Here is a 72089-nt window from a genome sequence, read left to right as displayed (position 1 = left end):
AGCGGCAGAAGTCTTCATCCAACCGGGCCGAAGTCCTCAACGAAGCCGGGAGAAGTCTTCATCCAAGCCGGGCAAAGTGGTCCTCCAGACAGGCAGAAGTCTTCATCCAGACGGCATCTTCTATCTTCATCCATCCGACGTGGAGCGGCTCGATCTTTAAGACATCTGACGCGGAGCATCCTCTTCATCCGGAGTCTTCTTACTGAATGACGGCTCCTTTAAGTGACGTTATCCAAGATGGCGTCCCTTAGATTCCGATTGGCTGATAGAATTCTATCAGCCTGTCAGGATAATGGCATACTTATTCTCTGCACTGTCCCTTTAAAGCATCCTGCTCCCATTAACATCAGCCTATTTAAGGCCCCTCCCAGCATTTTCACATTGCTTAGTATTGAAGTTTGTTTTAAACCTTAACCTGAGCCTGCTCTCTGTGAGAATTATCATACTACTTCTGTTTGTTGGATTCCTCTACTCCACCTAACTGAATTTCTGTTGTCATCCTCTTCTACCTGCCTGCTTCTCCCTCAGAAGATTCAGATATTTCAAAAGCCTCATTCCTACCTTTACCTCTAACCCAGTTTCCCCTGCAGCTCACCGGCCTTGGGATTGACCTTTCACGGAGCTCTCCTTCCTCATGCTGTGACGTCATCAGCCAGCTGCTACTGAGCTTCCCTGCTCCCTCTGGCAAGTCGCCATTACAACCCGGTGTTTGCAACTATCATTATAACAGTTCTGTTAGCGGTAAGCCAGTCTCTGAATTTTTACTTTGCTGCTAAACTTTAAGATTAGTATCTCAGTTGCTGCTGTTACTTCTGTGACTTTTAGTTCATTCCCTCATATTCTGCTGTTTTACCGTAACTCTGTTCACAATAGCAATTGCTTATATTTTCTATGATCATAGTACCATTTTTTCCTTGCTTATTTAATTTTTACCTTTATTAATGTTAAAATCTCAGGTTTATCTGGGCATACCCCTGCTGCATTTACTTTCTCACAGTGACTACCCAGACACATGTGGCAGCCATAGGGAATATGCTCAATTACTGCCTGTATACTAAAACTTTGCAATAAGGAATAAGGTTTTACATAGCTGCCTAATTCCTAAATTTTGTTTTACCTTTTCACTCTGTTGCAAACAACCATACAATTTTTATTGTTTTTTCATTCCAGCAGTTGTGGTCCAAATAACTAAGCTGCACACATTTTTTTCTTTCTTAGTTGTGCCTGACACAGCCAATCGGAATTAAGGTAGAAAAAAATACTATTGGCTGATGCAATCAGCCAATAGGATTGACCTGGCATTCTATTGGCTGATAGGATTGACCTGGCATTCTATTGGCTGATTGGAACCACCATCGCTGCCTCCCTGATTCGCCAAAGTAGAAGGAATGGTAAGAGGGTGCCGCCCATTCTCCTGTACAGATTAATTACAGGTGGTGCAGTAACTATTTTTTAAAAAAATTTAATTGGAAACTATTTTTTTTAAAATGCTGATAGTTCAGATAAATGCTGCACTAACCAGCGCGGGAAGTGCAAACTTCACCTGCATTTCAGTTTGAAGCTAATGACTGACTGCCGTGCATGCTGAAAAGGATGCTTCTTAGGCTCAGCTGACAAGGTCAATGGGAAACACGGCTATCCAGAAATAAAGAGGAAAAGGGTTTACTTATAAGAGACATTGGGGCCTATTTATTATGTGTCTGTCCGACATGATCTGATCAGCGGATCATGTCCGACAGACATCGCTAAATGTGGAGAGCAATAGGCTCTCTGCATTCAGCACTGCACCAGCAGCTCTTGTGGTTAACCACTAGCAGGGGAGTGTCAATCAATCCGATCGTATTCGATCGGGTTGAATTGTGGCGATGTCTGTTCGCCTCCTCAGAGCAGGTGGACAGGTTATGGAGGCTCGCCAGCAACACTGGCCCTCAAGCTCCATACGGAGCATGATAAATGGGCCCCATTGTGTCTATTGAGACTTGGGGGCCGATTTATTATCAGTCGAATGCTGCCCAATGCAGCTGTTTTCGCGCGAGCCTTCAGGCTCGCCGGAAACAGGAGTTAAGAAGCAGCCGTTTTAAGACCACTACTTCTTAACTCGTACTCCACCTCTGAGGCAACGTACAGCAATCAGCCCGATCAAATATGATCGGGTTGATTGACACCCCCACTTCCAGCGACCGATTGGCCACGTATCTGCAGGGGGCGGCATTGCGCAAGCAGTTTACCAGAACACAGCGGATCATGTCCGACACTTAATAAATTGGCCCCTTTGTATTTTTTAAATAATGACCTTCGATCTGATTTCTAGTCTGCCTGGCAAGTAATGTTGTATAGGATACTGGAGATATTTACATTGATCTATATGGCCTCTAGATCTGTGCACTGATTTCTGTTATCTTTATTCTGATGTGATGAATGTTCTTAGTAGTGTGTCTGAATAGTTGTTAAAGTGTCTGTGCTAGTGTGTAAGTCTTTCTGTGTGTTAGTGTTTGTGTGTTAGTATGTATTAGTGTGTCTGTATGGTCGTTAGCGTGTCTTTGCTAGTGTGTAAATCTTTTTGTGTGTTAGTTTTTGTGTGTTAGTATATATTAGTGTGTCTGTATGGTTGTTAGCGTGTCTGTGCTAGTGTTTAAGTCTTTCTGTATATTAGTGTCTGTGTGTTAGTATGTATTAGTGTGTCTGTATGGTTGTTAGCGTGTCTGTGCTAGTGTTTAAGTCTTTCTGTATATTAGTGTCTGTGTGTTAGTATGTATTAGTGTGTCTGTATGGTTGTTAGCGTGTCTGTGCTAGTGTGTAAGTCTTTCTGTGTGTTAGTGTCTGTGTGTGTTAGTATGTATTAGTGTGTCAGTATGGTTGTTAGCGTGTCTGTGCTAATGTGTAAGTCTTTCTGTGTGTTAGTGTTTGTGTGTTAGTATGTATTAGTGTGTCTGTGCTAGTGTGTTAGTCTTTCTGTGTGTTAGTGTTTGTGTGTTAGTATGTATTAGTGTGTCTGTATGGTTGTTAGTGTGTCTGTGCTACTGTGTAAGTCTTTCTGTGTGTTAGTGTTTGTGTGTTAGTATGTATTAGTGTGTCTGTATGGTTGTTAGTGTGTCTGTGCTACTGTGTAAGTCTTTCTGTGTGTTAGTGTTTGTGTGTTAGTATGTATTAGTGTGTCTGTGCTAGTGTGTTAGTCTTTCTGTGTGTTAGTGTTTGTGTGTTAGTATGTATTAGTGTGTCTGTGCTAGTGTGTTAGTCTTTCTGTGTGTTAGTGTTTGTGTGTTAGTATGTATTAGTGTGTTTGTATGGCTGTTAGTGTGTCTGTGCTACTGTGTAAGTCTTTCTGTGTATTAGTGTTTTTGTGTTAGTATGTATTAGTGTGCCTGCATGTGTTAGAGTGTCATTAGCACAATATAGGAATAATTAATTCAACAGCACAGTGAGTCCTCTTTAGCTTCATTCCTCATGCAGATACCTTGAAGTCAGCAGCTTCTGTATAGTCTTTTGATTTCCTGCATATCAAAATAACAAGAGTATTGCATTGAGCAATGATATTTTTTTTATTGGACTAACTATACATTTATAAGTTGACAAGCGGAAGAGTTCCTTCCTTTATCAAGTCTAAAGCAATACCTGAAATGTTGTTGATTCCTCAGGTTACATTATTTTTTCAACAAAAGTTGGCAACCCTAGTTCCATCGGAGTTGTCAGACATTGTTTGGGTCTCATGGCTGATGATTTTAAATTCCAGATGTTGCTTAAAGGGACATTATACACTAGATTTTTCTTTGCATTAATGTGGTGTAGATGATCCATTTATATAGCCCATCTAGGGGTCTTTTATGAAAATGTATTGTTTTGCTTATTTTTATAAAACATTGTGCTTATTTGACTCTTAACCAAGCCCCAAAGTTTTAGATGTATATTACTGATGTGCACAGACTTCACATTGCTTATGTTTGTATAATAGGTCTATTCATATGCAAGAGAGGGGGGTCAGACTAATATCATAAACTGTGCTAAGATAGTTTTTAAAACGTTTTATACTGGATGTTTATATCAGTATATGTGCATATTATTCTTTATAGTAGTGTCTTTTACATGCAGCTTAATTAAAATTGGTGTATACTGTCCCTTTAAGTCTCATGGCTGATGCTTAGAGATGCCAGAAATTGTTTGAGTCTCAAGGATGATGCCTTTATATTCCAGATCGCGCTTAAGTCTCAAGGCTGATGCTCAGAGATGTTAGATATTGCTTGAGTCTCACGGCTGATGTCCAGAGATGCCAGATATTGCTTGAGTCTCAATGTAGATGCCCAGAGATACCAGATATTGCTTGAGTTTCAAGGCTGATGCCTAGAGATGCCTAAAATTGCTTGAGTCTTAAGGCTTATGCCCGGAGATGCCAGACATTGCTTGAGTCTCAAGGTTGATGCCAGGAGATGCCAGATATTGCTTGAGCCTCAAGGTCAATGCCCAGAGATGCCAGATATTGCCTGAGTCTCAAGGCTTATGCCCGGAAATGATAGATATTGCCTGAGTTTTAAAACTGATGCCCGGAGATGCCAGATATTGCCTGAGTCTCAAGGCTGGTGCCTGGAGATGAGTCTCAAGGCTGAAACCCAGAAATGCCAGATATTGCTTGAGTCTCAATGCTGATGCCTGGAGATGCCAGATATTGCCTTAGTCTCAAGGCTGATGCCCGGAGATGCCAGATATTGCTTGAATCTCAAGGCTGAAGCACTGAGATGCCAGATATTGCCTGAGTCTCAGGACTAATGCCCGGATATGCCGGATATTGCCTGAGTCTCAAGGCTGATGCCCAGAGATGCCAGATATTGTTTGAGTGTCAAGGCTGATGCCCGGAGATGCCAGAAATTGTCTGAGTCTCAAGGCTGATGCCCGGAGATGCCAGAAATTGTCTGAGTCTCAAGGCTGATGCCTGGAGTTGCCAGATATTTCCTGAGTCTCATGGCTGATGCCCAGAGATTGCCAGATATTGCTTGAGTCTCAAGGTTGATGCCAGGAGATGCCAGATATTGCTTGAGTCTCAAGGACAATGCCCAGAGATGCCAGATATTTCCTGAGTCTCATGGCTGATGCCCAGAGATTGCCAGATATTGCTTGAGTCTCAAGGTTGATGCCAGGAGATGCCAGATATTGCTTGAGTCTCAAGGACAATGCCCAGAGATGCCAGATATTTCCTGAGTCTCATGGCTGATGCCCAGAGATTGCCAGATATTGCTTGAGTCTCAAGGTTGATGCCATAATAAAAATGTAGCCACATTAGAATGGACCATTATTGAGCAGGTAAAGAACAAGAAGAGAGGAGGGGACAGAGATAGCCTTCTAGCCAAGAGGGAGGTTTTCTGGATACACCGATTAAAAACAAGAATTCCCACAGGGTTAAATTCAGAATATGATATTATCAACTTTTGGGAATAATCGGTGTGTCCGGGAAACTCCACCCTCTCTCTATTCAAGTAAAAGCTTTATTAGTTTCATCAGATAAAAGCTTTATTAGTTTCATCAGATAAGGTACTCTTAATGACATGTGACACTTCATAATCCCTTAGAATATGGTAAATAGCTGTGCAACATTCTTATAAGTTTAAATTTATCTTTGCACCAGCAATTGAACATTTATGCAGAAAAGAGCTTAAAGGGACACTGTACTCATATTTTTTCTGCTGTAATTCAGAAAGAGCATGCAATTTTAAGCAACTTTCTAATTTACTCCTATTATCAATTTTTCTTTGTTCTCTTGCTATCATTTTTTGAAAAAGAAGGCATCTAACCTTTTTTTTGGTTTCAGTACTCTGGACAGCACTTTTTTATTGGTGGATGAATTTATCCACCAATCAGCAAGGACAACCTAGGTTGTATACCAAAAATAGGCCGGCATCTAAACTTACATTCTTGCATTTCAAATAAAGATACCAAGAGAATGAAGAAAATTTGATAATAGGAGTAAATTAGAAAGTTGCTTAAAATGTCATGATCAATCTGAATCACGAAAGAACATTTTTGGGTACAGTGTCCCTTTAAAGGGACACTGAACCCAAATTTTTTCTTTCGTCATTCAGATATGGCATGCAATTTTAAGCAACTTTCTAATTTACTCCTATTATCACATTTTCTTCATTCTCTTGGTATGTTTATTTGAAAAGCAAGAATTTAAGTTTAGATGCCGGCCCATTTTTGGTGAACAAGCTGGGTTGTCCATGCTGATTGGACAGCACCAATAAACAAGTGCTGTCCATGGTTCTGAACCACAAATTTACTGGCTCCTTAGCTTAGATGCCTTCTTTTTCAACTAAAGATAGCAAGAGAATGAAGAAAAATTGATAATAGCAGTAAATTGGAAAGTTTCTTAAAATTGCATGCTCTATCTGAATCATGAAAGAAAAAATTTGGGTTCAGTGTCCCTTTAAATAAATGAATGGGGCCATAAACATATAGGAAAATAGAGGGTAAAGCATGATGGAAATATGCAACACATAGATAGTTGCTCGTCATCAATTTTTCTTTCCTTTCTTTTCTAACTAAAATAAGGCCATTTAGCAATTAGACAAGTATCATAATTCTTTACAATTGTTAATTGAAAATGTGTGTGTATTTAAGATAATTGTACAGTATAGAATGTTATCTGATGTTATCTGAAATTATTAATATTGCCATTTTATGTTATGTCATTTTATAACATTGTGTTCATACAGCAAGAGCTCTGAGTATAAACATTGAGTATGGCTAAGATAAATATGGTAGTTCTGTTGCCAATTATAGAATTGCGCCCCAGGTAATGATTTTATCCAATCACAAGCAAGCACAGGTGTATATTAAGGTAGAGGTGATTGTGAACTACAGCTACGACTACGGCCACAAGGGCTGAAACGCGTCAGCAATAGTTCATGGAGTGCAATTCTATGGCACAATATTGTCACATAGTATCCGCTTTGTTAAGGATCCAATTGCCTGAATAAAGCCGCTATTTTTAAAGTGCAGTCAGTCTCCGGTGCCGCTTATTACACTAAACACAGATGATGCCAGGAGATGCCAGATATTGCTTGAGTCTCAAGGTCAATGCCCAGAGATGCCAGATATTGCCTGAGTCTCAAGGCTTATGCCCGGAGATGATAGATATTGCCTGAGTTTTAAAACTTATGCCCGGAGATGCCAGATATTGCCTGAGTCTCAAGGCTGGTGCCTGGAGATGCCAGATATTGCTCTAGTCTCAAGGTTGATGCCTGGAGATGCCAGATATTGTTTGAGTCTAAAGGCTGATGCCCAGAGATGCCAGATATTGCTTGAGTTTCAAGGCTTATGCCCGGAGATGCCAGATATTGCCTGAGTCTCAAGGCTTATGCCCAGAGATGCCAGATATTGCTTGAGTCTCAAGGTTGATGCCCGGAGATGCCAGATATTGCTTGAGTCTCAAGGCTGATACCTGGAGTTGCCAGATATTTCCTGAGTCTCATGGCTGATGCCCAGAGATGCCAGATATTGCTTGAGCCTCAAGGTTGATGCCCGGAGATGCCAGATATTGCCTGAGTCTCAAGGCTGATACCTGGAGTTGCCAGATATTTCCTGAGTCTCATGGCTGATGCCCAGAGATGCCAGATATTGCTTGAGCCTCAAGGCTTATGCCCAGAGATGCCAGATATTGCTTGAGTCTCAAGGTTGATGCCCGGAGATGCCAGATATTGCTCTAGTCTCAAGGTTGATGCCTGGAGATGCCAGATATTGTTTGAGTCTAAAGGCTGATGCCCAGAGATGCCAGATATTGCTTGAGCCTCAAGGCTTATGCCCGGAGATGCCGGATATTGCCTGAGTCTCAAGGCTGATGCCCAGAGATGCCAGATATTGTTTGAGTGTCAAGGCTGATGCCCGGAGATGCCAGAAATTGTCTGAGTCTCAAGGCTGATACCTGGAGTTGCCAGATATTTCCTGAGTCTCATGGCTGATGCCCAGAGATTGCCAGATATTGCTTGAGTCTCAAGGTTGATGCCAGGAGATGCCAGATATTGCTTGAGTCTCAAGGACAATGCCCAGAGATGCCAGATATTTCCTGAGTCTCATGGCTGATGCCTAGAGATTGCCAGATATTGCTTGAGTCTCAAGGTTGATGCCAGGAGATGCCAGATATTGCTTGAGTCTCAAGGACAATGCCCAGAGATGCCAGATATTTCCTGAGTCTCATGGCTGATGCCCAGAGATGCCAGATATTGCTTGAGCCTCAAGGCTTATGCCCGGAGATGCCAGATATTGCCTGAGTCTCAATGCTTATGCCCAGAGATGCCAGATATTGCTTGAGTCTCAAGGTTGATGCCCGGAGATGCCAGATATTGCTTGAGTCTCAAGGTCGATGCCTAGAGATGCCAGATATTGCCTGAGTCTCAAGGCTGATGGCTGGAGATGCCAGATATTGCTTGAATCTCATGGTCAATGCCCAGAGATGCTAGATATTGCCTGAGTCTCAAGGCTTATGCCCAGATATTGCTTGAGTCTCAAAGCTGATGCCCGGAGATGCCAGGTATTACGTCAGTCTCATGGTTGAACCCCAGAGATTTCAGATATTGCCTGAGTCTCGAGGCTGATGCCCCAGGCAACACTACTTATACTTCTGTGATGATCCTGGAGTCCCTGATTTCTGAACTTCCCATTTAGTTTGGTTAGGAATTACTGATGAGTTACAATTTATGACAAACTAATTTCTGTGTTGCCTGATTCTACCTTTTGATTTTTTTTAAATTGTGTACCTGATTATTCTTCTGAATCTTCCCTGTGAATTGTAGCATGAGGTTCATTGTCTCAAAACTTTCATCATCTCTACACAAACCAAATAATTAAGGTTAAATATTATCATATTGAAAAATTGCAATATATTTACAGGGAGGGGGTCTGCTCTCAGCCCCTTTCAGTGGGTGTTCCAGACTAATATCATAAACAGTGCTAAGAAAGTTTCTACAAGGTTTTATACTGGATTTTTATATCAGTATTTGTGCATATTATTCTTTATAGTAGTGTCTGTTACATGCAGCTAAATTAAAATGGGTGTATACTGTCCCTTTAAGTCTCATGGCTGATGCCCAGAGATGCCAGAAATAGTTTGAGTCTTAAGGATGATGCCTTTAAATTTCAGATCATGCTTAAGTATCAAGGCTGATGCTCAGAGATGTTAGATATTGCTTGAGTCTCAAGGCTGATGTCCAGAGATGCCAGATATTGCTTGAGTCTCATGGTAGATGCCCAGAGATGCCAGATATTGCTTGAGTCTCAAGGCTGATGACCGGAGATGCCAGACTTCCAATGCCTACGTGCGTTTCACCCTCACATCACAGGACTCAAAGGGGCTTCCTCAGAGCTGGATTGATAATTACTTGGAACTGAATGATGCTTTAATTGTATGAGAATTAGTTGACTGGTTGACGATACGGGTCTGACCAAATAAACAGCGTGCCTCCTTAGCAGCCGAAATTGAGCATCAATGTCCGCTTCACGGAAGGCGGTTGAACTTTGCACATATGAATGTGCTCACTTTTCTTCTTTGACCTGTTGATGTATCTGTATGATCAATTCTATATTGCCTTGCCTTGTGTTTCCATACATCTTGCATATAAGTGTATTCCAGCTCTGTCTCTAGCGTTCCCTAACACGAATGACATAGATCCCATATACATACCTGCCCAGGTTTTGCCTCCAAAAAAGCTTTTCAGCTTGGGTGTTCTGTGAGCAGCAGGGTGTTGTTAGTCCATGCTAATGTGAAGCTAAATTATCTATAATCTGACTTGCCCCAAATACTTGTGTACCGCTGTGTGTTTATATGTCTTGGATTCTTATGCACCCCTGAAACGAGGATTGGTCCTCTGTATTAGTATATATTTTCATATATTATTGTTTTTAGTTGTGTGTGTTTGTTATTATTGTGTATATTTTTACTGCAGTCGTGGCTTGAGGGCATATGCATCCTGTAATGGTATCTTGCATATTGCTGCTAACGTTACCCCTTCACTGGAATCTGTTTTTGACTACTAATAAATATTTTTATATTTTTTTGTACAAATCCAAAAGAGTGCTGATTTCCCTGGCTTTTGACATTGGGCTTATTATATCCCCTTTTGTGGCATCTATCTCTTTGCTGTAATTTATTATATATATATATATATATATACACAATATCTTATATATATCATACATATACATACAGCTGAAATATATCATATATAGCTGTCTCTCTTCCCCCTTCTCTCTCTCCCCCTAAATATGATATAAATATATATATATATATATATATATATATATATATATATATATATATATTAAATATAGGGGGAGAGAAAGACATGGAAAGAGAGACAGAGGGGGGAGAGGGAAAGAGACAGAGGGGGGGAAAGAGAGGGTTAGACGGGGAGACAGACCACTGAAATGGGGGAGAAACTCTACTTGTGAGTATTTCAGATGGGGATCGTCATGTTTTTCATGTGTATAGTGCTTACAACCTAATACCTTAGAGATAACACCGGAAACTCAGAGCCCTTAGACCAGCCTCTCTTCCATCTCCTGAACACAAAGCACCAGCTGGGTGTCCCGACTAGGCAAGGGGTTCATCTTCAGGTGTTTGTCCATCAAAGTCTGGACTGTTAAAGGGACACTGTACCCAAAATTTTTCTTTCGTTATTTAGATTGAGCATGAAATTTTAAGCAACTTTCTAATTTACTCCTATCATCAAATTTTCTTCATTCTCTTGGTATCTTTATTTGAAATGCAAGAATGTAAGTTTAGATGCCGGACAATTTCTGGTGAACAACCTGGGTTGTCCTTGCTGATTGGTGGATAAATTCATCCACCAATAAAAAAGTGCTGTCCAGAGTACTGAAACCAAAAAAAAGCTTAGATGCCTTCTTTTCCAAATAATTATAGCAAGAGAACGAAGAAAAATTGATAATAGGAGTAAATTAGAAAGTTGCTTAAAATTGCATGCTCTTTCTGAATTACAAAAGAAAAAAAATGGGTACAGTGTCCCTTAAAAGCACGCATGCAGCACAGTGCTACAGGCAGAGTGCAGGTTTACACAAGTTTAAAAAATAAAAAAACGCATCAGTGACGTCACTAAATTTTCAGCGCCAGACTTAGTGTGCTGCACCTACTAGAATTGGGATTGGATAATACATTTAGAGCCTGCCCAGCAAGAGACATGCAAATAATAATTGTACAGCGGATTGAAAGGGCAGCCCCTGCCGATCCTGCCTCTGTGTCGTGCAATGCTTAACCCCGCTGCCTCTGCTTAGCAATTAACCCTTGGCCCTGCTTTCCTAGGCTCCAGCACATTGACCTGGATTCAGTTGCAGCTCCTATGTTAATCTGCCACTGGTGGTGGTGTCATCCCCTGAAGTGTGTCACCCGGGTACGGTTCGCACCCCCCGCACCCCCTAGTGACACCACTGTAGATAACCATTACCCAAATACAGTTTTAAGTGCATAGGATATAATTTTATAAACTAGTTTTGTTTAGAATCTCCCCAATGAAGCACCTACTTGAATCATTGTGTTCCCTAAACTATCTAATCTAGATTTTAACCTTTTTATTTATATAATCATGCTTATTTGTTTAGTGAGGTATTTATGAATTCAATAATAGTTTTTTTAAAACTTGTTTGTTTCAAATTTTTATGCCAACTTTTAATGTTAAATTAGTTAATTTTGTGTATCAAAAATTATTTGTGCCAAATTATTTATATGTTATTTATTCTTTATTTATAACTTCCTTGCACTTTCGATCTAAGCATTAACTCATTAATGGATTTTTGTAAAAACGAAATGTTATGAATAACTGTCTGACTTACCATTGTATTAAATGTATGAAATATATTATGTCACGTCTAGCCAATGGACTATCGAGCTACAGATTTATCATTTTACACTGATAGGATCCATTCATGAATTAGCAACTTTCCCTGTAAGAATGCGCATGCGCTGTAAGCGTAACAGACAACCCGTATGGAGAGTTTGAAAAAGGCAATCCGCTGAAACGCATTGCTCTATTTGTGGCCCACCAGGGCTTTCGTAGTTTGCTATCCCTCGTCACAGTTGCGGTAGATTTGTATAGAGCAAGCTGCTAGTTCTGCTGAAAGTTCTGGGCTCGTTAGAAAAGGAGGAACCGAAGCGCTGTGCACTCTGGGACCGCAAGGGAACTACCGAGTGAGACCGTCTTGCAAGCACACAGTGTAAGTACCAATGGCGCCTTGTTGCTTCTGTCACACTGGGGACTTCCTGTCTCACCGCACGGCCCCTGGGAGCGTTTGTGGCCGTTTGTCTCATTAGGATTCTGAACCTTGCTTTGCCTCACGCACTGTTGGGCTTCGTTAAACTAATTCATTTGCTGTTTTTCTAATATGGACCACACTGGTTGGTTCCGCCCTCGGCTGCTATTTCACAGCGGTTTGGTGTTTTATGCTTTCTTCAAACTGTTTTTATCTTTATTTTAGTCATTTTTATTCTTATAGATAATTAAATTGAGATATAATACGGTGACAAATTACTTTGTGCATTATAGAATATCAGTCAGATACTACATGTATATTTTAGCCCCATGGTCTGCGCTTCATTATACCTATGGGCGCCGTAGTGAGCTTCTGGGCACGTGTGAACCTTCAGACTCGCCAGAAACGGCAGTGATGAAGCAGCGGTCACAAAAACCGCTGCTCCATAACCTGTGCAGGCGGACAGACATCGCCGGAAATCAACCTGATCAGGTTGATTGACACCCCCCTGCTGGCGGCGGCGTTGCACCAGCAGCTCTTGTGAGCTGCTGGTGCAATGCTGAATATGGAGAGCGCATTGCTCGCCGTATTCAGTGAGGTCTGTTGGATCAGAGGCCATGATCTCTTTTTGCTTTTCTGTTCCTTGTGGGATTTCTAGGAGGACTCTTTCCACCGGTAGCTTTATAATCTAGTACCCCCTATAGCACAGTGAATTACGTATCCGTTGTTTGTTTTGCACTTTACATATAACATTGTTTCCAATGTTGTTGCAAGTACATTGCCATATAGTGCACACTCCTGAGGCTTCCTTAGGGCTAGATTTATCAACCCTGAGGCGGGGCACAATTACCCGCAGGTAATTAACATTGCACACGAGTGCAATTTTGCGCTCTTGCAATCCCGCCCCCTGCCCGTGCACAGCCAATCACGCGCGGGCAGGAGCGGTCAATCTCCTCGGTCGGACTCGACCGAGGAGATTGAATTTCGCCAGAATAGATGTGGCGAAGATGTTAGGGAAGCAGCGGTCTGGTGACCGCTGCTTGATAAATCTCGGCGAGGAAGTTCTTGTGAGAACTTGCTGCAGCAGGGGCTTGATAAATCTAGCCCTTAGTATCATGGAAAGGTGCTAAGTTTTATCTAATAATACCACAGGAAACAAGTCAATTGGAAAATATTTTCAATTTAATATTCTCTCTGAATCATGGATTTCTAAAATTTAACGTTCATGACCCTTTAAATAAAAACCTATGTAAACATCTTATTTTGTGGTTTATAAGATTCACTGCAATAACAAAAGACCCCCCCCCCAATAATCTATAATCTTACAGCTGAGGTCATAAGGAAGATAAGTTTGCTCATTTAAAACTGTGATTAGATGTTACCAAACTAGGGGTCCCGTAAAAATCATGAATTTGGGATGCAAGAAGCTATAAGGAGCATTTTTAAGTCTAGCAGAAGTGATACTTATATGCCAAAAATGTGTTATATAAGTTAAACACAAGTGTATTTCAGCTATAGGGGTCGCTTTATCAAGGCCCAAATGTGCCCCAATGTAACTGTTTCTGCGAGCCGGTCTGCCCGGGGTATGATAAATCTATCCCATAGTGTCTAAATTCTTGTTTAACCCTATCACAATCTTAGGTAACAAAAAGTTAAGAATCAAATGAATCAGTCTCATTATTAGCTAAATTGTGCCTTATTACATTTTTGTGTCTATTATAGATGACACCTACTGTGTGCTCCAACAGTAAATTCCTATTATAAGTGCATTAGTCAATCTGTCATTCTAAATGCCAGAGACGCTTTTCCCAGATACCGCACGGGGTTCTTCTCTTTCTGCTTGCATAAACTGTTTTTGTTATTTGCTGTTGGCGCATCGTTTTACAAATGAGAAAACAAAGAATCATTTCTGACCGAAATAAAGCTATCATCAAATAGTAAGAAAGGCAGCTCAGAATAAAGTGTGCTTCAAATATCAGTGGTGCTATAGCAGGCAGACATGGAGTGGCAGAATACTAATTCATTATAAAACATAGCAGAATTTTACAGGACTTTCCTTTTAAATAAGGGTAACAAAAAGATACAGCTGTGAATCAACAGAGCTGAAAAAGAAAAGGAAATTAAAGCTTGTCACAAATTTGACACTAGAAGGTACATTATTTCTTAAAAAAATTGGGGACAGCTAAAAAAAATTAGGCTTCATTGTGAAACCAAACTATTAGGAGACCATTATCCGTTTTATCCAAAACTTGAGTCTCTATGTAAACTAACTGCAATAAAATTGATAGCAGATTGAATCTGCCTACCATGTCATCTGCACAGTTTCATTGGCACAAAACCAAGAGATCTGCAAGTGTGAATAAAAACATATATAATACCATATGTCACTGTTACAAATGTAACTGGTATCAGAATAATTTGTGAATTATTTGAGATATTATGTTATTCGTAAATTGTACATCTATTTACTAGTTATACTGCATTTAAAATCTTTATTCAAATAGGTGAAATAACTGCAAATGAAATACATATAAATGTTAGATGTAACAATCTAGTTCATTTAGCTGCCAGACTTTACTGGTATATAAATAGCAGAAGCTTTTAAATGACTCACAGACCACACTTCCATGTAACAAGCTGTTTGGTGAGACTGACGACTGTTTCTTTACTGCAGCAAGAACTCATTTAAAATGTGGTACTGTTCATCTCTGAGGGTTTGTAATGATTATGGATGATATGGATCAGTCTGTGTGTGTGTATATATGTATGTATATGTATATATGTATATATATGTATGTGTGTGTGTGTATATATATATATATATATATATATATATATATATATATATATGTATATATATATGTATATGTATATGTATATATATGTATATGTATATATATGTATATATATATATATATATATATATATATATATATATATATATATATATATATATATATATATATAATATATTTTTTTTTTTTTTTTTTTTATTACCACATAAGTTAGGATTTAAAAAAAAAAAAAAGGGTTTTAATATTTTGCTGATGCTTCTGACATGGCTACAACTTCTCTCCTCTTAGAGTGTGCATCTGCACTCTGTATAGTGTATTCTATAAGCTGGACCTGTGAATCCAAGGCAAATAAAAAGTTTCACAAAAAATAAAAAACATACTTTAAAAAGTACAGTTACACTCATTATAACTTTCTATTAAAATTATTGAAAAAAATTGTGCAAAAAAAGTTATAAGATATGAGGTCTCAGGTGTTAGATAAAAATGCAGACAAAGGGCTTTATATACATATAAAGTGTATGAATACTATATATCCCTTGACAGTCAAATACATAGTAATATATCATATACCTTTGAACCCTTATGAAAATTTGTAATTTAATATTTATATGAATTTTATGTGTTTTGCGCAGATTCTTTTTAACCCTTACACTTTATGCTAGGGGTATATGTATCAAGATGTCATCAATGCGCTCACCTAACATTACGGCCGCAGATCTCAAAACACTCTCCTTTATGAAAAAAGCCAGCAAAAAGATGCGCACCAAGTACGGGGCGATGAGCATCGGACTGTTAACTAGCAGTCATCCATCTCGCGTCTATTCAGCTTTTTCCAAACTTTGAGGCCAATTTATTAAAGGTCTTGTTGACCTGATCCAACAGTGCGGATTGGGTCCACAAGACCTCGCTGAATGCGGACTCGCTAGAAACACGGCCCTTCAAGCTCCGTTCGGAGCTTGATAGATATACCTCTCTATTTTTACCCTGTCACTAAATGGCGCCACTATACTAAAATGTTTAACCCCATATCCCACCGCTCCCCGACACTGCCGCAACCAAAAGTTATTAACCCCTTTCCTGCCGCGCTGCCACTAAATAAACATATTAACCCCTGGCCTCCCACACCACCACCACCAACTAAACCTATTATCCCCTAAACTGTCAGCCCCCCCCCCTGCCATTAAGCTATTAACCCCTAAACCTAACAACCCGCTAACTTTAAATTAAAATTATCACCATCTTCAAATATATTTAAATTTACCTTCAGAATTAAAATAAACTATTTTAAACAATTAACCTACCCTATTATCCTACAATTAAATTATACTACCAATTAAATTAACTAAATTACATATTAAAGAAACCTAAACCTGCTCAAATTATTTAAATATACTATTAAACATTATTAAAAGTACTAAATTACCCCCCCCAAAGAAACCTAAGTTACAAAAACAAACATTAAATTACTAAAAAAATAAAAACGAATTACACCTAAGCCCCCCCCAAAATATAAAAAATCCTATATTATCAGGGATATTTGTGATACTGATGTAATACCACAAATCCCCTATAGGAGGCGCTAATAACTACGGGCAGAGTAGAGTACTGGAATGGTAATACAATCAATATGCCCCTGGTAATACCATATATGTGAATAGAATTATAAATCTAAAAATTATAAAGAGCAATAATAATTAAAAAATATATATTAAAAAATGGTTAATATATAAATATATATATATATATATATACACAGACGTATCAAATGGTCAAATGGAAAAGTTCAAATGAAGTCCAAATGAGTCCAGAAATAGATAGATAAGGCAGCTCTCGGTCTTCACCCAAACGATGGTGTATCTTCAAAAAATGGTTAACTGCAAGGAAAACAGAAACAGAGGCGCCACATGTGTAGATCAATCAAAACTGACAAAATCCAAGCAAGATGAGATACAGGATACTCACAAACGTGAAGGCACTCTTGTGCCTGTAGGGGCAGGCTGGTATTTTAACAGCAAACCAGCTGGCTGTACCAAGGGATCCCCGTCAGGATATCCTACAGTTGTGGTGGATCTCACAACAGCAACCCTTAACTAGGTTACTTCCAGCAAAAAGGAAAATATGTCCAGAGGGGAGGAAGGCTAAACAGCCTTATGGTTACTGGCAAGGGAAATGCCACACGAACACCAGATTTGTTAAAGTTTCAAGTATTTTATTTTTCAAAAGATAAAAAATACCATCAGTAACAAATTACAGCTGGGTGTGTTATATGGCAAGTCTCCTTGTATATGCAGAGATAATAGCGACGCGTTTCTCAGGGAAGACCCTGTTTCATCAGGCTTGTATACTCTAAAACAGTTTAAATCCCCTTTATATAGGGATCAGTAACCATATGTTTGCAATAAACCCTCCCCTTCCTTAACATCAACCAATAAAACCTTTCCTTTCCAAAGACTCCCACTTGTTGCCTTAATTAGAAGTTTATTATAATTTTTTCTTATGTACTATGTTCACTTGATAAGGAATCCATGAGCAATAACCCTAATGTGGTTGTCTGTGAAATTAGATCTAAATAATGATGTGTCGATTATGAGATCGTTATAAGTGTGTAAATGTAAACAAACTCCGTAGGTAATCGTTCCTTGACCAATTGTAAGCCATCTTAAGGGGGCTTGTATAATTTGAGGCATCTAATTGGTTTATGTGCTCCTAGTCTGATGACTGCAAGTACCATCATGCCTCTGTGCCGGAACTACAAGGAAAATGTGTCTGCGTGATTGCATGTTATTCTCTAACCGGCTAATCTAAATGACTACAAGTACCATCATGCTTCTATATTCTATACCGGAAGTACCCGGATAATGTGTCCGCGTGACTGTTACTTTGTAGTCCTTTTGTTCCTGGAGGGGGCTTGTACTTATTGATCCATTTAATTGGTTAGTGTCACGTTACAATGAACTGTAGCTGCCATCTTGCTCTGATTAACTACAATTACCATCATGCTTCTGTGTGTCATATCAAAAACGCTCTCTGATTGTCTATTGGACATTCACTTAAAGTTTCCCCACGAAAGCGCATTGGGTCAACTTATAATACTTTTGCAGATGAACATATTGCGCTCCCCAATCTGATAGTGGGGGCACCAAAAAAGATAATAAATTGTATATATAAACAAAAAAATAGTTACTGTAAAACTCAATATTCTCTCTTTATGTTAATGTGGTGACAAAAAATAAATAAAAAGTGCTATAGATAACTAAACTATACTATACTCACCCTATATAATTGTAACTAAAAACTCTCACAGATTTTTGACATGAATATATAATGTCAGTGCGCATTGATATGTAATAGAAGTGACTTTCCCTTTTCACCTTATGAGATATATTAATCCCCACCATTATGATGGTAGTAATAATTGTGAGAGTGAAGGATGTACTGTGTGAGGTGTTATATATTATACTAAATATGTTATAAAGAATAAAAGTGAATGGTCATGTTTAGGACACTTGTGGCTAATGCAACATAAGTGTGTGTAAAGACAGCTACAAATAGTGTGAAGGTGATTGTGAATTCATAATAATGTTTTAGACTACCACTTCGTCTAAGCTATACCCTACTGTTGTGATAAAGTGTTGATGTGATTATCTCTGATAAGTGAATGCCTATTGCAATATATAATGATGATAAAGTGGTTGTGTCACCACGTCAAGTAGTCTCAATGTATACGGCTATGTGAATGCCAATTTGTATAATAGGTGTAATGATGTAATATGTTATTATCCTAATTGGATATAACTAAGCAACAAGTGAGCTAGGAAAGTCCAGTATACAAAAGCTCCCACTATTTACAAATAGCAACCACTTAACAAGATGGAAAACGAATATTCCATTTAGCCAGTTCTGTCGTCTGCGCAGGAATTGCAGTACAATAGAACAATACAATCAACAAGCTTGAATACTTACATCCAGATTCCTAGAAAAGGGGTATCCCTCTGAATTAATTAGTTCGGGCCAACAGAGAGCCAGGGACCTTGATAGGGAACTTTTACTATCAACAGTCACTACTTCAGATCAACATAATAGCCAGAGGGAAACAACATTTAATAAACAACCACTTTTTGTCACACAGTATAATTCTAACCATAGAATTATTAACAAAGTTCTAAAAAAACATTGGCCTATCCTCCTTAAAGATCCGATTTTAAATAAAACTTTACCACCACAACCAAAATTAGTTTTCAAAAGAGCACCTACATACAAACAGAAATTGGCCCCAAGTAAGGTTGTCATGTCCAAAAGGAATATTGCCAATACATTTAGATTAACAAGAAAGAACGGTAACAACATCTTTAATAAGACGGGAGTTTATAGATGTGGTAAGAAACTATGTTTTATGTGTGATCACATTACTCAGGGTTCCACTGAGATTGTTTCACATAATACCGGGGAGACATTTCCCATCAAAAACAAAATGACTTGTGACTCTAGCTTTGTCATTTATGCACTAACGTGCGAATGTGGGATACAATATATAGGCAGGACCTGTAGGAAGGTCAGGACTCGGTGGAGTGAACATTTAAGGAACATCAAAGTAAAGTCATCTAAACATAGTGTATCCCGCCATATCTGTGAAAAATATATATCTGGAAAATGTCCATTTAAAATCACTCCAATAGAATGTATTCCCAAAAGCAATCTGTACAATAGGTTTAGTAAGCTTAGACAAAGAGAAACATATTTGATCTTCAAATTCAATAGTTTATTTCCCACTGGCCTCAATGAAGTTATAGATTCTGCTGCATTTTCTTAAGTTATTCTTATAGTATGCCAAGGTTATAGTGTTAGATTTATTATGGGCTCTTCTAACATTTCTGGAGATTAGTATGTTTAACACGGTCTTATTTGCAGATTGTTTGATACATCGTTATTGAGATGCTCTATGTATTCCTTTTTTATTTTTGTAAATAGTGGGAGCTTTTGTATACTGGACTTTCCTAGCTCACTTGTTGCTTAGTTATATCCAATTAGGATAATAACATATTACATCATTACACCTATTATACAAATTGGCATTCACATAGCCGTATACATTGAGACTACTTGACGTGGTGACACAACCACTTTATCATCATTATATATTGCAATAGGCATTCACTTATCAGAAATAATCACATCAACACTTTATCACAACAGTAGGGTATAGCTTAGACGAAGTGGTAGTCTAAAACATTATTATGAATTCACAATCACCTTCACACTATTTGTAGCTGTCTTTACACACACTTATGTTGCATTAGCCACAAGTGTCCTAAACATGACCATTCACTTTTATTCTTTATAACATATTTAGTATAATATATAACACCTCACACAGTACATCCTTCACTCTCACAATTATTACTACCATCATAATGGTGGGGATTAATATATCTCATAAGGTGAAAAGGGAAAGTCACTTCTATTACATATCAATGCGCACTGACATTATATATTCATGTCAAAAATCTGAGTTTTTAGTTACAATTATATAGGGTGAGTATAGTATAGTTTAGTTATCTATAGCACTTTTTATTTATTTTTTGTCACCACATTAACATAAAGAGAGAATATTGAGTTTTACAGTAACTATTTTTTTGTTTATATATACAATTTATTATCTTTTCTGGTGCCCCCACTATCATATTGGGGAGCGCAATATGTTCATCTGCAAAAGTATTATAAGTTGACCCAATGCGCTTTCGTGGGGAAACTTTAAGTGAATGTCCAATAGACAATCAGAGAGCGTTTTTGATATGACACACAGAAGCATGATGGTAATTGTAGTTAATCAGAGCAAGATGGCAGCTACAGTTCATTGTAACGTGACACTAACCAATTAAATGGATCAATAAGTACAAGCCCCCTCCAGGAACAAAAGGACTACAAAGTAACAGTCACGCGGACACATTATCCGGGTACTTCCGGTATAGAATATAGAAGCATGATGGTACTTGTAGTCATTTAGATTAGCCGGTTAGAGAATAACATGCAATCACGCAGACACATTTTCCTTGTAGTTCCGGCACAGAGGCATGATGGTACTTGCAGTCATCAGACTAGGAGCACATAAACCAATTAGATGCCTCAAATTATACAAGCCCCCTTAAGATGGCTTACAATTGGTCAAGGAACGATTACCTACGGAGTTTGTTTACATTTACACACTTATAACGATCTCATAATCGACACATCATTATTTAGATCTAATTTCACAGACAACCACATTAGGGTTATTGCTCATGGATTCCTTATCAAGTGAACATAGTACATAAGAAAAAATTATAATAAACTTCTAATTAAGGCAACAAGTGGGAGTCTTTGGAAAGGAAAGGTTTTATTGGTTGATGTTAAGGGAGGGTTTATTGCAAACATATGGTTACTGATCCCTATATAAAGGGGATTTAAACTGTTTTAGAGTATACAAGCCTGATGAAACAGGGTCTTCCCTGAGAAACGCGTCGCTATTATCTCTGCATATACAAGGAGACTTGCCATATAACACACCCAGCTGTAATTTGTTACTGATGGTATTTTTTATCTTTTGAAAAATAAAATACTTGAAACTTTTTTAACAAATCTGGTGTTCGTGTGGCATTTCCCTTGCCAGTAACCATAAGGCTGTTTAGCCTTCCTCCCCTCTGGACATATTTTCCTTTTTGCTGGAAGTAACCTAGTTAAGGGTTGCTGTTGTGAGATCCACCACAACTGTAGGATATCCTGACGGGGATCCCTTGGTACAGCCAGCTGGTTTGCTGTTAAAATACCAGCCTGCCCCTACAGACACAAGAGAGTGCCTTCACGTTTGTGAGTATCCTGTATCTCATCTTGCTTGGATTTTGTCAGTTTTGATTGATCTACACATGTGGCGCCTCTGTTTCTGTTTTCCTTGCAGTTAACCATTTTATAAAAAATCCTAGCCTACCATAAACTACCAATGGCCCTTAAAAGGGCCTTTTTTTGGGGCATTGCCCCAAATATATCAGCTCTTTTACCTGTACAAAAACATACAAACACCCCCCAACAGTAAAACCCACCAACCCCCCCAAATAAAAACCCTATCTAAAATAACCTAATCTCCCCATTGCCATGGAAAGGGCATTTGTATGGGCATTGCCCTTAAAAGGGCATTTAGCTCTTTTACATGCACAGACCCTAATCTAAAAATAAAATCCACCCAATTCAGACGATCCACTTACAGTTCTTGAAGTCCCGCTTGAACGACCTATCCAGCCGGAGAAGTCATCATCCAGACTGCAAGAAGTCTTCATCCGGGTGGCCTCTTCCATCTTCACCCAGCCGGCAAGAAATCTTCATCCATCCGGTGTGGAGCGGGTCCATCCTGAAGACATCCGGCACGGAGCATCCTCTCTATATGGTTGGAACTTTAATGTAAGTGACGCCATCCAAGATGGCGTCCCTTGCATTCCTATTGGCTGAAAGATTTCAATCAGCCAATAGGATTAGAGCTGCCAAAACCCTATTGGCTAATTGAAATCTTTCAAACAATAGGAATGTTGGATGGCGTCACTTGTATTGAAGTTCCAGTTTACAACGGCGACCATATGAAGAGGATGCTCCGCACCGGATGTCCTTATATTTAAATAATTTATAGGGTTAGGTTTCTTTAATATGTAATTTAGTTAATTTAATTGGTAGTTTAATTTAATTGTAGGATAATTATTTTAATTCTACAGGTAAGTTTTTAAATTTATTTGAAGATAGGGATGTTGTAATTTTAATTTAAAGTTAGCGGGTTGTTAGGTTTAGGGGTTAATAGCTTAATTTTAGTTTATGGTGAATGTGGGGGCTGACGTTTTAGGGGTTGCAAGGTTTAGTTAGTGTTGATGTGGGAGGCCAGAGGTTTAGGGTTTAATATGTTTATTTAGTGGCGGTGGTGTCAGGGGCAGCGGAATAGGGGTCAATAACTTTAGGTTGCAGCGATGTCATGGAGCGGCGGGATAGGGGTTAATACATTTTATTTAGGTTGCAGTGATGTCGGGGCGGCAGATACAGGGTGTTTAGACTCGGGGTGTATGTTAGAGGCAAACGTTACTTGTTTTCTACCATAGAAATCAGTGAACACTGAGAGCGCTCGCCTTACAAGTCCGGTACACGGAACCGGCACTATGGAGAGTGGGCGGGGACACCCCCCATTGTTTGAGCCTATGGCCTGGCTGCTACTCCGGGCGGAACTGCCTAACACGCCCTAAACATCGAGTGAATCCAATTATACAAGAACGAGTAGCGCTCAAAGCAAAAGGCTCCAGGATCCCATATGAGAAGAGTTGATGAAGAAAATAACTCCAGGCAGGGTGTATAATAAAATCCAAAACTTTATTCCGATAAAAAGACGTTGTAAAAAAAAAAAAAAAAAAAAAAAGAAAAATCCCAAAGTGAAGAGCTCTTCACTTTGGCATGTTTTTTTTTTTTTTTTTTTTTTACAACGTCTTTATCAGAATAAAGTTTTGGATTTTATTATACACCCTGCCTGGGGTTCTTTCCTTCATCAACTCTTCTCATATGGGATCCTGGAGCCTTTTGCTTTGAGCGCTCCTTGTTCTTGTATGCATACATACATGCATGCTATAGCAATAATATAACAATTTTTCATACACATTTTACTTTAGGCATGGATTCTCGGTTCCTATTATGTGTTACTGACAAAATACACCTCAAAATGAGTTCAACACCATCTCCTAAATACAGTGATATCACCCATGAATAGGTTTGTCGGGTTCTCAGGGGTTTAAAAGGCCTTATTTTTAGGGGGCGCTTTCCAAGTTGGAATTTTCACATCTGTCATCATGCATCCATGTCCTATTTGGGGCATTTCTGAAGCTGGCCAATGTAATTTACCCCCCATAAAACCATATATTTTTGAAAAGCAGACACCCTAGGGTATTTGAAATGCTGTATTTGAACACTTTCCATGCACTAATTCAACCACCAGTCTTTGTTAAATTTTTGGGCAGTCATTTTTTTGTGTTATTTGTCACACACATTGTACTTTAGGCATGGATTCTCAGTTCCTGTTGTGTTACTGCCAAAGAACACACCAATATTTGTTCAACAAGATCTTCTGAGTACAGTGATTCCACCAATGCATGGATTCTCAGTTCCTGTTATGTGTAACTGACAAAAACCACCTCAATATGTGTTCAACATCTCTTGAGTACAGTGATACCACCCATGAATAGATTTGTTGGGTTCTCAGCAGGCTAAAAGGCCTTATTTTTAGGGGGCGCATTCCAGTTTTCCAACTTGGATTTTTCACATGTCATCATGCACCCATGTCCTATTAGGACCTTTCTGAAGCTTACCAATGTAATTTGACATCATCAAACCATATATTTTTGAAAGGTAGACACCCTAGGCTATTTTAAAAGCTGGTATTTCTCTTGTAAGGTGTATCCAGTCCACGGATCATCCATTACTTGTGAGATATTCTCCTTCCCAACAGGAAGCTGCAAGAGGATCACCCACAGCAGAGCTGTCTATATAGCTCCTCCTCTAACTGCCACTACCAGTCATTCTCTTGCAGCTCTCGACAAGAAAGGAAGTAGCTAGAGAGATGTGGTGTTTTTATTTAGTTTATCTTCAATCAAAAGTTTGTTATTTTCAAATGGTACCGGAGTTGTACTATTTTAGCCTCAGGCAGAAAGTAGAAGAAGAGTCTGCCTGTGGTCTTTGATGATCTTAGCAGGTTGTAACTAAGATCCATTGCTGTTCTCACACATAACTGAAGAGAGAGGTAACTTCAGCTGGGGAATGGCGTGCAGGGTCTCCTGCTATGAGGTATGTGCAGTTTACATTTTTCTAGAGCAATGAATATGCTAGAAAATGCTGTTAATACCGGATTTATTTAAGGTAAGCCTGATTAGTGATTTAATAACGACTAGTATCATGCTTGCTGTAAAAGGCAATATTCTTATTACTTTCTCACATTACTGAAAAATAAAACGTTTGCTGGAAGTGTTTAAACATTTTTTTATACATATTGGTGATAAAACTTTATTGGGGCCCAGTTTTTTCCACATGACTGGCTAGATTTTGCCTAGGGATAGTTTAGTTAGGCCCTCTCACTGTGAATACAGGTTGGGAGGGGCCTATTTTCGCGCCTAAATGCGCATTAGATTTTGCAGCTTGAGACATCCAGTTTCCCTGAAGGAGTCCCCTGAACACTTAGGACCTCTCTAAAGGGTTTTTGTGCCTTTCAAAGTTGTTATATGGGCAGGTAGGGCCACAGCAGAGCTGTGGCAGTTTGTTGTGACTGTTGAAAAACGTTTATCGTTTTTTTTTTTTTTTAATCTGGTTTTGAAACTAAGGGGTTAATCATCCATTTGCAAGTGGGTGCAATGCTCTGTTAGTCTATTATACACACTGTAAAAATTTTTGTAAAATTTACTGCTTTTTATCACTGTTTTTCAATTTCTGACAATTTGTTTCTCTTAAAGGCACAGTACCATTTTTATTTTTTGCTTGTTTACATTTATCAAAGTGTTTTCCAAGCTTGCTGGTCTCATTGCTAGTCTGTTTAAACATGTCTGACATAGAGGAAACTCCTTGTTCATTATGTTGAGAAGCCATTGTGGAACCCCCTCTTAGAATGTGTACCAAATGTACTGATTTTACTTTAAGTTATAAAGATCATATTCTGTCTTTAAAAGATTTATCACCAGAGGAAACTGACAAGGGGGAAGTTATGCCGACTAACTCGTCCCACCTATCAGAACCTTTGACTCCCGCTCCAGGGACTCCCGCTCAAGAGCCGCCAAGTACATCTAGCGCGTCCATGGCGTTTACTTTACAAGACATGGCGACAGTTATGGATCATACCCTTACAGCGGTATTGTCCAAACTACCAGGGTTACAAGGAAAGCGAGACAGCTCTTGGGCTAGAAAAAATACAGAGCACTCGGACGCTTTAGTAGCTATGTCTGATATCCCCTCACAATATGCAGATGCTGAGGCAGGAGAGCTTCTTTCTGTGGGTGATTTTTCTGACTCGGGGAAGATGCTTCAACCTGATTCTGATATGTCTACATTTAAATTTAAGCTTGAACACCTCCGTGTGTTGTTCAGGGAGGTTTTAGCTACTCTGGATGACTGTGACACCATTATAGTGCCAGAGAAATTGTGAAAATTGGATAAATATTATGCAGTGCCTGTTTACACTGTTTTTCCAATACCTAAAATGTTTTCAGAAATTATCACTAAGGAATGGGATAGACCAGGTGTACCGTTCTCTCCCCCTCCTATTTTTAAGAAAATGTTTCCAATAGATGCCGCTACACGGGCAAACGGTCCCTAAGGTGGAGGGAGCAGTTTCTACCCTAGCTAAGCGTACAACTATCCCCGTCGAGGACAGTTGTGCTTTCCTAGATCCAATGGATAAAAAGTTAGAGGGTTACCTTAAGAAAATGTTTATTCAACAAGGTTTTATTCTCCAGCCTCTTGCATGCATTGCCCCAGTCACTGCTGCTGCGGCCTTCTGGTTTGAGTCTCTGTAAGAGGCCTTACAGGTAGAAACTCCATTGGATGATATACTTGACAAGCTTAAAGCGCTTTAGCTAGCCAATTCATTTGTTTCTGACGCCGTTGTTCATTTAATTAAACTAACGGCTAAGAACTCAGGGTTTGCTATTCAGGCGCGTAGGGCGCTATGGCTTAAATCCTGGTCAGCTGATGTTACTTCAAAGTCTAAGCTTCTCAATATTCCCTTCAAGGGGCAGACCCTATTCGGGCCTGGACTGAAGGAGATAATTTCTGATATTACTGGAGGAAAAGGTCATGCCCTTCCTCAGGATAGGTCTAACAAATTAAGGACCAAACAAACTAATTTTCGTGCTTTTCGAAACTTTAAGACGAGCGCGGCATCATCTTCCTCTAATACAAAACAAGAGGGAAATTTTTGCCCAGTCCAAGCCGGTCTGGAGACCTAAACAGGCTTGGAACAAAGGTGAACAGGCCAAGAAGCCTGCTGCTACCTCTAAGACAGCATGAAAGATTGGCCCCCGATCCGGTAACGGATCTAGTAGAGGGCAGACTTTCTCTCTTCGCCCAGGCTTGGGCAAGAGACGTCCAGGATCCCTGGGTGTTGGAAATTGTGTCCCAGGAATATCTTCTGGACTTCAAAGGCCAGATTGGACAATAGTAACAACAGATACCAGCCTTCTGGGCTGGGGGGCAGTCTGGAACTCTCATAAGGCTCAGGGGTCATGGACTCAGTAGGAGGCTCTCCTTCCGATAAACATTCTGGAACGAAGAGCGATTTTCAATGCTCTTCAGGCTTGGCCTCAGCTAGCGGCAGTGAGGTTCATCAGATTTCAGTCGGACAACATCACGACTGTAGCTTAGGTCACCCATCAAGGGGGGAACAAGGAGTTCCCTAGCGATGTTGGAAGTTTCAAAGATAATTCGTTGGGCAGAGATTCACTCTTGCCACCTATCAGCTATCCATATCCCAGGTGTAGAGAACTGGGAGGCGGATTTTCTAAGTCGACAGACTTTTCATCCGGGGTAGTGGGAGCTCCATCCGGAGGTGTTTGCACAGTTGATTCAATGTTGGGGCAAACCAGAACTGGATCTCATGGCGTCTCGCCAGAACGCCAAGCTTCCTTGTTACGGATCCAGGTCCAGGGATCCCAAGGCAGCGCTGATAGATGCTCTAGCAGCGCCTTGGTCCTTCAACCTGGCTTATGTGTTTCCACCGTTTCCTCTGCTCCCTCGTCTGATTGCCAAGGTCAAGCAGGAGAGAGCATCAGGGATTTTGATAGCACCTGCGTGCTAACCGGAAATTTACTGTGCAATCATTTCAAAGCATTAGGATCATATGGTGAAAATTTCATAAAGATTGGATGTTTTTTTGAGGTTTAGTAAAAAAAGTGTGCGCTTTTTATTATTTAAAGGCACAGTACCGTTTTTTTCAAAAATTGTATCTTACTGTATTTGAGTGCTGTCTAAGTCTGTTTAACATGTCTGAGCCTACAGATAGACCCTGTTCTATGTGTTTAATAGCCATGGCGGTACCCCCTTTACATTTGTGTTTAAAGTGTGCTAAGGTATCTAAACATTTTAAAGACTATGCAGTGACACTTAAAAATGTAGCCCAAGATGATTCTTTGACGGAAGGTAACGAGGATAGTCCTCCTTCCTCTCCCCATGTGTCGACACCAGTTACGCACGCGCAAGCGTTGCCTAGTACCTCTAGCGCATTGGGCCCTATTACATTACAACAATTAGCAGTAGTCATGGATAATTCCCTTGCGGCATTTCTATCCAAACTGACAGTTTTTCCTAAGAAGCGTGATAGCTCAGTTTTAAGAACAGAGGATGAGCAATCAGAAGCTTTGGATGATTTATCCGTTGTACCCTCACAACACTTTGAAGTGGCAGTGAGGGATGTGCTGTCCGAGGGAGAAATTTCTGACACGGGAAAAGTTTCTCAGCGGGCAGAATCAGATTCCTTAGCGTTTAAATTTAAGCTGGAACACCTCTGAGTACTGCTTAAGGAGATTTTAGCTACGCTGGATGATTGTGACCCCATGGTGGTCCCAGAAAAATTGTGTAAAATGGACAAGTTTCTAGAAGTCCCTGTATACACTGATGTGTTTCCGATCCCGAAGAGGGTGGCGGATGTTGTGACTAGGGAGTGGGAGAGACCAGGTGTACCTTTTGTTCCCCCCCCCCCCCCATCTTTAAGAAAATGTTCCCCATAAATGACCCCAGACGGGACGCGTGGCAGACAGTCCCTAAGGTAGAGGGAGCAGTTTCAACACTAGCCATGCGCACAACCATTCCAATAGGAGACAGTTGTGCTTTCAAAGATCCTATGGATAAAAAAATTGGAAGGTTTACTGAGGAAAATGTTTGTTCAGCAAGGTTTCCTTCTTCAACCAATTGCCTGCATTATTCCTGTAACTACTGCAGCGGCTTTTTGGTTTGAGGCGCTGGAGGAGTCGCTCCAGAGGGAGACTTCATATGACGAAGTCATGGATAGAATTCATGCTCTAAAGCTGGCTAATTCTTTTATCACAGATGCCGCTTTCCAATTAGCTAAGTTAGCTGCGAAAAATTCTGTTTTTGCCATTATGGCACAAAGAGCGCTTTGGCTCAAATCATGGTCGGCTGACGTGTCGTCCAAAACAAAGTTACTAAACATTCCTTTCAAGGGAAAGACCCTTTTCGGTCCAGATTTGAAAGAAATTATTGCGGATATCACTGGGGGAAAGGGCCATGCCCTTCCGCAGGATAGACCGTTTAAGGCCAAAAACAAGGCTCATTTCAGGAGCGGACCTGCTTCAACCTCTGCTGCCGCAAAGCAAGAGGGTAACGCTTCACAGCCCAAAGCAACCTGGAAACCCTTGCAGGGCTGGAACAAGGGTAAACAGGCCAAGAAGCCTGCGGCTGCTACCAAGACAGCATGAAGGGGTAGCCCCCGATCCGGATCTAGTAGGGGGCAGACTTTCTCTCTTTGCTCAGGCTTGGGCAAGAGATGTTCCAGATCCTTGGGCATTAGAAATTGTTGCTCAGGGGTATCTTCTAGAATTCAAGGACTCTCCTCAAAGGGGAAGGTTCCACATTTCTCGTTTGTCTTCAGACCAGACAAAGAAACAGGCGTTCTTACGCTGTGTAGAAGATCTACTAAAGATGGGAGTGATACACAAGTTCCAATTACAGAACAAGGACTGGGTTTTTACTCAAACCTGTTTGTAGTTCCCAAAAAAGAAGGAACTTTCAGGCCAATCCTGGATCTAAAAATTCTAAACAAATTCCTCAGAGTTCCATCATTCAAAATGGAAACCATTCGGACAATTTTGCTGATGATCCTGGAAGGTCAATATATGACTACCGTGGATCTAAAGGATGCGTACCTTCATATTCCCATCCACATAGATCACCATCAGTTCCTAAGGTTCGCTTTTCTGGACAAGCATTACCAGTTCGTGGCCCTTCCTTTTGGGTTGGCCACTGCTCCCAGAATTTTTACAAAGGTGCTAGGATCCCTCCTAGCGGTACTAAGACCGCGGGGCATTGCAGTAGCACCTTACCTAGACGACATCTTAATACAGGCGTCGTCTTTTCACAGAGCCAAGGCTCATACGGACATTGTGCTGGCCTTTCTAATGTCTCACGGGTGGAAGGTGAACGTCGAAAAAAGTTCTCTGTCCCCGCTCACAAGGGTTCCCTTCCTGGGAACACTAATAGACTCGGTAGAAATGAAGATATTTCTGACGGATGTCAGGAAGTTTAAGCTTTTAACTACTTGCTGAGTTCTTCATTCCATTCCTCGGCCTTCTGTAGCTCAGTGCATGGAGGTAATCGGATTAATGGTCGCGGCAATGGACGTGGTTCCTTTTTGCTCGAATTCATCTCATACCACTGCAACTGTGCATGCTCAAACAGTGGAATGGGGATTATGCAGATTTGTCTCCTCAAATACAACTGGACCAGAAAACCAGGGATTCTCTTCTCTGGTGGTTGTCTCAGGGAATGTGCTTCCGCAGACAGAGTGGATCATTGTCACGACCAATGCCAGTCTGTTAGGCTGGGGTGCGGTCTGGGACTCCCTGAAAGCTCAGGGCCTATGGTCTCGGGAAGAATCTCTTCTCCCGATAAACATTTTGGAACTGAGAGCGATATTCAACACGCTCCAGGCATGGCCTCAACTAGTGGAGGCCAAATTCATCAGATTTCAGTCGGACAACATCACGACTGTAGTGTACATCAATCATCAGGGAGGAACAAAGCGTTCCCTAGCGATGAAGGAAGTAACCAAGATCATCAAATGGGCGGAGGATCACTCCTGCCATCTCTCAGCAATTCACATCCCAGGAGTAGACAACTGGGAGGCGGACTTTCTAAGTCGTCAGACTTTTCACCCGGGGGAGTGGGAACTCCACCCCAGAGGTTTTTGCTCAGTTGACCCAGCTATGGGGCATTCCGGAATTGGATCTGATGGCGTCCCGTCAGAACACCAAACATCCTCTTTACGGATCGAGGTCCAGGGACCCCAAGGCGACATTGATAGATGCTCTAGTAGCGCCTTGGTCCTTCAGTCTAGCTTATGTCTTTCCACCGTTTCCTCTTCTCCCTCGGCTGGTAGCCAGAATCAAACATGAGAAGGCTTCAGTAATTTTGATAGCGCCTGCGTGGCCACACAGGACTTGGTATGCAGACCTAGTGGACATGTCATCTGTTCCACCATGGAAGCTGCCATTGAGGCAGTATCTTCTATTACAGGGTCCATTCAAGCATCCAAATCTAGTTTCTCTGCAACTGACTGCTTGGAGATTGAACGCTTAATTCTAGCTAAGCGTGGGTTCTCTGAATCAGTTATTGATACTCTGATCCAGGCCAGAAAGCCTGTCACCAGGAAAATTTACCATAAGATATGGCGGAAATATCTTTGTTGGTGTGAATCCAAGGGTTACTCTTGGAGTAAAGTTAGGATTCCCAGGATTTTGTCTTTTCTCCAAGAAGGATTGGAGAAAGGCTTTTCAGCTAGTTAATTAAATGGACAGATATCTGCTCTGTCTATCCTGTTACACAAGCGGCTGACAGCAGTACCAGACGTTCAGGCGTTTTCACAGGCTTTAGTTAGAATCAAGCCTGTCTATAAACCTGTGGCTCCTCCATGGAGTCTTAATTTAGTTCTTTCAGTTCTTCAAGGGGTTCCGTTTGAACCTTTACATTCCATAGATATTAAGTTATTATCTTGTAAGGTTTTGTCTTCTGCTCAGAGTTTCAGAATTGTCTGCTTTGCAGTGTAATTCACCCTATCTGGTGTTTCATGCAGATAAGGTTGTTTTGCGTACTAAACCTGGTTTTCTTCCGAAAGTTGTTTCTAATAAAAATATTAACCAGGAAATCATTGTTCCTTCTCTGTGTCCTAATCCAGTTTCTAAGAAGGAACAACTTTTGCACAATCTTGATGTGGTTCGGGCTTTAAAATTCTATTTAAAAGCAACTAAAGACATCAGACAAACATCATCCTTGTTTGTTGTCTATTCTGGTAAGAGGAGAGGTCAGAAAGAGACTGCTACCTCTTTCCTTTTGGCTGAAAAGCATCATCCGATTGGCTTATGAGACTGCTGGACAGCAGCCTCCTGAACGAATTACAGCTCATTCCATCAGAGCTGTGGCTTCCACATGGTCCTTCAAGAATGAGGCTTCTGTTGAACAGATTTGTAAGGCAGCGACTTGGTCTTCACTGCATACTTTTGCCAAATTTTACAAATTCGATACTTTTGCTTCTTCAGAGGCTATTTTTGGGAAAAAGGTTTTGCAAGCAGTAGAGCCTTCCGTTTAAGGTACCTGACTTGTTCCCTCCCTTCATCCGTGTCCTAAAGCTTTGGTATTGGTATCCCACAAGTAAGGATGAATCCGTGGACTGGATACACCAAGTAAGAGAGAACAGAATTTATGCTTACCTGATAAATTACTTTCTCTTACGGTGTATCCAGTCCACGGCCCGCCCTGGCAATTAAGTCAGGTTCAAATTTATCTTGGTAAAACTACAGTCACCACTGCACCCTATGGTTTCTCCTTTTTCTCCTAACCGTCGGTCGAATGACTGGGGGGGCGGAGCCTGAGGGGGAGCTATATGGACAGCTCTGCTGTGTGCTCTCTTTGCCACTTCCTGTAGGGAATGAGAATATCCCACAAGTAAGGATGAATCCGTGGACTGGATACACCGTAAGAGAAAGTAATTTATCAGGTAAGCATAAATTCTGTTTTATGTAAGAATTTACCTGATAAATTCATTTGTTTCATAGTGGCAAGAGTCCATGAGCTAGTGACGTATGGAATATGCATTCCTACCAGGAGGAGGCAAAATTTCCCAAACCTCAAAATGCCTATAAATGCACCTCACACATACCTTAGTTTAACATGTAGCCAAGAAGTGAGGTGTAAAAGGAGTAGTAAAATGCATACAAAAAGAGGAACTGGAACAAATAAAGTGCTTTATACAAAAAAATCATAACCACAAAAAATAGGGTGGGTCTCATGGACTCTTGCCACTATGAAACAAATGAATTTATCAGGTAAGTTCTTGCAAAAATTATGTTTTCTTTCATGCAAGAGTCCATGAGCTAGTGACGTATGGGATATAATACCCAAAATGTGGAAATCCACGAGTCACTAGAGAGGGAGGGATAAAATAACAGCTAAATCTGCTGAGAAATTAAATCCAAAAAATGATTTTCTTAAAAATTTAAAAAAAAAAAAAAAAAACTAAATCAAAGGCACTAGAATCTAACGGAGACAACTGGCTGAAGAACTTTTCTACCAAAGGCTGCTTCCAGAGCAGAGATTTGTCCTTTCAAAGTATTTGCAGACAAAACGTTATCCAAACAATCCTGAAGAAACTGTAAAATCCTAGGATTTCTGAAAGAATGCCAAGAATAATTGAGTGGAACACCATGAAATATAGGTTTTTCCAAACCCTATGATAAATCTTACTTACTAGTGTTAATTACTGAGTCAGAGAAATGTCTATGACTAAGAACTAAGTGTTCAATTTCCATGCCTTCAAATTTAGAGATTTGAGTTCCTGATGGAAAACTAGGCCTTGAGACAGAAGGTCTGGTCTTATAGGAAGTGACCAAGGCTGGCAACTGGACATTTTGGACATAGTCTGCATACCAGAACCTGTAAGGCCATGCTGGGGCTATCAAACACATAAGGTTGTTCCATTATGATCTTTGAGATCACTCCCAGAGGTGAAAAAATGTAAGCAGGTTGGATAAACCATGGAACTGCTAGAGCATGCATAATTTCCGCCTGAGGGTCCCTGGACCTGGAGAGGTATCTGGGAAGTTTCTTGTTTAGATGAGAGGCCATCAGATCTATGTCTGGAGGACCCCACATCTGCACAATCTTATAGAACGCATCTGGATGGAGAGACTACTCACCAGATGTAGAATCTGATGGCTGAGATAATCTGCTTCCAAATTGTCTACACCTGGTGTATGAATCACAGTGATTAGACAAGAATTGGATTCCGCCCAAGAAAGTATTAGAGATATTTATTTTATTGCTAGGGGACTGCAAGTCGCCCCCCCCCCCCTTATGATGACATATGCCATTGTTGTGACATTGTCATTTTGAAGCCAAATATACGATTCTCTCTCAATAGAGGCCAAGCCTGAAGAGCTCTGAAAATAGCACTGAGTTCTAAGATATAGATTGGTAACCTCACCTCTCGAGGATTCCAAACACCTTTTGCTGTCAGAGACCCCTAAAAAGTTCCCCAACCTGAGACATGCATCTGTTATGATCACAGTCCAGACAAACAAAGAAGGCTGCTTAAACAATAAGGTGATAGTATAACCACCAAGTGAGAGAGAGTGGAGAGTTGGGATTTAAGCATATCCGTTGTGATAACAGAGTATGATCCCTGCACCATTGGTGCCACATGCAAAACTGTAGAGGTCCCATATGAAAACAAGCAAAAAAAGGATTACGTCTGATACTGCAGTCATGAGACCTAAAACTTCCATGCACATAGCCACTGAAGCGAATGATAAGAGACTGAAGGTTTAGACACGCTGAAACCAATCTGTCTCTTTTCTGTTAGGGATAGAGTCATGCAGTGACGTGCACTCATAGGAGGCAGATGAGGCAGTGCCTCCCCTGGCCAATGTGGCGTATTATAGCCTTTTTAATAATAATAAAAAATCATTTTTTTTCCCAATTTTTTTTTTTTCATCAAAAAAAGTTTATTGACTTATTACGTTTAAAAAAAAAAAAAAATTACATTCATATTGCGCAAGAAAGTAGAGGCTAGCTACCCTTCCATTGCGCAATATGAATGTATTGTGTTGTATGGGCCGCTAGAGACTGCCACTCAGTTGCGAATAAGAGCTAATGCAGTCTCTCTTGCTGCCCATACTGCTCCCACCGGAGGCTTGTCTCTTTAAGCCTCGGGAGCCCTGCCCGCCCCTCATCCAATCAGACATGAGCATGTCTGAGTCTCTGGGCTGACTACTGCTGGGCGGGAAATTGTGAGGCGCGGATTGAGAATCTGTTGTCACGTGCGGCCGTCAAGTCTGTTCGTCAACGGTCGGTCAGATGATCAGAGTGACAGTGACTCTACTAGTCGTCTCAGACTGTCAGACAGTGCCCATTGTCATCTGTCATCATCAACTTGCCTCGGTGTGTCTTCTCAGCCGTCAGGAGTCCTCAGGCTCAGGAGCGGAGGTGTGTGGTGGCTCAGGAGACTCAGGCTGGCGTTTGGAGTCAGACTCTCACAGAGTGTCAGATGAGCTGAGTGTCTCTGCACTGTGCCACTCTGTGTGTCGGCTGTGTCGCGTCGCACTCACAACTAGTTCAGTAACTTCAGTAAAGAAGTTGACGTTGTGACATCAACTTCTTTACTGAAGTTACTGAACTAGGAGCTGCAGTGCAACAATCAAAAAGAATCAACCTCAGCACTGTCAATATAGGCATATAACAAAGTCATGTAAGAGAGGCTCTGGATTTGAGCAATATTCTGCGTTAACGACAACTGGTCTGTAATGTGTTGCTCAGGTCGGTCCTAAAGAGAGTAGTTAGGTGAGTCCGGTTTCGATTCAGGTATCCAATCTGAACCTCTGTGTCAAGCACCTTTGCTCGCTGTGCACACCCGCTCGTCTCCCTCTTTCAGCCCGCAACCGCTGACGTCTTTCAGCACTGTAAGTGTCCCTCTCACCCCGTTGTCTGTATGCAGCAAATCCTTCTGTAGCCTTTAAGGTCTCTATTGGATAACAGAAATACCGTGCTCACTTCGCCTCAGATCCAAGATAAAGGTAAAGAAAACGAGGAGCACCGGTCCATCCAATGGTGTAATAAAACTTAGCTTTTATTCAAGGAGTTGAACAGGTTTAATAGTTACATACAAAGTCAGAAACCACCAGTCAGTGGCATATGCAGTGTCCTTATGGCTAACATGTTTCGGCAACAGCCGTAATCATAGCATAATTAGAACACAGCTTGCACAAACTTTTAAAAGACCTTCTCCTTCTTGATAGGTTAATTAAAACATTGAACACTGCTCACTGATTGCTTGGTTTTCAAGCTACCTTCCCTAAACAATCCACGCCTCATTAAGGAGCATATGTTTGATCATTTAACCCCTTACTGCACTCATAGGCGGGGTGAACACTTGTAACCTCTAGTTAGTTTACTAATGTTTTAAATGATACAAATAGCTCCTTAATTTCATGGCTCTCCATAGAAATGGATAAAGTTAAATGTCATATTCTGTTGCACATATTGACATTGGATAACAGCTATTGAATTTATTCAGATTTGAAAAGATTAATTGCAGTGCAAAACAGTGCAGTGCAAAACATATAATTTCATAACTTATTACTTCACATCATAAAAGTAATAACCTCTACAATGCATTTAGAGACAAAATTCTGTACATATTGTCATACTGGTGCTATCTTTGGGCAAAAAGAAATATAAAAACATCAATAGGAGCAAATATAAAGTTAAGCACATAGGTAAATCATATGATGTTATGCATACTATGAACATTGAATAACAGCTATTAAAGGGACATTATACACTCATTTTTTAAATAAATGTATAGTTTTGCTTATTTTTAAATAACATTGCTCTGATTTTCAGACTCCTAACCAAGCCCCAAAGTTTTATGAGAATACTGTCGGCTACCTTCTCCAGCTTGCTCCTGTTTGTGTAAAGGGTCTTTTCATATGCAAAGAAGGGGGAGTGTCTTATTTGCCACTTGCAGTGGGCTTTCCAGCTGCCTTTTCAACAGAGCCAAACTGACAGCTTCTAAGTAAGTTTTTAAACCGTTTTATACTGGATTTTTATATCAGTATCTGTGCATCTTATTCTTTATAGTAGTGTCTATTACATGCAGTTATATGAAAATGAGTGTATACTGTCCCTTTAAGCTAATTTGGAAAGATATCAATTCTGATATTGAACATGAAATTTCGTATTGTGTACCTGCAAAACATGCATGTCTTGATCTTTACAGTGTATTTAAAGATGCAATTCAATATACAGTATCATAATGTTAGTATTCTCTTAGGGCTAGAAACATTCGTGAGCATTCACATACATGGAAATAGAAAAAAGAAAAAAATAATATAAAAATTGAAAATAAACACATAAGTAAATCTGTGTATCTGAGCAACTTCAGTGCAAGCTGTAAACATATTTAACTAGTTTCTATATAGCAATTCTATCTTGTCTATTGTCAGATGATACATAAATATAAACTTTAACATTTAAATTCGTACTTTCAATGCCAGAAATTTATTACATCTAATTGTGAGTTTAACCCTTGTGGAATTCTCGTTTTAAGCTTGTGTATCCGGGTGGGTGTTCTCAAAATATTCTTGTAGTGTTTTAAGTATATCTTTGAAAATTAAGGGATCGTCAAGGATAGAATCATCCAACCTCCATATTTTATGTGTGATAGTGATATCTGGCCATAATATCGAGCACGAGACAGGAGCGTGGTCAGACCAAGTTATATGGTCAATCAGGCAGCGGTGGGTGAGTGAAAGACCACAAGAGTCAGTATATATGTAGTCCAGTCTGGAATAGCTGTTATGAGGGATAGAGTTGAATGAGAAATCCCTAGCCGTCGGGTGTAGTGTACGCTAAACGTCATGAAGCTTTAATTTAGCAAGTATGTCATTAACCTGACCGATTGTTGAGGTGGGTGTACAAGATACTCACCTTGAGGTGTCCGCTGAAGGGTCAGCCACTAAGTTAGTCGCCCGCCAGGTATGTGATCCCGCTAGTGTTCCAGAATAAGGTCAGGGATGCCTTTTAGGAAGGTCTCCTGTCCTTGATTGGGTGAATATATGGAAACAAATGTAATGTCCGAAGAGAGTGCCAACCAGAATCAGAAACCGCCCGTTGGGATCTCTTTCTATGTGTGTCATAAGGAAGGGAACTGACTTGTTGAAGACTATTCCCACTCCCCCTTTTTTATTTTGGCCAGATGCGAAATACGCGAGGGGAAACAAGGGGTTATGCCATTTGGGTTCTTTACCTTTTTTTTTTATAGTGTGTTTCCTGCACAAGGACTATATGGCTCTGAGATTTTTGTAGTTCCCTAAAGGCTATAGAGCGTTTGCCAGGATTATTTAGACCCTTTGCGTTCATGGTTGTAAGGGTTATGGAGTGATCGCCAAATTTCTTAGACTTATATTGTTGGGACATATTGACCCCTACGCAAGAGGAAAAAAAAAAAAAAGAAGGAGGGGGGGGGGGGGGATAAAGATGGGTAAGAAAAAAGTGTAGAGGGGATACCTAGAGAAGGGATGAAATCCAAGTAGGTGCTACAAGGAAAATAAGAAGCGTTTAACCTAAGATTTCATGGAAATCCCAGGAATTGGCGTGTAAAAGAGAATTATATACCTTGTAACTAACAGAAAATACAGAGATCGGGGAAAAGCCCCTTTACTGACGTGAATTATATACAACTTAGAATAAGGAAGCAACGTGATATTTATAGCATATGTAAACGTTATAGATAACCAACCTTTGACATAACATTCAGAATAAATTAGTACTGGCCTGCTGGGGACACCAAACACTCCAAGCTAGCCCGTAACTCTCTCCCTCCCCTATATTGACTTAAGCTTAACCAAGATGGGCTTTATTTATTGAGTAGGCCTGAGATCCCATGTCGCTCTAAGCGTTATGAAGAAGGGTTTGTACTGAGTCCAAAATAGCTTGGTTAATAGATCGCGGCGAACCGCAGAAATCCGGTAACCTGTCTCCATGAGCTAGTTGGTGGGTGATCGAACTTTACAAGTAAAGGGGGGTCTTTGATAACCGGTCACATCTAAGGGCAGGGCATCATTGAGAGTGCAAACAGTAAACATGATAAGCTAAGAGAACATGCTAACTAACGTGCAGCTATACGGAAGTGGGAAGTGTCCCCCGCAACCCAATTGTGTATACAACAAGACATAATTATCGCAACATATGGAATTACAACTGGTTCCTATCTGTACAGAATACAAGTTTTTTTTAAAACAAAAACATTCCTAAACACATGAAGGGTTAGGTTTCTGGCACTAAACAGTGAATAGTATATCAACCAAGTTAACCTCATTAGAGAAAGAAATACAGGGCCTCTCAAGCACATATGGTGCAAATCCGAGGCCACGTTTGTAAAAGCAAGACATGTTAAGAGCATGGTTCTAGAATGTTAATTGACACGATAGTCCCAAGAGGAACAAACAATTTAGAGCCCGAAGGCAATAAGTGCTTTACCCCAGCTATTTACTGAGTGGGCCTGAGATCCCATGGCGCTCTAAGCGTTATAAATAAGGGTTTGGGCCGGGGCCAAGGTAGTTTGGTTAATGAATCGCGGTGTACCGCAGAAATCCGGTAGCTTGTCCCCATGAGCTAGTTGTTGATTAAGCTAACTCTATAAGAAAAGGGGGGCCTCAGATAACAAGTCGCACCTAGGGGCAGGGCATCATTGAGAGTGCAAACAGTAAACATAAGCTAAGAGAACATGCTAACTCTAACAGGCAGCTATACGAAAGTGAGTAGTGACCACCGCATCCCAGTTATGTATGCAACAAAACATATTTATAACAGCATATGGGATTACGACTGGTTCCTATCTGTACAATATACCTGTCTTTTATAACAAAAACATTCCTAAACATATAAAGGGTTAGGTTTTCGGCACTAAACATTGAATAGTATATCAAACAAATTAACCTCATTAGAGAAAGAAACACAGGGCCTCTCAAGCACATAGGGTGCAAGTCCGAAGCCACGTTTGTAAATACAGGACATGTTAAGAGCATGTTTATAGAATATTAATTGACACATAAGTCTCAAGAGGGACAAACAGTTCTGAGCCTGAGGGCAATGAGTACTTTACCCCAGCGATTCCTCTGCAGGGTGGTCCCTTATCGGTCGTGAGAGTGGCTGTGATCTACCCTTATCAGGGTCACTTGTAGAGGCGACTGGGATCGCCAAGCTGTCAAAAAAGTCTCTGTGATCCATTCCCGGCCGGAATATGGAAGTTTTGTTATTAGTAGTAGCGATGATTGAAACCGGGATGCCCCATCTGTAGGGAACTCCGCGGCTTCTGAGAACAGACATTATATGGCCTAAGTCCCTCCGCTTTTGCAGGGTCATGGGGGAAAGATCCGAGAAAACCTGTATCTCCTCACCCCCATGGGTAATAGGGTGCTTCTTTCGGCACCTTGAAGAATTTCTTCTTTATCCTTGTAGCTTAAAAATCTAACAATTATATCCCTAGGAGGTGCCTTGCTAGGTGGTCGGGGCCTAAGGGCCCTATGTGCCCTCTCGATGGGAATCTCAGGGGATGATGGGGAATCTTTAATGATTCGGAATAAGGCTTGTAGGTACCCTTCTATGTTCTGGGGGGAAACGGCTTCAGTTACCCCACGGAAACGCAGGTTGTTCCTACGCCCCCTATTATCCATGTCTTCTATTTTGTCATTAAGGAACTGTAGGTTGTCTGTGTGATTTTGTATGTCAGGTGTTTTTTTTATTTTTATTTTTTTATTGAGGTTTTTTGCATAAAATATACATAGAACACAGAACACCTTTTTGTCAAAAGAACAGAATACATACACAATTAACCGAAACGTTTCGGCCTCTATTAAATACATTGGTGTAAGGTTAATGAGACCTCATTTTTTCAATAACATATCATGAATGTCTGGCCAGTTAGGAACTTAGTTTTAGGTCCCATGGACCAAGAATATAGTAAATAAAAGGTATTTGATGACCAGAAGTCTAGCTCTTTAAGAGCTTCAATAAGAGCGTGAATACATGTGCAGTTGGGGGGGAGGGGGAGATTCAGCGGGTAAGCACCGCTATGTATAGTAGGGAAGGGGTGGAGGGCGGATATATATATATATATATATATATATATATATATATATATATATATATATATATATATATATATATATATATATATATATATATATATATATATATATATATATATATATATATATATACTTTAGGAGGCTTGGTAGGGGCACTTAGACTTGTCCAAGTAGTAAAGTAAATGGGCTATGATGCCATGTTATCCATCTATGTATTATTAGCCATGGGTAAGCATAATGGGGGTATATCAAAGGGAAATTTAAATAATCTATTGGTAAACAGATAAAATATGGTGTATTACCTCCATCATGTAGCTGATAAAGAGGGCTATGGGAAAATGGGAATTTTATAATTAAAGGGGGATAAAGCGGAGAGTAGGCCGCAGGATTATAACAGCGCACGTTAGGATTGAACATAACTATTAATCAATAACTAACAACATATCTAAACCCCACATGAACATCTTCTAATCAAGAAGTAAGTAAAAGGTTACATCACCACGTATAGTCATAATATAAATCTCCTATATGTGTAATGCACAGAACTTGGAATACAATCTGTACAATCTGTAGGGCGTCACTGATGAATATCAACAATAATATAAACAATCCCACCTATGATTGGGAGTCCCCTTACACACAAAACAGTAAGCATGAATAATAGAATTATAAATTTGTTTATAAACTAGCTAAATTGTCAAGCACACGGACATATTGAATCTGAGATATGTAAGTGAACCTATTGCATATATAATCTACATTAGTGCGATCAAAAGAGTAGCATTTTTCAAAGCTCAGGCCACATGTTAACTAATATTGGGTGGTAAACTAGGACATAAATATTTATTGAACACTTGGGTATATAGTATAATAGGTGAGAATAAGCATACAGCTGTGAGACTTGAATTGCCACCACACTAATATGGCCTCATTCAAATATGCAACTAGCATGGCAAAACACCATGTATCACCAATGTGAAAATATGGCTAGTGTAGGCTAAGGAACATACCTGGGTATGACATATTGATTATTCTATGTAAGCTAAGCCTGCATTTTAGTTGACCCAATCAAAAGGAGCTGTCAATACATTATTGTGCCATAGCTGGTTAATATAATACAGCGAAGTTTATAGCAAACATACCAAGTAAGGATGTAGAATATTAGAAGGCACCATTAACATGTTTAACTCTAAAACAGCATGTTAGGAATACATTATCAATCAAACCACAGCATTTCTGCTTAATGTGACCTACTGCTATGTATAAGATCTTTTATACAACTAGTCAATATAGTAATATAAGTAGTTTGTTACTAGCACCAATTCTACTTGACATTTATGAATAATAGTACAACCCTGAGCAAAGGCATAAACACAGATAATACACAAACTTGGAGTGCAATGGGAAGTTCCACTGTAGAAACATATATTTAAGGCTAGCATATGAGTGGTTCTAGCAGGTACAGACAAATTAGACCCTAACGCATAAAAATTAATCAATGTAGAGATCTGATAGGGAATGAAACCAATAATGAACTTTTAAGCTAATAGTGGGACACATAAGCATGAGGGAGCATATTGGGCAGTCTCCATATTGGAAGTCCACAAGGCACTAAGGATTTAAATGAGCGTCAGGGGATTGTAAGTTCAATAAAGGAGAGTCTCCGGAGTATTAAATTTTTATTACTCCTCAACAGCAGTGAACTCCGTTGCTTTAGCCGACTCCGGTGACTGGAGAGGAATATCCGTGGGAAGCGTCTAAGCTTACTAGAAGCATGAGCCCAAGGGTTACCTGCATACCGTATCTCTCTGGGAATGTTATTACTGCTGGCAGGCTATCGATGGTCTCTCTCCTGATCACTCCCTTATGATGCAAACTTGGGGAGCCGTGGTCATCTTCCAGCAAGTATGACGCAGTGCTCAGATCAGTTACATAGTTGAGACCGTGCGCTTTCACTCCTCCTGGGGCCTCCTCGCGTGTACAGTCATTTCCTTTAAATCCGGTGCGTTATATAAGAGAGCTGACCTTCTCATGCCATCTTGCGATCTCTCTCCACCTGTTCCGATGCAAGGTTTGCTCACTTCTGCCCCGATCTCTACTGCTTCTAGAGGTGTATAGACATCTTGAGTCTGTAGGGGATACAAGTGTGTTGCAGTAGTGACTCCTAATTTGCAGCCGCCATCTTGCGCACTGTATAGGGTGCAAATCCGTTCAAGGAGCTGTGCAAATGACAGGCTAATCTCAGAGTAGTGCTCCTCCAGCATCCCACAAACGGTAGCCTCAAATTTGTTTAATGCAGCCTCCGGATCCATTTGGCATATGTTAAGAGGATAGTACGCCGTAGATATTTGGAGAGATCACATTCATACAATCCAGGCAGTTACTAAAGGCCTCAGAACGTACTGTCCCTGAGGTGGCTCAAAGTCCTTAGATCACTAGCCCAATCACTAAAGGACTGGTATACGTGGTTATCTTTACTTCCAGAGTATTTTAAAAAAAATATTGCTGTTGCAAAAGTTGGATATTTGCCCCTTTTTTAACAAGTTATGTCAGAGGAGCTCCAGACACACACGTCTGCTCTCTCTATCAGGCTCCCCCCCCCCCCCATGTCAGAGGTTCAAGTGAAGAGAAATCCTTTCTAAGATCTCCAATTAAGCTCCGCATCTCGCTTAAAACCCCCTGAATGTCATCTTTAGAAGATAAATTATGTAAATTTGCTTTAGTGATACATTGGGAGTGGTTGGCATTAGTGTTTTGAGCAATTGAGCTCGAGGTGTCCTGTGATGCTTCCATTTCATCACTGTTGGGGTCACTGGCTGTGTCTAGAGGCTTAAGGTAGTGGCTCATAGGCTTAGAGGTGCCTATCTTGTCAGCCTTACTTGCCCGCTTGTTAGGCATACCCCCTATAGTGTAGCAGTATGAAGAGTCAAATAGGAGATATGTCTCTGGTGGGCAAATTTTACAAACCTTTTAGGAGAGGCAGTATAGTAGAAGTAGGAGATCTTGGCGTAGTAAAAGGCGTGCCAGTGATACTGAGATATGCTCTAGGTGCTGCAGTCCCCTATAAGGTAACAGGAGATGGTGTATGACCCTGTTTGATGCAAACTATGATCTGAAGACACACACTCGGGAAGCTATACTCCCCTTTTCTTATAGTGAGGAGATATATCCCATAAGGGAAAGACCCAAGCTTAACTTTTTTTTTTTTTTTTATAAATGTCCTGATATAGGTGTGGGGCGTTCTAAGAGGTGAGGATTCTACGATGCAAGGAGGCCCCTTTACCCAGGCCTGAGGTTTTGTTACCTGTCGTCGATGCTTGTGTGGGATTTCAGCAGCTCAGTCTCCTGCAGAGACCGCGGCGTGTCTCTGCAAAGTCCCGGTGCCACTCGCAGTGCTTAAGTTCCTGTCGGGTGCAAAAGCTGCCTCCGGTATCAATCTGGAGTGCTGCTAGAGGTGCTCCACTGTCACGCTCCAAATATCCGTGACCGAAGGCAGTGCAGGTAATGCCCGTTTGAGCCGCAGCTGTTCACCTCCGCCCGGGAGTCTAGCGGTAGGCATAGATTGCGGGGTCAGTAGTCGGAGTTCGTCCGCACCGCTCATTCCCAGAGGTGCACTTGTAGCAAGAAGGTTGAAATGGCGATAAAGTATATCCTCCGGGGGTAAGGCCTTACAGCAATCAGATTACCAGGTCAGTAGTGAGGCTTGTGATGGGGTCCGGTGCCACGTGGGAGAGCGGTTCTGCCGTGCAGGCAAGGTTCCCTGCAGTTATAAGAGAGCAGATCGGCGCCAGTCCTGAATTCTTGCTAGGGGCAATAAGGCTAAGTTCTCTAACAGCCAGTACGATAGGGTTAGAGGCTGGTAAAAAGTGATTAGTTGCTATAAGGAGCTATATTGTCAGCATAGGTGGCAGGAGCTCTCCTAATGTGCGACCATCTTCCAGCGTGGTCAAGCTCCGCCTCCGTGTTTTGTGTCTTTTTAAGACTAGACTGATATGTTTTTCTTTAGCAACAAAACAGAAATGTCTTATAATAACAAGTTGTTTACTGTCCCTTTAATGGCAGATACCTTCTTCGGCATTAATAAAGTTTTGAGGATTGAAAGCTAGGTTTGTGTGCTTTTCTTTACCCCATAATGAGGTTATTTTTTAAAAATAATTGAGTAATTGTGACAGTTATGTGTAAAGGGAAAAAACTTTTTTTTTTGGTGGTTTTGACGTTAGTTAAAATGTATCTACTTAACCAATGTCATCTGCTATCTTATGTGACGGTCTACATATGTTTATCCATTTTAGTGTTTTTTTACTGTGGTTTATTCAAATTCCTTTTGACGTTGACCTCGTTTTGATGTGCCAGTTGTTGCGCATGCGTAGATAGTTATTCAGACAAAAAACCAACTTAGAGGTATGACCTCTACAAAAGTACATACGTGTAGCACTCAAATTCCCTTTTATAGGTGATATCGAGTATTGAGTGGCGGATGAACTAGGCTATTAAAATATAACTTTTATTGGGACTTATTAAAAAATGATAAGACAAAACAATTAAAATTACAGAAACTTAGATCCATCAAATTGAGGACAGTGATGAGAATACCACTGGATGTGAGCTTATATATTCTCAGAGATATATCTGGTTGGTACCTTTAGGTGCTCAGGGCATATGAATAGACCGGTCCGGTCGCCAATGGCGAGTAAAAATTCTTGCGGGCAAGTAAAATTTAAGTTATAAGCCCGAACGGCGACCTGACATTTTAAGTGGGATATAAGAAGCAATAAAAAAGTCAAATTGCATTCCACATATGCGCACACACGGGAATGGAGGGAAGAAATGGGAAGTTCTTTCTGTTAAATGCTTTCAAAGACCTCCCCTTATCTCCATGGCTCTTGGTCTCTTCCATGTCAGTTGCTACTTCTCACCCCTAAGGTTGTATGCGCGGGAAAACATCCTGCTAGAGCAGTGAGTATTTCTTCTCTGTGTGTATGAACGAAGTATGGGTTAAAGTGACAATATAGTTATGGTAGGCAGCTTGCTAATGTACATTATGCTGAAGTACTCCAGGGTCCTCTGCAGTACTTCAGCACAATGTACACGAGCAAGCTGCCTACCATAACAATATAGAGCAGTGAGTATTTCTTCTCTGTGTGTATGAACGAAGTATGGGTTAAAGTGACAATATAGTTATGGTAGGCAGCTTGCTAATGTACATTATGCTGAAGTACTCCAGGGTCCTCTGCAGTACTTCAGCACAATGTACACGAGCAAGCTGCCTACTATAACAATATAGAGCAGTGAGTATTTCTTCTCTGTGTGTATGAACAAAGTATGGGTTAAAGTGACAATATAGTTATGGTAGGCAGCTTGCTAATGTACATTATGCTGAAGTACTCCAGGGTCCTCTGCAGTACTTCAGCACAATGTACACGAGCAAGCTGCCTACCATAACAATATAGAGCAGTGAGTATTTCTTCTCTGTGTGTGTATGAACGAAGTATGGGTTAAAGTGACAATATAGTTATGGTAGGCAGCTTGCTAATGTACATTATGCTGAAGTACTCCAGGGTCCTCTGCAGTACTTCAGCACAATGTACACGAGCAAGCTGCCTACCATAACACTATAGAGCAGTGAGTATTTCTTCTCTGTGTGTGTATGAACGAAGTATGGGTTAAAGTCACAATATAGTTATGGTAGGCAGCTTGCTAATGTACATTATGCTGAAGTACTCCAGGGTCCTCTGCAGTACTTCAGCACAATGTACACGAGCAAGCTGCCTACCATAACAATATAGAGCAGTGAGTATTTCTTCTCTGTGTGTGTATGAACGAAGTATGGGTTAAAGTCACAATATAGTTATGGTAGGCAGCTTGCTAATGTACATTATGCTGAAGTACTCCAGGGTCCTCTGCAGAACTGCAGCACAATGTACACGAGCAAGCTGCCTACCATAACAATATAGAGCAGTGAATATTTCTTCTCTGTGTGTGTATGAACGAAGTATGGGTTAAAGTCACAATATAGTTATGGTAGGCAGCTTGCTAATGTACATTATGCTGAAGTACTCCAGGGTCCTCTGCAGTACTTCAGCACAATGTACACGAGCAAGCTGCCTACCATAACAATATAGAGCAGTGAGTATTTCTTCTCTGTGTGTGTATGAACGAAGTATGGGTTAAAGTCACAATATAGTTATGGTAGGCAGCTTGCTAATGTACATTATGCTGAAGTACTCCAGGGTCCTCTGCAGAACTGCAGCACAATGTACACGAGCAAGCTGCCTACCATAACAATATAGAGCAGTGCACTATTTTCCTGAACCCTATTAATGCTCCAAAAACTGACTTTACTAATTTGTAGAGAACATACCATCTCCATGCACCCAGTCAAATCTGCTAGCGCGGCACTGACAGTCGCGCTAGTAGTTGAAAGGCAGCCGGGCAGAAAGGGGGGAAAAAAGTATTTTTAACATGCTTGTTATGTCACTGTCCAGCTACATGCAGTACCACTCAAAGCTCTATAGGTTGAAGGGGGCAGAATTAAATATACTTAGTCAATCGTAACCCCACATATGATGAAGTAAAAAAAAATAAAAAATGCTCAGTTATATATTTATTTTTTCCCTTAGGGGAAAATAAGTCAAGACTGTACATACAGTTTTTCAAAGATAATATCCCTGTTTTTTTCTACCGGGTGATAGAAAAATATTTTCTAAAGTTAAAGCCTTTTTATTAATGTTAAAGTCCCAAATAGTAAGCAGCTTGCAAAACATTCAAATTGGGACCTCAGTCTGCAATGCATGTGAGATTACAATAACACTATTTATATTGCCTTTTTACATAAGATATATACACATTACATGCAGATATGCAGGGCGACTAAAGTTTCTTGCGGGCTGGTAAGTTTTGTGATTTACTCGCCCGATGGGCGAGGTGAGTTTTTTGGTATTCATAGGCCCTGGGTGCTCCAACTACTAGATGATAATATATAAATCTTTCTATTAGTGGTAATGCATAACCAGTCATAACTTTACTAAATATATTTGGTGTGTAATAAATAGTTATGCACATTATTGATGTTCACAAAGTAATATGGTTATGGCATATTGTGGTATACCATGTACATAAAATTCATAGAATCTGTGACGTATAGAGAGCGTCATTAACTATACGTAACTGGTATTATACCCCCATGGTTATATCACTATTCAGCAAGGGTGTATATTTTGAACTTATAAATTGGTCAAGAATTTCAATGACTCAGTTTGATATTAATCAAAAATATATCCCACTTGAAGTCTAATGTGTATGCTCTGGGTATTAAGATATTGGTAGCAACTTGGCTTAAAGCATAAATATACCTCTATATATTGTACCAGTTATATTGTGTAGAAAAGTATCTCTTCTGAGCCCAATTATGGTTATTCGCTCATTTATAGAGTTTAGTCTAATAATTGGCTACTTAGTGTTTCAGTCACCAACTGGTTAAAGGTAGTTATATGCAATGTATAACATTGCGTGCTGCCAAACTCTCTTCCAATCACGTGATTACATATATAATAGTATGATATGTATATTAAACCATCGCTATATGTTATAGTGTAATCAATACTCTATATTAATTGCGCTCACTCACTTATATCTAGGACAAAAACCACAAACGTTTGTTGCAGTAACACTAAGTGTTAATAGATTTTCATCAAATTCCGTGATGACCCATATAGTAGTATTGCTGTGTATATTAGACCACTGCTATTGTGTGCAATGGTGTAGCTGGTACTATTATATGTTATAATGTTAACCGATACTATATATTGTGTGCACTCAAACTTTTATCTAGTTGATAGCACTTAGGCCTCAACCACAAATATTATTTTTACCAGCACCACTGATATCGATTTAACTAAATAAGCTTTCTTCATAACAAGAGAGGTTAATCATGGATATTGGTATAGAAAGCCATATGCCCCATATTCACCATGGAGAGATAGTAGTATTATTATATAAAATAGCACCGGAATTTAACGGTACCTGTAATACTTTTATCGTTTGACTATATCCCATTGTTTGTGACCATGTCTATAAGTCTCTACTTGTAACCATACCCAAGTGGTATAGTTTATATTGCTTATTAGTGTAAAAAGCTTAGATTTAGTCTGGCTGTCCCCAGTTTGTTTGATTTAAAGAATTTCGTCTAGGCTTTAACAATAGCTATAGCTGTATTTCTTTTTTAAGCTGCTAACAAGCTTTGACGAAATAAGTTATATAATTAAAGATAGATTTTAGTTTCTGCTAAATTAAAACCACATTTACACGGAGCCCATCAACTCCCAACCTCCCCTGACATGTTTCGCCGACAAACTCGGCTTTTTCAAAGGGTTCTGACTGCAGTTTAAAAGATATCAGCTCTCATATCGCAATAAGGACAGGGCTACACTACACAGAGCATATCTAGATGTTCATTATGCAAGAAAGCAAGTAAGGTTGTTGTTGTTGTTGTTTTTTACACAATCTGTTTATTTTTAGATTTACTTTGATTAACTCTAGTTCTCTCCTTCTGATTTCTCTTTTTTTTTTTTTTTTTCTTTCTTTTGTCAGGTGTTCAGTATTCAAATTTTAATCTGGTTGCAAAATGGAAAACACTATATCCAACCTTAGAAATTTCTCAAGATTGGACTTTCCCTCAAAAATTGAAGTAATAATTAAAGGAAGACCAATGCCTGAGCTGAAGGACTTAGTTCAAAAAGACAAAACCATGACACGTACATTCCAAATGGAGTGGTATCAAAGGAAAGATTGGCTGTGTGGATGTGATGCAAAGAATCGCCTTTACTGCTTTCCGTGTATTTTGTTCTCCACTACAGATAATGTTTGGACAAATGCTGGATTTGGAGATTTAAAAAATCTATCAAGGCGCGTCAACAAACATGAGAAATCGACCAGTCACATTCAAAACCAATTTGCTTGGAAAACCTTTGGATCAGTGAGAAGGATAGATATTTCTTTAAATGAACAGCAGAGATTATATATCATCAACCACAATGCGAAAGTGACTGAAAACCGTGAGATTTTAAAAAACCTTATTCAAGCAACCTTCTATCTAGGCAAACAGGAAATAGCATTTTGTGGTAACGAGGAGGGTGCAAAGTTTTCTAATCGTGGCAACTATGTGGAGCTATTGCATATTTTGGCATGGAAAGATGCAACTTTTGCAAGACATTTGAAAACATCCACTGTGTTTTCTGGATGTTCAAATAGAATACAGAATGACTTAATAGAAGCAGTAGCTGATGTAATAAGAGAGGATATAAGAAAGGACATTGATGCAGCCCCATTTGTTGCTGTTGAAGTAGAGGAGACAACTGATGTTACAAACAAAACACAAATCTCTGTAATTGTGCGTTATGTGGCTAAAAGTGAGCTGAATTGTGAGATAAATGTGAAGGAGGCGTTCTTAGGATTTGATGAAGTGGTTGACAGACGAGTACCAGCTATTGCTAACTATGTATTGGGAGTGTTGGAGAAATATAATTGTGTTGAAAAGCTGGTAGCTCAGACTTATGACGGAGCCTCTGTGATGGCATCAGCTATTAATGGGGTGCAAGCCAAGATTAAAGAAAAAGTACCTGAAGCAACTTTTATCCATTGTTATGCCCACAAGTTAAACCTGGTGCTCTCTAATTCAGCTAAATCTATAGAAGAGTGTAAAGTATTTTTTTCAACACTTGAGGGAATGGCCATGTTTTTCAGTAAATCGACAAAACTCACCCACCTACTGGACGATATGGTGAAGAGACGTTTACCGAGAGCAGCACCCACCAGATGGAGTTCACATTCCAGACTAGTGCAGACGGTCAACATGTTGCAAAGTGATCTACGTGCTATGTTCCTGTTTCTCAGAGAAAATCCAGCTGGTTGGGATCATGAGACCTTGATGATGTCTGAAGGATATTACTTTTTTCTGAATAAAGCATCAACCTGCTTCTTGCTTATGACATATGAGGCCATTTTCATACAAACTGACGCACTCGTTCAATTGCTGCAGAGTAAAGTGATGGATGTTGGATTCTGCTGTCAGAGAATTTCTGACACTATGAAATTTCTTGAAAATCAGAGACAAGAGTTTGACAATTTGTATGAGAAATTTGAATTGGAATGCATCAGAATGGGGCTGACAGACAATGAAAGGAGTAAACAGCCAATAAGAGATGTGAGGAAAAGGTTGTTTTACAACATTATGGACAATGTCAGTGTTCAAATGAAGGCTTGGTTTGATCATTTTGCTGAGCTAGAATTCCTTTGTTTGGTCGATTGCACTAAACTGCTAGAGATGTCCAAACATATTGATGATCAAAAACTGCAGAGCCTATCAAGATATGGCAAATACTTTGACTTAGTTAGACTAAAATGTGATCTAATTGGATTTTATAGTTTTGAAATGGTGAGAAATGATTGCAAATCACCTACAGATCTACTCAACTTTTTGTCCAACAACAATCTCATGCAGACTGTTCCAGAGGCGGTGAAATTACTGAAGCTGGTTCTCACGATACCAGCTACAACAGCCTCTGTTGAGAGGTCCTTCTCAGCTTTAAAGCAAATAAAAACACATAGCAGGGATCAAACCAGTCAAGGACGACTTTCCTCTTTGGCTATTTTAGCAATTGAGAGAGAGAGACTGGTACAGTTACATGAAAAAAACTGTGAAGATTTTCTTCATAAAGTTATTGAAAATTTTGTGAAAAAAGATAGAAGGATTGACCTTGTGTACAAATGAGGGAGCCGAACAAGAACAGTCACTTAGAAAAAAGTTTAGATTCTTTATAGTTGTTACATGTTTTTTATGTTATTAAAGAAATATTTAAAAAATAACAGTGAATATTTTTGGAATAAAGTTATTGAACATTTAGTAAGAAAATATAGGATTGACCTTGTCTACAAATGAGGGAGCTGAACAAGACCAGTCACAGAAAAGTTTTGATTCTTAATATTTGTTACATGTTTTATCATATAAGTTCTTAAAGACCTATTTTAAAAATAACAATGTTTTTTTTTCCTTTTCTCTGAAGTTAATTTGCAATACAATATTCTGCTATTGCAATATATGATCAAACTTTTAAAACGTGCTTTATTCTCAAGGTAATCAACATATTGCATTTGAACTGGCGCTTTAGTGCAATGTTTCTTAACCGTGGTCCTCAAGTACCCTCAACAGGCCAGGTTTTCATTATAGATGAAGCAGTGCACAAGTGAAGTGCTCAGCTTAGCAGCAGTAATACCATGGATGGATTGTTTACCAACCTGCTATCAACCATCATCTGATTATTTCACCAATGCAGCACTGGTTCGGCTATAATGAAAGCCTGGTCTTTTGGGGTACTTGAGGACTTAAGTTGAGAAACAATGCTTTAGTTTAAATGCCTAATTTTACCATTTAATTTCAAAGGGACCTGCAGAAAAAACAGAATTTATGCTTGCCTGATAAATTTCTTTCTCTTGTGGTGTATCCAGTCCACGGGTTCATCCTTTACTTGTGGGATAGTGTCCATGGTGGCACAGATGACATGTCCACTAGGTCTGCATACCAGGTCCTGCGTGGCCACGCAGGCGCTATTAGAATCACTGAAGCCCTCTCCTGCTTGATTCTGGCAACCAGACGCGGGAGGAGAGGAAACGGTGGAAAAACATAGGCCAGATTGAAGGACCAAGGCGCTGCTAGAGCATCTATCAGCACCGCCTGGGGATCCTGGGACCTGGACCCGTAAAGAGGAAGTTTGGTGTTCTGACGGGACGCCATCAGATCCAATTCTGGAGTGCCCCATAGCTGAGTCAGCTGGGCAAATACCTCCGGGTGGAGTTCCCACTCCCCCGGGTGAAAAGTCTAACAACTTAGAGAATCCGCCTCCCAGTTGTCTACTCCTGGGATGTGAATTGCTGAGAGATGGCAAGAGTGATCCTCCGCCCACCTGATTATTTTGGTTACTTCCATCATTGCTAGGGAACTCCTTGTTCCCCCTTGATGATTGACGTAAGCTACAGTCGTGATGTTGTCAGACTGAAATCTGATGAATTTGGCCGCAGCTAGTTGAGGCCATGCCTGAAGCACGTTGAATATCGCTCAGTTCCAGAATGTTTATCAGGAGAAGAGCTTCTTCCCAAGACCATAAGCCCTGAGCTTTCAGGGAGTTCCAGACTGCACCCCAGCCCAACAGACTGGCGTCGGTCGTTACGATGATCCACTCTGGTCTGCAGAAACACATTCCCTGAGACAGGTGATCCTGAGACAACCACCAGAGAAGAGAATCTCTGGTCCCCTGGTCCAACTGTATTTGAGGAGACAAATCTGCATAATCCCCATTCCACTGTTTTGAGCATGCACAGTTGCAGTGGTCTGAGGTGTATCCGTGCAAAAGGGACTATGTTCATTGCCGCTACCATTAGTCCGATTGTCTCCATGCACTGAGCTACAGATGGCCGAGGTTAAGAGTTTTACCTTTCTGACCTCTGTCAGAAATATTTTCATTTCTACCGAGTCTATTAGGGTTCCTAGGAAGGGAACTCTTGTGAGGGGGGAGAGAGAACTCTTTTTGATGTTCACCTTCCACCCGTGAGACCTCAGAAAGGCCGCTACAATTTCCGTGTGAGACTTGGCTCTTTGGAAAGTCGACGCCTGAATTAAGATGTCGTCTAGATAAGGCGCCACTGCTATGCCCCGCGGACTTAGCACCGCCAGGAGGGACCCTAGCACCTTTGTGAAAATTCTGGGAGCAGTGGCCAACCCGAAAGGAAGAGCCACAACCTGATAATGCTTGTCCAGAAAGGCGAACCTGAGAAACTGGTGATGATCTTTGTGGATAGGAATGTGTAGATACGCATCCTTTAGATCCACGGTAGTCATATATTGATCCTCCTGGATCATTGGTTTGATTGTCCGAATGGTCTCCATCTTGAATGATGGGACTCTGAGGAATTTGTTTAGAATTTTGAGATCCAGGATTGGTCTGAAAGTTTCTTCTTTTTTGGGAACCACAAACAGGTTTGAGTAAAACCCCAGCCCTTGTTCCGCAATTGGAACTGGGTGGATCACTCCCATTGTATGTAGGTCTTCTACACAGCGTAAGAACGCCTCTTTCTTTGTCATGTCTGTAGACAGACGAGAAATTTTGAACCTTCCCCTTGGAGGGGAGTCCTTGAATTCTAAAAGATATCCCTGGGATACAATCTCTAAGGCCCAGGGATCGTGTACGTCTCTTGCCCAGGCCTGAGCGAAGAGAGTCTGCCCCCTACTAGATCTGGATCTGGGGCTACCCCATCATGCTGTCTTGGAGGCAGCTGCAGGCTTCTTGGCCTGTTTACCCTTGTTCCAGCCCTGGTAAGGTTTCCAGGCTGCCCTGGGTTGTGAAGCGTTACCCTCTTGCTTTGCAGCAGGGGAGGATGAAGCGATACCGCTCCTGAAATTCCAAAAGGAAAGAAAATTATTTTGTTTGTTCTTTGTCTTGAAAGACTTGTCCTGGGGGAGAGCATGGCCTTTTCCCCCAGTGATTTCTGAAATCTTTAAATTCAGGCCCGAAGAGGGTCTTTCCTTTGAAAGGGATGTTCAGTAGTTTGGATTTTGACGACACATTGGCCGACCAGGACTTTAGCCATAACGCCCTGCGCGCTAAAATGGCGAAACCTGAATTTTTCGCCGTTAACTTAGCTAGTTGGAAAGCGGCATCTGTGATAAAAGAATTAGCCAGCTTAAGAGCCTTAATTCTGTCCATAATGTCCTCATCATAGAAAGTGGAGAAATTGCTGTCTCTGGGAAGGTAAGACCATGCACTCTTAATTTTTCATTTGTATAAATAGTGGAACTGCGGTGCCTATATAACGAGAATTGATTTGTTTTATTACCTGTATGCATGTGTTGTAAAGAATTCAAATTGTCATTGTGCAACCTACTAATTTAGTTGTAAATTTAAAATATCTCTATTGGGTTCATATATGTGCTACTCGGGCGTATCATAGTCAGTGCCTCACCGCACATCACTGGAGTCACGGACACTGAATCTATCTGGAAATCTAATGAACTAGTACCAAGATATCGTCCAAATAAGGAAACACCGCAATATCCTGCTTTCTGATTACAGATAGAAGGGCACCTAAAACTATTAAGAATATTCTTGGTGCTGTGCAAGAAAAAACAGAAGAGCGACAAATTGGTAATGCTTGTTTAGAAAAGAGAATCTCTGAAAACGATAGTGATCTGGATGAATCGGATTGTGAATGTAAGCGTCCTGTAAGTCTGTTGTGGACATGAAGTGACCTTGCTGAACAAAAGGCAGAATAGTCCTTATAGTAACCATCTTGAAAGTTGGGACTCTTACAAAACCATTTAAAGTTTTCAGATCCAAAATAGGTCTGAAAGAGTTTTCCTTCATAGGCACAATGAATATATTTGAATAAAACCCCCAATCCTTGTTCCTGCTGTGGAACTGAGAAAAATTACCCCTGAAAGTTCTAGATCTGAAACGCATTTCAGAAAGACTTGAGCTTTTACTGGGTTTTTTGTTACATGGGTAAGAAAGAATCTTCCAGAAGGAAGTCTTATTTCTCTTAAGTGTATCCAGTCCACGGATCATCCATTACTTATGGGATATTCTCCTTCCCAACAGGAAGTTGCAAGAGGATCACCCACAGCAGAGCTGCTATATAGCTCCTCCCCTCACTGCCATACCCAGTCATTATCTTGCAACTCTCAACTATGATGGAGGTCGTAAGAGGACTGTGGTGTTTTATACTTAGTTTATTTCTTCAATCAAAAGTTTATTTTTAAATGGTACCGGAGTGTAATGTTTATCTCAGGCAGTATTTGGAAAAAGAATCTGCCTGCGTTTTCTATGATCTTAGCAGAAGTAACTAAGATCCTTTGCTGTTCTCACATATTCTGAGGAGTGAGGTAACTTCAGAGGGGGAATAGCGTGCAGGTTTTCCTGCAATAAGGTATGTGCAGTTAAAATATTTTTCTAGGGATGGAATTTGCTAGAAAATGCTGCTGATACCGAAGTAATGTAAGTAAAGCCTTAAATGCAGTGATAGCTACTGGTATCAGGCTTATTAATAGAGATACATACTCTTATAAAAGTGTATTTTAAAACGTTTGCTGGCATGTTTAATCGTTTTTTATATATGTTTGGTGATAAAACTTATTGGGGCCTAGTTTTTTCCACATGGCTGGCTTGAATTTTGCCTAGAAACAGTTCCTGGAGGCTTTCCACTGTTGTAATATGAGTGGGAGGGGCCTATTTTAGCGCTTTTTTTGCCTAGCAAAAATTACAGACACAGACATCCAGCTTCTTCCTGCATGTTCCAGGACTTCTCTGAAGGGCTCAAAAGGCTTCAAAAGTCGTATTAAGGGAGGTAAAAAGCCACAGTAGAGCTGTGGCAGTTGTTGTGACTGTTTAAAAAACGTTTTTGTCATTTGTTATTCCGTTTTTGTTATTAAGGGGTTAATCATCCATTTGCAAGTGGGTGCAATGCTCTGCTAACTTGTTACATACACTGTAAAAATTTCGTTAGTGTAACTGCCTTTTTTCACTGTTATTTCAAATTTGGACAAAATTTGTGTTTCTTAAAGGCGCAGTAACGTTTTTTTATATTGCTTGTAAACTTGTTTTAAAGTGTTTTCCAAGTTTGCTAGTCTCATTGCTAGTCTGTTTAAACATGTCTGATACAGAGGAACCTACTTGTTCATTATGTTTGAAAGCCATGGTGGAGCCCCATAGGAGAATGTGTACTAAATGTATTGATTTCACCTTAAACAGTAAAGATCAGTCTTTATCTATAAAATAATTATCACTAGAGGGTTCTGTCGAGGGGGAAGTTATGCCGACTAACTCTCCCCACGTGTCAGACCCTTCGCCTCCCGCTCAGAGGACGCACGCTAATATGGCGCCAGTTACATCAGGGACGCCCATAGCGATTACCTTGCAGGACATGGCTGCAATCATGAATAATACCCTGTCAGAGGTATTATCTAGATTGCCTGAATTAAGAGGCAAGCGCGATAGCTCTGGGGTTAGGAGAGATACAGAGCGCGCAAATGCTGTAAGAGTCATGTCTGATACTGCGTCACAGTATGCAGAACATGAGGACGGAGAGCTTCATTCTGTGGGAAACCTGATTCAGAGATTTCTAATTTTAAATTTAAGCTTGAGAACCTCCGTGTATTGCTTGGGGAGATATTAGCTGCTCTGAATGACTGTAACACAGTTGCAATTCCAGAGAAATTGTGTAGGCTGGATAGATACTATGCGGTGCCGGTGTGTACTGACGTTTTTCCTATACCTAAAAGGCTTACAGAAATTATTAGCAAGGAGTGGGATAGACCCGGTGTGCCCTATTCCCCCACCTCCTATATTTAGAAAAATGTTTCCAATAGACGCCACTACACGGGACTTATGGCAGACGGTCCCTAAGGTGGAGGGAGCAGTTTCTACTTTATCAAAGCGTACCACTATCCCGGTTGAGGACAGTTGTGCTTTTTCAGATCCAATGGATAAAAAATTAGAGGGTTACCTTAAGAAAATTTTTATTTTGCAGCCCCTTGCATGCATTGCGCCTGTCACTGCTGCGGCGGCATTCTGGTTTGAGGCCCTGGAAGGAGGCCATCCATACAGCTCCATTGGAGGAAATTATTGACAAGCTTAGAATGCTTAAGCTAGCTAACTCATTTGTTTCTGATGCCATTGTTCATTTGACTAAACTAACAGCTAAGAATTCCGGATTCGCCATCCAGGCGCGTAGGGCGCTATGGCTTAAATCCTGGTCAGCTGACGTGACTTCAAAGTCTAAGTTACTCAACATTCCTTTCAAGGGGCAGACCTTATTCGGGCCTGGCTTGAAGGAAATTATTGCTGACATTACTGGAGGCAAGGGTCATACCCTTCCTCAGGACAGGGCCAAATCAAAGGCCAAACATTGTAATTTTCGTGCCTTTCGAAATTTCAAGGCAGGAGCAGCATCAACTTCCTCCGCTTCAAAACAAGAGGGAACTGTTGCTTATTCCAGACAGGCCTGGAAACCTAACCAGTCCTGGAACAAGGGCAAGCAGGCCAGAAAACCTGCTGCTGCCCCCAAGACAGCATGAAGGAACGGCCCCACTATCCGGAAACGGATCTAGTGGGGGGCAGACTTTCTCTCTTCGCCCAGGCGTGGGCAAGAGATGTTCAGGATCCCTGGGCGTTGGAGATCATATCTCAGGGATATCTTCTGGACTTCCAAGCTTCTCCTCCACAAGGGAGATTTCATCTTTCAAGGTTATCAGCAAACCAGATAAAGAAAGAGGCATTCCTAAGCTGTGTGCAAGACCTCCTAGTAATGGGAGTGATCCATCCAGTTCCGCGGACGGAACAGGGACACGGGTTTTATTCAAATCTGTTTGTGGTTCCCAAGAAAGAGGGAACCTTCAGACCAATCTTGGATCTAAAGATCTTAAACAAATTCCTCAGAGTTCCATCATTCAAAATGGAAACTATTCGGACCATCCTACCCATGATCCAAGAGGGTCAGTACATGACCACAGTTTACTTAAAGGATGCCTACCTTCACATATCGATTCACAAAGATCATCATCATCATCGGTTCCTAAGGTTTGCCTTTCTAGACAGGCATTACCAATTTGTAGCTCTTCCCTTCGGGTTGGCCACAGCCCCGATAATCTTCACAAAGGTTCTGGGCTCACTTCTGGCGGTTCTAAGACCGCGAGGCATAGCGGTGGCTCCGTATCTAGACGACATCCTGATACAGGCGTCAAGCTTTCAAATTGCCAAGTCTCATACAGAGATAGTTCTGGCATTTCTGAGGTCGCATGGGTGTAAAGTGAACGTGCAAAAGAGTTCTCTATCCCCACTCACAAGAGTCACCTTCCTAGGGACTCTTTTATAGATTCTGTAGAGATGAAAATTTACTTGACGGAGTCCAGGTTATCAAAACTTCTAAATGCTTGCCGTGTCCTTCATTCCATTCCACGTCCGTCAGTGGCTCAGTGCATGGAAGTTATCGGCTTAATGGTAGCGGCAATGGACATAGTGCCATTTGCGCGCCTGCATCTCAGACCGCTGCAATTATGCATGCTAAGTCAGTGGAATGGGGATTACTCAGATTTGTCCCCTCTACTAAATCTGGATCAAGAGACCAGAGATTCTCTTCTCTGGTGGCTATCTCGGGTCTATCTGTCCAAGGGTATGACCTTTCACAGGCCAGATTGGACGATTGTAACAACAGATGCCAGCCTTCTCGGTTGGGGTGCAGTCTGGAACTCCCTGAAGGCTCAGGGATCGTGGACTCAGGAGGAGAAACTCAGAACGCCAAGCTTCCTTGTTACGGGTCCAGGGACCCGGGAGCGACGCTGATAGATGCTCTAGCAGCTCCTTGGTTCTTCAACCTGGCTTATGTGTTTCCACCGTTTCCTCTGCTCCCTCGACTGATTGCCAAAATCAAGCAGGAGAGAGCATCAGTGATTCTGATAGCGCCTGCGTGGCCACGCAGGACCTGGTATGCAGACCTAGTGGACATGTCATCCTTTCCACCATGGACTCTGCCTCTGAGGCAGGACCATCTAATACAAGGTCCTTTCAATCATACAAATCTAATTTCTCTGAGACTGACTGCATGGAGATTGAATGCTTGATTCCATCAAGGCGTGGCTTCTCAGAGTCAGTCATTGATACCTTAATACAGGCACGAAAGCCTGTCACCAGGAAAATCTACAAGATATGGCGTAAATATCTTTATTGGTGTGAATCCAAGAATTACTCATGGAGTAAGGTTAGGATTCCTAGGATTTTGTCCTTTCTCCAAGAGGGTTTGGACAAAGGATTATCAGCTAGTTCTTTAAAAGGACAGATTTCTGCTCTGTCCTTTTGCACAAGCGTCTGGCAGAGGTTCCAGACGTCCAGGCATTTTGTCAGGCTTTGGTTAGAATTAAGCCTGTGTTTAAAACTGTTGCTCCCCCGTGGAGCTTAAACTTGGTTCTTAAAGTTCTTCAAGGAGTTCCGTTTGAACCCCTTCATTCCATTGATATTAAGCTTTTATCTTGGAAAGTTCTGTTTTTGATGGCTATTTCCTCGGCTCGGAGAGTCTCTGAGCTATCTGCCTTACAATGTGATTCTCCTTATCTGATTTTTCATGCAGACAAGGTAGTTCTGCGTACCAAACCTGGGTTTTTACCTAAGGCGTTTTATAACAAGAATATCAATCAAGAGATTGTTGTTCCATCATTGTGTCCTAATCCTTCTTCAAAGAAGGAATGTCTCTTACATAATCTGGAATTAGTCCGTGCCTTGAAGTTTTACTTACAAGCTACTAAAGATTTTCGCCAAACATCTTCCCTGTTTGTCGTTTACCCTGGACAGAGGAGAGGTCAAAAAGCTTCGGCAACCTCTTTCCTTTTGGCTTCTGAGCATAATTCGCTTAGCCTATGAGACTGCTGGACAGCAGCCCCCTGAAAGGATTACAGCTCATTCTACTAGAGCTGTGGCTTCCACCTGGGCCTTTAAAAATGAGGCCTCTGTTGAACAGATTTGCAAGGCTGCGACTTGGTCTTCGCTTCACACCTTTTCAAAATTTTACAAATTTGATACTTTTGCTTCTTTGGAGGCTGTTTTTGGGAGAAAGGTTCTTCAGGCAGTGGTTCCTTCCGTTTAATCCTGCCTTGTCCCTCCCATCATTCGTGTACTTTAGCTTTGGTATTGGTATCCCATAAGTAATGGATGATCCGTGGACTGGATACACTTAACAAGAGAAAACATCATTTATGCTTACCTGATAAATTTATTTCTCTTGTAGTGTATCCAGTCCACGGCTTGCCCTGTCCTTTTAAGGCAGGTCTAAATTTTAATTAAACTACAGTCACCACTGCACCCTATGGTTTCTCCTTTCTCGTCTTGTTTCGGTCGAATGACTGGATATGGCAGTGAGGGGAGGATCTATATAGCAGCTCTGCTGTGGGTGATCCTCTTGCAACTTCCTGTTGGGAAGGAGAATATCCCGTGGACTGGATACACTACAAGAGAAATTTATCAGGTAAGCATAAATTATGTTTTTGAATCCTATTCGACACCCCTTAAAAATTATATATTCTGAATCCACTGATTTTGAACAGTCCGTCCAAACTCTTTGAAACAGCTTTAGTCTGCCCCCTACCAGAAGAACTGGCTTGAGGGCCACACCTTCATATAGGTTTAGGGGCAGGATTTGGTTTCTTATAAGGCTTGGATTTATTCCGAGATGGTCTCCAATTAGAGCGAGAGGCCTTGGGCAAAGGAGTGGTTTTGCTGTGCTAAATTGTGCAACCAAAAAGTAGAAGCAGCAGCGACATCAGCCATAGATATAACCGGTCTAAGAATATAGCCAAAATGTAAATATTCCCTTCTTGCATAATTAAGCTTCCCATCTAAAGAATTTCTTTAGAGGTGCCAGGCTTAGACCATTCTTTAGCAATCACATTAGAGATAGTGTCAGGAATAGGAAATACTTCAGGAGTAATAACAGTAGTCTTAAATACAGAATTTAGACCAATACTAGCTTTATCATCAGCAGATTTAGACTCCTCAATACCCAAAGTAAACAAAACTTCCTTTAAAGTGAAGGTCAAGTCTGGGGTTATGCTTAGCATTTTTTAATGTTATCGAAAATAAGTATGATGTTCATTCATCAAATACTCTATAAATCCAAGCAAAAGTTTAAAATTTAAAGTTTTTAATGCGCTCCATATATGGTGTATATTCCGCCCGTCAGCGAGCCTCTATTGAGTGACACATTTAACCTCCAATCTATTGTTGTACCCCGTGGCATCCAGCCCCTTTTTAGTTTCGTCATTGAGACCTTCCGCGCATGCATTTAAAGAAACATTGCGTCATCGTCGGCATGCGCGTTCATGTTACGCGCATACGTTGTCCACTCTCAAAATTGTTGTTACTTTGAATACACAGCATCGCTCACTCGCATCCTCTGCAATTAGCTCCGATCAATAAGAACAGGTAAGAATGAGGAGGCTGCGCATCTAAATAACGAATTGGCCAACAGTAACGTCCGTGAATGTTGCACATGCGCTATTGAGCTTACTATACGCATGCGCACTGCAAAGACAACAAGGGTGCACGCGCGTAGTCCGCTTGTAATAAACAAAGCGGCGTGAGAGGAGAAGAATAAGGAAGTGTTGTATGGGCGGAGCTAAGCGTGGTAACGAAGGTATATAGAATATAGATTTTCTTTGCAAAGTAATCAATATTTATTCATATAAAGTGAGCGACTAATGTTTTTAGCATAAACTTCAAACGGATGTATTTAGAATACAAAAAATTGACCTCCACTTTTAAGAGAGAACGAATATATTCTAACTTAAATAAAGTTTTTCTATATCCGTCTTGACATGGCATCTTCTGAATTATAGGAGACCCCATCTTTAGAGGATACGTCAGTATGCTGAAGGTCAGAACTTAATTCACTAAGTTTAGGAAAATGTTGCAAAAACCTTTTATATTTATTTGAAGGCAAAATAGCAGTCATTGCCTTCTCTATAGCAATAAAATACATTTCTGCATTTCTTCTGTAGTAATGCTATGTACATTTAAACTGAGATGGAATAACAGTGTGTGTATTTGTACTCATAGATATATTTAACAATTTATTAAACAAGAGCTGCATAATTGAGCTCAATTTAGATCAGCTTAATTACAACATGCATACTTAGCTTTGTTAAATATCTGTTTAGGCAGCTTAAATCCTATGGTAACATCAGAGGCAGGTTCAGTTTGAGACATAATTGCAAAAAAACTAAATTAATTCTGCAAATTTATATCCACGCACCTATATATGATATGAAAATATATATATATATAATCTCTCACAGGCTTGAGAGAATGGGAAACAGAGCAAACCAAATTCTAAAAAAGAAAACGGATTCATAAAATGTGCATGAAAGCTCTCGAAATGTTTACTGAGAATACTGAATGAACTGGGGACGGAGCTTATAACTGCAATTTTGGTGGGAAAATTTTGCCTGGAAGAATATTTGGCGAGAAAATTAAACTTTTGGCGACTAAATAATGGCACACAATGCTGTCACGTCACCCTATCACATAAATACCATCATGACATGCAAAGCTGAAGAGGATTTCTAATACACCTATCTTTCTAAAAAGCAGGTAAGAAATTTGATTATATATACAAAAAAACCAAAATGAACCAAAATAAAGCCTAATGGATACTTCTATTATAGCTGCATAAAATGTGATTATTAACATTCCATGAGGCTAACATAATACTTAGCATCCTAATTTATAAATAAATTACTAACTTAAAAAAAAAAAAAAAACCTGTATGTTTCACAGACTCTACCAACCTTGATAAATATTTAGCCACTAAAAAAGAGCACTTAATTACTGATTCAAGGCATGTATACAAACAATATATAACAACTTTACTTAAAAAGTGCCCAATCCATAGCTGAGTGTCATTTAATAAAAGTATATACTTACCTTGTAAGACTCCCATCCACATATAGCAGACAGCCAAACCAGTACTGAAACATATCAGCAGAGGTAATGGTAGAGGAATATGTCAATCTGTAAAGGAATATACTGCTTGAATCCCAGCCTTCCCTTATACTTCATCCAGGATTCATCCACACATATATTCCTTCCAGGTGTATAAGCCTCTGCAAACCTGGCAGCAAAGTGGGTAATCAGGGGGCAGATTTTATACAATCTGTCAAATTGAGGATGCTCCCTAGAGGGGCACATGCTGTTGTCGCTGAAGGCTCCATTTTTTCACCTAAAGTGGCCGCTTGAGAGTACTGACCTGTTACGCCCACGATGGGCGGGGCTTGGCGATACTGCGTTTCTCCGTAGACAATTGCGCGCCCTTTCTTGTTTCACTAATGTTCTACATTTAGAGTAGACATGTGCGGTTCGTTTCGGATTTATTCGGAAATTCGGAGATTCGGATCGATTCGGATTTCCGAATTAAAATACTTCCGAATCTACCGAATGAATCCGAAATAGCTGCCGTATCTCCGAATAAATCCGAATTAGCTCAGTAAAATTAGGCATTTCCCCATAGGAAACAATGGGAGTTTCGGCTGAAAAAAAACTAACACCGCAGCCCCATTGTTTCCTATGGGAAAACACTAAGTCTGCACCTAACACCCTAACATGCACCCTGAGTCTCTAAACACCCCTAATCTAACACTTATTAACCCCTAATCTGCCGCCCCCGCTATCGCTGACACCTGCATTATTTTATTAACCCCTAATCTGCCGACCGAATATCGCCGTCGCCTACATTATAGCTATTAACCACTAATCTGGTGTCCCTAACACCGCCGACCCCTACATTATAGTTATTAACCCCTAATCTGCCCCCCCAACGTCGCCGCAATCTAACTACAAGTATTAACCCCTAATCTGCCGACCCGATATCGCCGCCGCCTACATTATAGCTATTAACCCCTAATCTGCCGACCCGATATCGCCGCCGCCTACATTATAGCTATTAACCCCTAATCTGGTGTCCCTAACACCGCCGACCCCTACATTATAGTTATTAACCCCTAATCTGCCCCCCCCAACGTCGCCGCAATCTAACTACAAGTATTAACCCCTAATCTGCCGCCACTATAATAAATGTATTAACCCCTAAACCGCCGCACTCCCGCCTCGCAAACACTATAATACATTTTATTAACCCCTAATCTGCCCTCCCTAACATCGCCGCCACCTACCTACAATTATTAACCCCTAATCTCCCGCCCCCAACGTTGCCGCTACTATAATAAGGTTATTAACCCCTAAACCTAAGTCTAACACTAACACCCCCTAACTTAAATATAATTTAAATAAAACGAAATAAGTTTACTATAGTTAAATACATTAATCCTATTTAAAACTAAAGACTTACCTGTAAAATAAACCCTAAGATAGCTGCAATATAACTAATAGTTACATTGTAGCTATTTTAGCATTTATATTTATTTTACAGGCAACTTTGTATTTATTTTAACTAGGTACAATAGCTATTAAATAGTTATTGACTAATAGCTACCTAGTTAAAATAATTACAAAATTACCTGTAAAATAAATCCTAACCTAAGTTAAAATTAAACCTAACACTACACTATCATTAAATAAATTAACTACAATTATCTACAATTAAATAAACTAAAGTACAAAAAACCCCCACTAAATTACAAACCCCCCCCCCCACTAAATTACAAAAAATAAAAAAATATTACAAGAATTTTAAACTAATTACACCTAATCTAAGCCCCCTAATAAAATAACAAAGCCCCCCAAAATAAAAAAAAATGCCCTACCCTATACTAAATTACAAAAGTTAACAGCTCTATTACCTTACCAGCCCTGAACAGGGCCCTTTGCGGGGCATGCCCCAAAGAAAACAGCTCTTTTGCCTGTAAAAAAAAAACACAATCCCCCCCCCCACATTACCACCCACCCACATACCCCTACTCTAACCCAAACACCCTTAAATAAACCTAACACTACCCCCCTGAAGATCTCCCTACCTTGAGTCGTGTTCACCCAGCCGGGCCGAAGTCTTCATCCGATGGGGCAGAAGAGGACATCCAGACCGGCAGAAGTCTTCATCCAAGCGGGGCAAGAAGAGGTCTTCCATCCATCATACAAGTACCAAAATACAAACAAACACTAAATTACCAAAAATAATAAAATATTACAATAATTTTAAACTAATTACACCTAATCTAAGCCCCCTACTAGCTATTAATATAGCTACAATATAACTAATAGTTACATTGTAGCTATTTTAGGATTTATATTTATTTTACAGGCAACTTTGTATTTATTTTAACTAGGTACAATAGTTATTAAATAGTTAATAACTATTTAATAACTACCTAGCTAAAATAAATACAAATTTACCTGTAAATAAATCATAACCTAAGTTACAATTACACCTAACACTACACTATCATTAAATTAACTAAATAAATGAATCCTATATAAAACTAAAGACTTACCTGTAAAATAAACCCTAATATAGCTGCAATATAACTAATAGTTACATTGTAGCTATTTTAGCATTTATATTTATTGTACAGGCAACTTTGTATTTATTTTAACTAGGTACAATAGCTATTAAATAGATATTTACTGTTTAATAGCTACCTAGTTAAAATAATTACAAAATTACCTGTAAAATAAATCCTAACCTAAGTTACAATTAAACCTAACACTACACTATCATTAAATAAATTAACTACAAGTACCTACAATTAAATACAATGAAATAAACTAAAGTACAAAAAAAAACAAACACTAAATTACAAAAAAAAAATTACAAGAATTTTAAACTAATTACACCTAATCTAAGCCCCCTAATAAAATAACAAAGCCCCCCAAAATAAAAAAAATTCCCTACCCTATACTAAATTACAAAAGTTAACAGCTCTATTACCTTACCAGCCCTGAACAGGGCCCTTTGCTGGGGCATGCCCCAAAGAAAACAGCTCTTTTGCCTGTAAAAAAAACACAATACCCCCCCCACATTACAACCCACCACCCACATACCCCTACTCTAACCCAAACCCCCCTTAAATAAACCTAACACTACCCCCCTGAAGATCTCTCTACCGTGTCTTCACCCAGCGGGCCGAAGTCTTCATCCGATCGGGCAGAAGAGGACATCCAGACCGGCAGAAGTCTTCATCCAAGCGGGGCAAGAAGAGGTCTTCCATCCATCATACAAGTATCAAAATACAAACAAACACTAAATTACCAAAAATAATAAAATATTACAATAATTTTAAACTAATTACACCTAATCTAAGTCCCCTACTAGCTATTAATATAGCTACAATATAACTAATAGTTACATTGTAGCTATTTTAGGATTTATATTTATTTTACAGGCAACTTTGTATTTATTTTAACTAGGTACAATAGTTATTAAATAGTTAATAACTATTTAATAACTACCTAGCTAAAATAAATACAAATTTACCTGTAAAATAAATCATAACCTAAGTTACAATTCCACCTAACACTACACTATCATTAAATTAACTAAATAAATGAATCCTATATAAAACTAAAGACTTACCTGTAAAATAAACCCTAATATAGCTGCAATATAACTAATAGTTACATTGTAGCTATTTTAGCATTTATATTTATTGTACAGGCAACTTTGTATTTATTTTAACTAGGTTCAATAGCTATTCCATCCATCAGAAGTCTTGATCCAGGCGGCATCTTCTCTGTTCATCCATCCGGAGCGGAGCGGCAGCATCCTGAAGACATCCCACGCAAAGCATCCTCTTCTTTCTTGATCCGACGACTAAGTGACTGTACATTTAAGTGACGTCATCCAAGATGGCGTCCCTTGAATTCCGATTGGCTGATAGGATTCTATCAGCCAATCGGAATTAAGGTAGGAAAAATCTGATTGGTTGATTCAATCAGCCAATCAGATTCAAGTTCAATCCGATTGGCTGATCCAATCAGATTGACCTCACATTCTATTGGCTGTTCCGATCAGCCAATAGAATGCAAGGTCAATCTGATTGGCTGATTGGATCAGCCAATCGGATTGAACTTGAATCTGATTGGCTGATTGAATCAGCCAATCAGATTTTTCCTACCTTAATTCCGATTGGCTGATAGAATCCTATCAGCCAATCGGAATTCAAGGGACGCCATCTTGAATGACGTCACTTAAAGGTACAGTCACTTAGTCGTCGGATCAAGAAAGAAGAGGATGCTCTGCGTGGGATGTCTTCAGGATGCTGCCGCTCTGCTCCGGATGGATGAACAGAGAAGATGCCTCCTGGATCAAGACTTCTGATGGATGGAAGACCTCTTCTTGCCCCGCTTGGATGAAGACTTCTGCCGGTCTGGATGTCCTCTTCTGCCCGATCGGATGAAGACTTCGGCCCGCTGGGTGAAGCCACGGTAGGGAGATCTTCAGGGGGGTAGTGTTAGGTTTATTTAAGGGGGGTTTGGGTTAGAGTAGGGGTATGTGGGTGGTGGGTTGTAATGTGGGGGGGGGGTATTGTGTTTTTTTTTACAGGCAAAAGAGCTGTTTTCTATGGGGCATGCCCCCGCAAAAGGCCCTTTTAAGGGCTGGTAAGGTAATAGAGCTGATTACTTTTGCAATTTAGTATAGGGTAGGGCATTTTTTTATTTTGGGGGGCTTTGTTATTTTATTAGGGGGCTTAGATTAGGTGTAATTAGTTTAAAATTCTTGTAATATTTTTTTATTTTTTGTAATTTAGTGTTTGTTTTTTTGTACTTTAGTTTAGTTTATTTCATTGTATTTAATTGTAGGTACTTGTAGTTAATTTATTTAATGATAGTGTAGTGTTAGGTTTAATTGTAACTAAGGTTAGGATTTATTTTACAGGTAATTTTGTAATTATTTTAACTAGGTAGCTATTAAACAGTAAATATCTATTTAATAGCTATTGTACCTAGTTAAAATAAATACAAAGTTGCCTGTAAAATAAATATAAATGCTAAAATAGCTGCAATGTAACTATTAGTTATATTGTAGCTATATTAGGGTTTATTTTACAGGTAAGTCTTTAGTTTTATATAGGATTCATTTATTTAGTTAATTTAATGACAGTGTAGTGTTAGGTGTAATTGTAACTTAGGTTAGGATTTATTTTACAGGTAAATTTGTATTTATTTTAGCTAGGTAGTTATTTAATAGTTCTTAACTATTTAATAGCTATTGTACCTAGTTAAAATAAATACAAAGTTGCCTGTAAAATAAATATAAATGCTAAAATAGCTGCAATGTAACTATTAGTTATATTGTAGCTATATTAGGGTTTATTTCTTCTGTTAAGTGTGATCAGTCCACGGGTCATCATTACTTCTGGGACATTACTCCTCCCCAACAGGAAGTGCAAGAGGATTCACCCAGCAGAGCTGCACACAGCTCCCCCCCTCTACGCCACCCCCAGTCATTCTCTTGCACCCAACGACTAGATAGGATGTGTGAGAGGACTATGGTGATTATACTTAGTTTTATATCTTCAATCAAAAGTTTGTTATTTTAAAATAGCACCGGAGTGTGTTATTACCTCTCTGGCAGAGTTTGAAGAAGAATCTACCAGAGTTTTGCTATGATTTTAGCCGGAGTAGTTAAGATCATATTGCTGTTCTCGGCCATCTGAGGAGTGAGGTAAACTTCAGATCAGGGGACAGCGGGCAGATGAATCTGCATAGAGGTATGTAGCAGTTTTTATTTTCTGACAATGGAATTGATGAGAAAATCCTGCCATACCGATATAATGTCATGTATGTATACTTTACACTTCAGTATTCTGGGGAATGGTACTTCACTAGAATTACACTGTAAGAAATACATAAAGCTGTTTAATAACTAGAGATTATGTTTAACGTTTTTGCTGGAATGTAAAATCGTTTTCATTTGCTGAGGTACTGTGTGAATAAATGTTTGGGCACTATTTTTCCACTTGGCAGTTGCTTAATCTGTTTTTCTGACAGTTTCTGTTCTCCCTCACTGCTGTGTGTGAGGGGGAGGGGCCTTTTTTGGCGCTTTTTCTATGCATCAAATATTTCAGTCAGCAACTCATTGTATTCCCTGCATGATCCGGTTCATCTCTACAGAGCTCAGGGGTCTTCAAAACTTATTTTGAGGGAGGTAATTTCTCTCAGCAGAGCTGTGAGAATTATAGTTTGACTGAGATAAAAAACGTTTATTCTGGAATTTGTTTCCTGCTTTCAGAATTTGTTATCTTTGCTAATGGGATTAAACCTTTGCTAAAGTTGTGTTGTTTACAAGGATTGAGGCTATAACTGTTTCAATTTATTAATTTTCAACTGTCATAGATCTTCTGTGCTTCTTAAAGGCACAGTACATTTTAATATTATTCTAATTGAATTGTATTTCCAAGTTGCAAGTTTATTTGCTAGTGTGTTAAACATGTCTGATTCAGAGGATGATACCTGTGTCATTTGTTGCAATGCCAAAGTGGAGCCCAATAGAAATTTATGTACTAACTGTATTGATGCTACTTTAAATAAAAGTCAATCTGTACAAATTGAACAAATTTCGCCAAACAACGAGGGGAGAGTTATGCCGACTAACTCGCCTCACGTGTCAGTACCTACATCTCCCGCTCAGAGGGAGGTGCGTGATATTGTAGCGCCGAGTACATCTGGGCGGCCATTACAAATCACATTACAGGATATGGCTACTGTTATGACTGAGGTTTTGGCTAAATTACCAGAACTAAGAGGTAAGCGTGATCACTCTGGGGTGAGAACAGAGTGCGCTGATAATATTAGGGCCATGTCAGACACTGCGTCACAGGTGGCAGAACATGAGGACGGAGAACTTCATTCTGTGGGTGACGGTTCTGATCCAAACAGACTGGATTCAGATATTTCAAATTTTAAATTTAAACTGGAAAACCTCCGTGTATTACTAGGGGAGGTGTTAGCGGCTCTGAATGATTGTAACACAGTTGCAATACCAGAGAAAATGTGTAGGTTGGATAAATATTTTGCGGTACCGACGAGTACTGAGGTTTTTCCTATACCTAAGAGACTTACTGAAATTGTTACTAAGGAGTGGGATAGACCCGGTGTGCCGTTCTCACCCCCTCCGATATTTAGAAAAATGTTTCCAATAGACGCCACCACAAGGGACTTATGGCAAACGGTCCCTAAGGTGGAGGGAGCAGTTTCTACCTTAGCTAAGCGTACCACTATCCCGGTGGAGGATAGCTGTGCTTTTTCAGATCCAATGGATAAAAAGTTAGAGGGTTACCTTAAGAAAATGTTTGTTCAACAAGGTTTTATATTGCAACCCCTTGCATGCATTGCGCCGATCACGGCTGCAGCGGCATTCTGGATTGAGTCTCTGGAAGAGAACATTGGTTCAGCTACTCTGGACGACATTACGGACAGGCTTAGAGTCCTTAAACTAGCTAATTCATTCATTTCGGAGGCCGTAGTACATCTTACTAAACTTACGGCGAAGAATTCAGGATTCGCCATTCAGGCACGCAGGGCGCTGTGGCTAAAATCCTGGTCAGCTGATGTTACTTCTAAGTCTAAATTGCTTAATATACCTTCCAAAGGCAGACCTTATTCGGGCCCGGGTTGAAAGAGATTATCGCTGACATTACAGGAGGTAAAGGCCATGCCCTGCCTCAGGACAAAGCCAAAGCCAAGACTAGACAGTCTAATTTTCGTTCCTTTCGTAATTTCAAAGCAGGAGCAGCATCAACTTCCTCTGCACCAAAACAGGAAGGAGCTGTTGCTCGCTACAGACAAGGCTGGAAACCTAACCAGTCCTGGAACAAGGGCAAGCAGACTAGGAAACCTGCTGCTGCCCCTAAAACAGCATGAATTGAGGGCCCCCGATCCGGGATCGGATCTAGTGGGGGGCAGACTTTCTCTCTTCGCCCAGGCTTGGGCAAGAGATGTTCAGGATCCCTGGGCGCTAGAGATAATATCTCAGGGATACCTTCTGGACTTCAAATACTCTCCTCCAAGAGAGAGATTTCATCTGTCAAGATTGTCAACAATCCAGACAAAGAAAGAGGCGTTTCTACGCTGCGTACAAGAGCTCTTGTTAATGGGAGTAATCCATCCAGTTCCACGATCGGAACAGGGACAGGGGTTTTACTCAAATCTGTTTGTGGTTCCCAAAAAAGAGGGAACTTTCAGACCAATCCTGGACTTAAAGATCCTAAACAAATTCCTAAGAGTTCCATCGTTCAAGATGGAGACTATTCGGACAATTTTACCTATGATCCAAGAGGGTCAATACATGACCACTGTAGATTTAAAAGATGCTTACCTTCACATACCGATTCACAAAGATCATTATCGGTACCTAAGGTTTGCCTTCCTAGACAGGCATTACCAGTTTGTGGCTCTTCCATTCGGATTGGCTACAGCTCCAAGAATCTTCACAAAGGTTCTGGGTGCTCTTCTGGCGGTACTAAGACCGCGGGGAATCTCGGTAGCTCCATACCTAGACGACATTCTGATACAAGCTTCAAGCTTTCAAACTGCCAAGTCTCATACAGAGTTAGTGCTGGCATTTCTAAGGTCACATGGATGGAAGGTGAACGAAAAGAAAAGTTCAC

General features: G+C 40.3%; 1 protein-coding gene across 2 annotated transcripts; it reads left to right on the top strand.

The window, feature by feature from the left end:
• Positions 1-11990: 11990 nt before the first annotated feature.
• Positions 11991-51805, top strand: LOC128647644 (zinc finger MYM-type protein 1). 2 transcript variants are annotated; one of them, XM_053700395.1, is made up of 3 exons: positions 11991-12204; positions 36696-36867; positions 49532-51805. In XM_053700395.1, the coding sequence occupies exon 3, from the start codon at positions 49566-49568 to the stop codon at positions 51708-51710; it is 2145 nt and encodes a 714-aa protein (XP_053556370.1). In that variant the 5' UTR covers positions 11991-12204; positions 36696-36867; positions 49532-49565; the 3' UTR covers positions 51711-51805. The 2 variants fall into 2 exon arrangements, with proteins under 2 accessions (XP_053556370.1, XP_053556369.1); XM_053700394.1 differs by lacking the exon at positions 36696-36867.
• The last annotated feature ends 20284 nt before the right edge of the window (positions 51806-72089 follow it).

The sequence above is a fragment of the Bombina bombina genome, chromosome 2 (assembly GCF_027579735.1).
Source record: "Bombina bombina isolate aBomBom1 chromosome 2, aBomBom1.pri, whole genome shotgun sequence".
NCBI lineage: Eukaryota > Metazoa > Chordata > Amphibia > Anura > Bombinatoridae > Bombina > Bombina bombina.
Note: the sequence above shows the minus strand (reverse complement) of the source record. Positions and strands in the feature narration are given on the sequence as shown.

Bases quoted from the DNA above. Each gene is read 5' to 3' on its own strand.
- LOC128647644 (XM_053700394.1), top strand. From the start codon at position 49,566: ATGGAAAACACTATATCCAACCTTAGAAATTTCTCAAGATTGGACTTT.